Raw genomic sequence first — 72,089 nt, forward strand, 5'->3', positions numbered from 1 at the left:
AAAGAAAATAGTAAAGAAGATATTAATGAACTAAAAAACAAATAGTAGAGAAATAACAAAGCCAAAAGTTCACTCTTCAAAGATATTGATAAAACTGATGTACATCTAGCAAGACTGATCATGGATCCTAAAAGGAAACACATACACATCTTAACAGTATCAGAAACGAAAGAGGCTATATCGCAATAGATTCTGCACCTATCAAGAAAGATATAACAAAGGAATATTATGAACTTTATGGAAATAAGTTGAATGAGTTAAATGAAAATAATTTCCTTGAAAACTACAACTTCCCCAAGGGGACAAAAGAAACAGAAAATCTGAATAGCTCCAGATGTATTAAAGAAATTTGTATTTGTGGGGGCGCCTGGGTGGCTCAGTGGGTTAAAGCCTTTGCCTTTGGCTTGGGTCTTAATCTCAGGGTCCTGGGATCGAGTCCCACATCAGGCTCTCTGCTTAGCGGGGAGCCTGCTTCCTCCCTCTCTCTCTGCCTGCCTCTCTGCCTGCTTGTGATCTCTCTTAAAAAAAAAAAAAAAAAAAGAATTTGTATTTGTTACTAAAAACTTTTCCGTAAAGAAAGTAATTAGCAAACTTACACCAAATGGTAAGCAAACCCCACCAAGTTATTCTGAATTTTGGGTGGATGGATTTCTTAGACTCTCTGAGGAGGATAAGAAGGAGTGGTACCTGGGTGGGTGGTTGTACTGAGTATCTCCTATTTTCCCTTTGATAGCCATTGTTTGTCCTTCTCCACCTTCTCTCTGCTTCACAACATTTCACTGGGAGGTTACACCCACAGGTACCACCTTCTTACTTCTCAGCAGTTGCAGACCACAAGAAGTACTGGTAGAAGAGGGAAAAAGGAGAGTGAAGTCATGGTGTTTGTTCCACTGCCTATGGCGCCAACCCAAGTCAGCTATTTCCTCTGATCAGAGACAATTCCCATCAGCTGGTCCTCTCTACATAGCTGTCTCTGCCTCCAGGTTCCAGGTTTCTCTTCCTCCCCTCACCTCCTGACTCAGAACTAGTAGCAGTACCACCCTGTTACTTGATCCAAGCTTCTAAACTAGTCTTTATCATTTTATGACATGCTACCCCAAACCTTCCTTTATTAAATTCTCTTTGTATTACTTTCTCTCAGCACACTATAGGCTTCTTGACAGAATCCTAACTGATACAGAAAAAAGATACGAAGCTATGAATAACTTCTAATATAACATTTTGGGGTTGCCTTCATCAAGAAGTATTCAATAATAAACAATTTTCAAATCAAAAGCAAGAGATCAGAGGAGTGAGAACAGAAGAACAACAAGAGTTAACTCAGAAGGCAAGAGGTTGCAGAATGAGAGTTCTCAAATGGGGCCTTGCTTTGCAACATCTCTCCTACTTTGTGTGAAAAGATGTCCTGAGTCTCCAGTCACTGGTGTCCATTGTTCCATAAGTTATTATCAATAAGCTTCCTATTGAGAACTGACTTTCAAAAACCAACTTTTTATCATGTCACATAAGATTCATAACTAATTTTTTTCTCATTGGTCTGTAGACTAATCCAGGATACTATCAGTATGTATAGACAATGTCATATTAACTCATCAAAAAACAACAATAACACCCCCCCCAAATATAAGAGACAGGAAAGACAAAAACAGAAATTGATGAATGGAATGGGAAAACAGGAACAAATAAAATTGAAAAATAAATCCAAGACAATTTTTTGGAATGGATACATGAATAATAAACATTAGCTTGCTTTATTCCAAAAAGGAGAGAGAGAAAATAAATACACAGAAGTTAAAACTATGAAGAAGGGCATAATCAAAGATACAGATGATATAAAAGGTATTACTTTGTTCAACTCCACTCATATAAATTGAAGATATAGGGAAAGAAGTATTTTTAAAAGTAACTTATCAAAAAAAGACCCTAGAGAAACTAGAAAACCTGAATATACCAATACACCATAGATAAATTTCAGGAAGACAGTGGAGGTCACACTGACAAAATTTAAGAGTGAGTACCTTTGGGATGCAGAGGCTTGCAGCACTCTTCTTTGTGTCACACGGGTACAAAAACGTAGTATTACATTCCCAAATATGTAGGTTTAATTGGCTCAGCTTTGAATAATAGTTTTATAATTAAAGTATTATAAATAATAGTTACTGGTTTTCAATTTTTAGGATGAATCTAAGACAAAGCATCAAACTCGGTTATATAACAGGACTTTGACAGAATAAAAGGATCTCTAGATGGATGGAAGTATATGAAGCTAACTTTTTCCTACATATTGGGGTTTAAAAAATAGTATTTAATATAACTGGCTTAAAAAATACATTTAATAAGTTAATAAAACTTCATAAAATGTTAAATTATTGATAAAATTAATTACAGTACTTTCAAAAGTGTACAACTGGTAAGAGGCTGTGGGGAGGGAAAGGACATGTAAATGAGCTAAACTCTTGGTCTTTCATTGCTGGAGTTAATGGACATTAAGAGTGGGTAAATCACGAAATGGGAGTTTAAGGCTTGTTTTTTACAATTATATTTAAATGTAACTTTCAGGGAAATGGACTGCTATTAAATTGAAGAAAAGGAAATACTGGTATAAAGTAACACAGAACACATCTCATTTACCATATTTATGTTCTAAAGAAACTGTGGTTCTTAAATCCAAACTTTTGTGTGTTCATTAAAAATACATATTTTGACCCTCACTAGCTTCCTGTGCCCACAAAACCATGACAGGTGCACACTCAGAACCTGGGAAACAGGCCCTGGATTCAATGAAAGCCTTAGGAAACTCTTAGATGTAGAGCATTCAAGAAAAATCAGTTATTTCCATTTTAGACATATGCAGAGATTAGAGATTGTTCATGTGGCCAAGAACACATTGCACCTCTTCAGTGGCCTTTGTGTTTTGCAGGAAGCAATTGTAATTCAGGAGATGGAAATAAACATAATATAGAGTTGTCCCGGCTTCAGCGTCTGCCAAAATGAGGAAACAACAAGTCTGACTATGACATCAAACTCCAGAGGAAGCCAACTAGTTTCTTGTTTGCTTTTGTCTGACACGTCCTATGATGATTAACTCTATGCCCCCCATTCTCTCCAGGGCAGTAGACTTTGGGCCTTCCTTACCTGTAAACAGAGTCAGGATGTGTCCTGAAGTCTAGCCAAGAATGTCTGGCCCTGAGTAAGACAACACAAAACACACAGATTGCACATACTGAGGGAGCCACAGAAGACGACGAAAAGAAAGAAATCAGCATGGGACTCGGACATCCATTTGCTTACAACAAATTCCATCAAATGTTAATATTCATATGCAACTCAGGAGGGAGAAATTAGGAATACACCCATGAATGACATTAGTCTTCTACATTATAAACAGCTGTGGCAAAGCAGTACTACCAAGTGCCAAGTGAGAGAAATGGAAAAAAAATGTAAAAGGGATAAAATCTTGAGTGCAACAGAAGACCCCTTAGACTGTCACATTACATACCACAGGAGAGGAAAGAAACCGTGGTGAAGGAAACGTCTGGAAACGGCTGACAACAGGTCTGCAGACACTTATTCCAATAGGCATTTCAAAGCACCGTTTTGGGCCTCAGTCTTTTTACTTAAAAGACAGATGAGCATCGATATATTTTGCATTAAAAATGGAAACCCTATTGATTATCATTTTTCAGCCACTAGCCAGGCTACTTGGTAAAAATAAAAGTGGGTCATTGTATTAACAGACTTTGTGGCTCTTCTTTAAAAAAAAAAAAAAAAAAAATCATACTTCCAAAAGGAGGAAAATTACTGTCATCCTGAAAAGTTGTTCCAGGAGACAAGTGAAAGAAGCTCTGAGGGCACATAGCCATTATTCTTTCCAGAGGAAAGGTCATGTCAGAGAAGAAAGTATTTGTACTATATGATAAAAATCAGAAATTCCATGAGAAAAGTGTCATCTTTCATATTAGCAACTGACATGATGGATTTTTTTTCTAAATCAACTGAAATGATTTTATGAGATGGTACTGAATATCAAGTAAACACCTCTAGATAATATATGAAAATCAGCCAGCAGCACCGTGTAGGTGCAAACTGATGTGGTCATTTATGTACTAACGGAACATTTACTGCCATGAAGAGTACTTATTATTGTAAGTTAAAAATATGATTGCTGGAAGAGATAACGATCCAACTTACTCATTGCACAGATAAGGAACTACAGTCACGTGACACTGGGCAAAAGAAAAACCAGAACAATGATCTTCCAACCCAGCCAGTGTGTTTCCTCTTATACTTACCAAAGTGCATTATAGAAGCTGCAGAACTGATAGAAATACTCTATTATGTCTAGGGGTGAGCTGGTAAACCTAGGTTCACTTCTCCAAGGCCAACCAATATGTGTGGCTGGAAAATATTCTAAGATATTCATTCTTGTTTTTCTCTCTCTGAATTTTTCCCTTTCCCCTAGTCAATTCAAGAGCTCTGTGCTTCAATGCCTCAGGGAGATATATAACTGAGCAGAAATAACAGTGGCATGAAAAACTTCCTGAATTATATCTTCAAAAGCCTAAGAGCTCACTGAAGAGGAGAGAGTTTGATGGAAAAAGCATACACACTTGAAAAAAAAAAAAAATAGATGGGACAGAGGAGTTTTGCTCCTAAACTAAAAGAAACTCCCCTGCTGGGGGCAGGTGTGCAGGCCTTGCGCCCGCTTGATGGCAGTATTCCAGAACTGACTTCCAGTTGTCTGCAGGGAGATGAGTCAATGGCCACTGGGATTTAAGGCACATTCCTGTGTGCTGAGTGTGGCAAGGAGCAACAGAGAGCTGCTGGAGCCGAAAGGTCATGTAGGCAGGGAGGGCAAATAATTCAGAGTGGCAGTAAGAGGAACACAGATCCCTGATGTCTTGGCGCCCGATGCTTTGGCGGTGATGATCCTGAAACTGACAGGACCCATGGAAAAGGTGGCAAAGACTATCTCCTTGCCCCAACTTCAGTGAGGCCCACTCACACCCTTTTCTCAACTAGGCCTCCACCTCCAGCAGTGAAAATAGCAGACTCCCAGCACAGAGGATATCATCCCTGCCCCTTCACAACTCCAAAGACACACACTAAGACGTTTAACCAAACACTAGCACAGTTTCTAACAACTCAAGGTTTTGGATTGATAAAAAGGGTAAGTTGGCTTAGAACTATTTCCAGAGCTGCATTCCTGTTCTTACAAAGACCTGATGTATAAGACAAGTACAGTTGTTTTTAATCCCTCAAAGAACTGGACTGCCACCTGAATGATATCAAGCAATCCAGAAAATCCTCAATTTTCGTCTTTATATCATGGAGGAGATCTTCGTCTAAGATGGATTCAAAAGATTTTTATTTTCTAGATTTAAAGCTCATCACTTCTGGGAGCCATCAGAGGGTCTCTTTCAGTATACTCTTCTGACACCAGAACTATTAAAAGATAACAAAATTTAAAATTTTAAGAGTTTATTTAAACAAAAATCTATTCAAATCAGGAAGTGCCAAACCGGAAATGGTAAAAGGAATACCCCTGATATCAGATGATGTTTAAGCCTTTAATCATTTCAATTATTGTGAATTGGTATATCATAGGGAGCCAATTTCATTTTTCTGCATGTAGTTATTCAGTTTTCCTAACACCAGTTTTCCTAACTCCTCCCCTTGTGTAGATTAAAAGGAGAAGTCCTAGAGAAGACAAGTTACTCACTTAAGGTGATGGAGCCTGTAAGAACTCTATGCTTTTTGAACTAAACCACACAGACCTAAGCTGTGTAAATACAGTTGCCTTCCATCCCCACATTCTCTAGGGTGGGGATTCTTTCAGGGATCTCCTAGGAATACACCAAATAACTGGTTCTTCCATTATTCTTCTTCCACTGAACGTGAAGAAGATTTGCCTGGGTAAGAAAGGCAAAGCAAAGGAGAGAGGGTAGAGATGGGGATGGACTTCTGGACACGGAGTACAAAGAAAAGAGCAAAGTGACAGAGGCAGATTATTCCTTAATCAGTCACATGGGAGAGGTTGGAATATCCAGGCTGAGAGCAGAAACAACTCACTTCTCATAAATGCAGGTTGCATACAGGTATTCCCCCCCGCCAACTGAATTTGTAAGGAAAAGAGGCAAAACCCTAAATATGCTGTTGGAAAGTCAAAGATGTCTTAATCACTGTAGATTCATGCCTTGGCCAATGAATGTCTAGATGAGACAGTTATCACAAGATAAGTTCCCACCTTCCACAGTGCGCCACGTCTGCCTTTTTTAAAAAACACAATAAAATTTTTTACCAAGTACTTATCCTTATGACATCGTACAAGTTTCATGTGGCTTGCTGCTTATTTAGCATATACTATAGTTAATTCACTTCTTCAATTAATCTGCATTCCTTAAAAAAGTCACACATTCTCTTAGTCATCAATTTTTCATGGTTAATAAATTCACTAACAATGATGAGTTCCAATGAGGTGAAAAAGCCTATGGCATGATTCTTGTAAATGTTTATCAGTAAAACATGGTCACACAAATGCGGATTGTCGATATGGACTTAGTGCAAAGTAACACTGCAACTGTTTATATTTTTCCAAAGAACTGAATCATTTTTATATCTAAACAAACTTAGAACATTACCTAGTTAAGGAAATTAAAAGTTTCCAAATTCAATCTCTTCATCTCAAAATGAATCAGTACATATCTAAAAATAAATTGAAAATATCCACATACTTATTATAGCTTTTTAAAAACTATAGCAGGGTGCCTGGGTGGCTCAGTGGGTTAAGCCTCTACCTTCAGCTCCGGTCATGGTCTCAGGGTCCTGGGATAGAGCCCCGCATCAGGCTCTTTGCTCAGCAGGGAGCCTGCTTCCTCCTCTCCCTCTGCCTGCCTCTCTGCCTACTTGTGATCTCTCTGTCAAATAAATAAAATTTTAAAAATAAAAAAAATAAAATAAAAACTGTAGCAAGTTGAGGCAGGACATATATAGTGATCCAGTGGCCCAGATTTCATTGTTAGTTTAGGAGACAGTCCTCTAGGATCTAGTAGGAGACCCACCAAAAAAACTAAAAGAACCAAGACCAAAACCAAAAAAGCCATGGCCCTTTTGAGGACCTTGGCAGAAGCTTTTTTCCCCCACATTAAGCATTACCTTTAATTAGGTATTTTATAGGCAAGAACGCACCACATTTAAAAAAAAAAGAAAGAAAGAAAGAAAAAGCACCCAGGTGACTCCGTCAGTTAAGCATCAGCCTTCAGTTCAAGGTCATGATCTCAGAGTCCTGGGATCCAGTCCCGAATCGGACTCCCTGCTTCTCCCTCTCCCTCTATTCCCCCATCTTATGTTCTCTCTGTCAGATGAATAAATAAAATCTTGAAAAAAAAAAAAAAAGATAGAAGGCTGAGGATAAAACCTGTGTTGTGTGGGCCATTCTTGTTGTCCTTAACCATATGCCAACTGTCAGACCCCAGGGTTAGAGACTCTCCTTAAGTGAGTGGAAGGAAGTTGAAGTGGCAGCAACAAAACAATGGGCCAATGAAAACTGAACTACGTGTTATCTTTGTCACATAGTCTGCTGCTAATTCCATGGGGGGTTGGCAGAGCAAGAAGAGAACAAATAAAATTTTCAGACCAGAGAAGGTTAAACCTATTCCTCTCATGGAGGTATGGAGAATAAATGGTTTTAACTGAAGGGAAAGGATAAGGAAAGCAAAACCAATACTGAAGGCATAAAAACCTTACCTTGTCTGTCTCCTAGAAGACCCCCAATGACCAAAACATTGAAAAGAGAGGTCAGATGATGCTTCTATTGAAAAGAGAGGACTACCTCCCATAAGGTAATTGTTACTCATCCCTTACAACAGGTCTTACTGATTTAAGTTAAAACACAGTTGAATCCATCATGAAAACACTCTGGTCATTATTCATTTTTAAATTTTGTTGTTTTCTAGTAATTATTTTTTATTGGGATAAAATATGCACCACATAAAACTTACCATTTTAACCACTTCTAAGTGTACAGATTGGGAGTACTAAGGACATTCGTGCAGTTGTGCAACCTTAACCACCATCCATCTCCACAACTCCTCATTTTCCTTTTTTTTTTAAGATTTAATTTTTTATTTGACAGAGAGAGACCACAGGCAAGAGGGAGAACACAAGCAGGGGCAGTGTCAGAGGGAGAAGCAGGCTCTCCGCAGAGCAGGGAGCCTGATGCGGGGCTCGATTCCAGGACCCTGGGATCATGACCTTAGCCAAAGGCAGATGCTTAACTGACTAAGCCACCCAGGCGCCCCACACAACTCCTCATCTTCTGAAACTGAAACTATATCCATTAAACACTAGTGTCGCATTTCCCTCTGTCCTCAGTACCTGGAAACCATGCTATTTTCTGTCTCTATGAATTTGAATATTCAAGAACCCTCATATAAGTGGAATCACACAGTATTTATCCCTTGCATTTGTTTTATTTAACTTAGCATAATGATGCCCTCAAGGTTCGTGTTGTAGCACGTGCCAGAATTTCATTTCTTTTTAAAGCTGAATAATATTCCATTGTATACCTATAAAATTTGTTTTACAAGTTCGTTTACATTTGTTACATATATTGTTTGTATCTGTTTATCAGTTCCTATGCTGATAGATATAGTGTTGTTCCTACCTATTGGCTATTATGAATAAACTGCTATAAACATGGGTGGACAAATATTTTGAGTCCCCGCTTTCAATTCTTTTGAGTGTAGATCTTCCTCACCGTATGATGGGCTTAAGTCACGATAAGCCCATTGAAAGTATCTTAAGTCAAAAATGTATTTAATACACCTAACCTACCAACCATTTTAGCTTAGACTAGCCTACCTTAAACGTGTTCAAAATACATTAGGTGAAAGTTGGGCAAAATCATACAACACAAAGCCTATTTTTTAGCAAAGGGCTGAAAATCTCATGCAATTTACTGAACACTCTGAAAACCAGAGTTGTTCTATGGGTGCAAAATGGTTGAAGGTGTTATCAGCTGTTTACCCTCATAATCACGTGGCTGACTGAGAGCTGCAACTCACTGCCCCCACCCAGCATCACAAGAGAATATAAAGCACACATCACTAGCCCAAGGAAAAAATCCAAATTCCAAATATGAAGTACAGTTTCTGCTGAATGCTTATTATTATTCTCATATTACCATAAACTCAAAAAAATCATAAGTCAAACCATCATAAGTCAGGGACCATCTGTATATACTCAGAAGAGAAACTGCTAGATCAAATGGTAACTATTTAACTTTTTAAGGAAGTGCCATATTATTTTCCATAGAAGCTATACAATTTTCATATTCCCACCAGCAATGTTTATGGTGTTCCAATTTCTCTACATCCTCCAGTTTTTTGATAAAAGCTATCCTAATGGATACAAAGTGGTACTTCCTTGTGGTTTTGATTTAGATTTCCCTAACAATTAATGATGCTGAGCTACATTTACTCTTAGATAGGCATTAAATTGAAAGGAGACTGCCTGGTTCAAAATCTAGTGAACACTTCTCTCTTCTGTGACCTTAAACAGGTCATTAAATCTCTCAAAGTTTCCTCAGCTGAAAAAGAGAGAAAATAAATGACCTATTTCCCTAGGCCTTTGTGAGGACTGAATTCCATAATTCCCGTGAAGAGCTACCACAGTGCCTGAAACATATAAGGATTCACGACTAGGTGCATTTATTCTTGATGCTGTTAGTCTTGCCATTCTTACCACTATTACTGGCTTAAAAGTTATCACAAGTTTTTTTAAGGCAAAAATACACCTAATATTCTAACATGTGTGAGCTCTTTTAGGAAAATTATTGGCTTCCTAAATGCTAAACATACAGCTATACATTACAAATACCACATAAATTAATGAAGTTTTGACCCTAGAAATTTCCCTGAATGATAATATTACATAATGATGAACAAAGTCTCATAAACTTCCGTTAAACACCTATGAGTCTGCAAAGAAATAATATTCCTGAAAGAACTAAAGAGCTAAAATTAAATTTCCCCTTTTCCTGAGTAGAGCCAGATGTAGAGAAATAAAAGTTGGGTGAGGATGGAGTAGATTGTGCCTATCTGTTCTCTTTCTTCTTGAGATCACGAGGCAACTGGTTATATTCACGATAGGAACTCTTCATTCTCCTGCCAAAACCAAGTTGGTAAATGCAAGTGCCTGAAACCACAATGTGGACACAGCTTGTGACACAATCTGGACACAGCCACAGTTGAGATCAGACTTGGAAAGGGCCCTGCTTTCCCTCTGAAAAATGTCTGTGTTGGTCAGAACAAACTAAGAGAGATCACTACCACATTCCACGGTCATCAATGGGATCTTCAAGCCGAGAGGGACCAAGTGGGTCCTGGTCACATCGTTTTGGGAGACCAAGGAGGGAATCTCCTGGCTCCTTCATAGAAGCCATTATGAAACAAGAAGTAACAATCAAAAACAAAGAACATGCTTGTAAAGTTCTCTGGGGCAGGGCGATGGAGTGAGAGGGGGACGGTGCATGGTATACTCAAAAGTTCAGCTGAAGTTTCATACACATAAACAGGCATTTTTCTTCTTGAAAATGAATTTATGTGTCTCCTTGATTTGTAATTTGATATCCTTATATCCTTTATATCCTTTCCACTTGGTATAGGCAGTTAGATGGAATACTATTTGAAAGCGTAGCTTTATTCATTTGAATGCCACTTTGTGGACAGAGACAGAGGGAATTTCACACTATCACCTTTGCCTACAAAAAAAGCTTTCCAAATGTTCATGTAAAAACTTTCAAGTGAAAGAACACCCAAAAAGATTTAAACAACAGTTTAAAATGGTTAGATCAGTTTCAGAAGGTATGTAAATGCCCAAGGTGAATAATTTGAAATCTCATTCTGACTTGCTTCTCCAACTATCCATCTCATTTCCTCAGGCTTTGAAGTACCCCCTTTACTGGTTGGTGCTCCTGTGATCACTAGCCCTGAAAAAGAGGGGCAAGATAAACTCTGATCCAAGGGTAAAATAATGATGCAAAGTTTCTTGCTCCATAGGACATAGGCATTTTTAATTCTTTTGAGTTCTTAAAATACACAGTAAAGTTTCCTGAAACTGGATGGCAAGAAGAAAGGGAAATGAACTGACATTGAGCCGATACTCTGTCATGCATTATCCCAAGCAAACTTCGTGGCAATTATATAACTCATAGGAGATGAAAAACTTGCTCAAGATCACACAGTGAGTAAGCCTAGGTTTTTCTCCTTCTAAATCCCAACATATTACATTTTATCCTAAAATCTCTTCCCCATAGCTTTTGTTTCTGAATGGCAGATGTAGAAATGTTTCTATTTGTCTCAGCTCTCTTAGGTAAGACATCACCCTATTAAATATATGATCTCATTCAGCATGTACCCAGAGGGGTGCCAAAGCCGCCAAAACAGTGAGATATTTCCTTGATCATACTAAAACCTGCTCAACAGGACATCTCAGAGTGGAGAAAAACATCCTGATTTCTGCAACATCATCAATAATAGCATAAGATAAAGGCAAACATTTGGGTTGGCATCAGCCATTAATATGATTCCTGATGGACAGGACCATCAGAGAGTGAAAAGATTACTTTTGTAATCATTTGTGTAGTGACAGCATAATAAAAATGAATGATATGTAGCCTAGTTAATTTTTGCATGCTTTGTCCCTCTTTATGCTCATATGGATCCAATGGCTCTTTTCCTTGGCATTAATCTAAATCCGGTCACACCCTTAACTCCTAGGAATCACTCACAAGTTAGCATCCTCCAAAAGGCACAAAGTCTTTCCCTATAATCAACTTCAACTCCTTATGTTCCAACAAGTATGCTCACTGCAAGCACAGAAGGCCCAAAGGACACTAAGAGCTCCATAGTCTTCCACGTTTTGCAGGGCACAAAGACATCTGAAGAAGAAATGATTCAATTTCTATCTTTCATACAACGTTCCTTCTACAAATGGATCCTATTCCCAACAAGTTTTCATTTGTCACCATATTGGTTTAATAACATGGACAGGAATGGCTATATCTCTGATTTTATAAATTCAAGAAAAGACAGTAATAATGATTTGGTTAGCCCTTTCTAGGTTGTGAATTCTAGGCAATATAATTATTTGCATTCAGCCCTTACCTAAGGTTGTCTCAGATGCCTGTGTTTAGGCAGTATGGGTGTCATCCTTTAAACTTAACTTACATCTAAAGCCTGAAAGACTTTAGTTTAGTAATAAAATGCCCTACTTAGCCCCTGTAATTGAAGCTCCTTTCATTCTCAAGGGAGGTTTTTGAGGAAAGGTCCTGACAAGAACATCCTTCCCTAAGATGATTGTCCTAAGACTTGGGAGTAGGAGAGGAAATGAAATCCTGGGTTTTTTGCCCATCCTATTCCACTTCTCTTAAAGGCTCATCACAATTGTCTTCTATGTCCCCAATTTTTTTTCACTCATAGTATCAAAAAATTTATTTTCCTTGGGTCTGTAAACACAAGGTAAGTTACCTCCTACATTCCCTTGACAATCACTACTTCCAATAGGAAGAACTTCCTATATTGCCCAGGTAGGGTTAAGGTAACCCTCCTATGTACCTAACACCAGCCTAAATATATTTCTATTATGTCATTTGTTGAACTATTATGTGTTTGTTATAAATTATATAAAGCTTTAGTAATATAAAAATGCATATATTATGGACATCATTCTTTTGGTGATATACCATGTTGTTTTATTATTTGGGGGTTTAGTTAAGAGTTTCATAAAATTTACCCTTGCTTCATTTACATTTTTTAAATGTTATGCCCTTGGTTGACAGTAGATAAATGACCAACCTACTCCCAATAAGGCATAAAATCTGAGTTGTTATAACCATTGTATTATGGCTATAACAATAACCATTAGCTATTTAACCAATGGCTTTTATTGCTAAATAACAAATTACCACAATCTGAGGGCAGCTTGAAGCAACAGCCATTTATTATCTGATAGTTCTGTAGGTCAGAATTCTAAGTAGGCTCAGTTGGATCTTCTGCTCAAAGTCTCACACTCAAGGTGTCAACCAACTACAGTTCTCATTTCGATCTCCAGGTTCTCTTCCAAGCTCACTGGTTGTTGATAGAATTCATATCCTTATTATCCTTTCCACGTAGCCCTTCCATCTCCAAGCTAGCAATGGTAAACTGAGTCCTTTTTATGCTTCAAATCTTCAAGACTTCCTCTTCCACTCCCAACCAGAGAAAACTCTCCTTCTAAAGGGTTTGTATAATTAGCTTAACCCACCCAACAATCTCCCACTTACGATCCAGTTTAACGTAACTATGAGAGTAACACCAGTGGGCAGGGGTCGTGTAGTCAACTTAAAATTTTGCCTTCTACAACCATGACTGTGCCACTTTCAATCAAATATATCTCCATTTTTTTTCACCTTTTTGTCTATGACAAGGATATGATTTTCTAAAGGGAATGCCAAGAATCAAGAAATGTAACTTGCAGTCCTAAAGCAGTTAGAGAATCACTGATTCAAGTCACTCCCATGTGCTTGACTTCAGAAGAAGCATGTGCTACACAAGTAAGCAAAGCAGCCATCCCCACTGGGCAAGTAATAATAAAGGCAGTCTGATTTCAGTGGCAGAATGAGATGCCAATAATTCTATTAAAATATTCCACTGCCCCAAGAAATTAAGGCTGTGACCACCACCTGAGTTGGAAACTCAGCTATCCTGCAGCAGAACCACAATTTCAGTTAAATTGTGCAACCTAGAGTTTCTGAGCTAAATAAGATTAAGCTACTTAACTACACCAGAATTAAATTTCAGCTATTTCTCTGTGTGCTTTGTATTTATTGTTACAAAAGCATACCAACAATAATCACTGTAATACGATTTTGAATATTCCCTAACATATATTTATCTTATGAGTTAACAAAATCTGTAACAAATCAACCCATATAAATTTATTGGGCTCTTACACAATACTTTCTGAAAGAAGATGGACCAAAATCAGCTCCAGGAGTTGGTTTCATGAACGGATTTACAGAGAATACAATGGGACTTAAAACTCACAGAAGAAAAAGAAAGAGGCCTTTCTTTCTTTCTTTCTTTTTTTAAGATTTTATTTATTTATTTGACAGAGAGAGTTCACAGTAGATAGATAGGCAGGCAGAAAGAGAGAGGGAAGCAGGCTCCCTGCTGAGCAGAGATCCCAATGCAGGACTCGATCCTAAGATCCTGAGATCATGACCTGAGCCGAAGGCAGCGGCTTAACCCACTGAGCCACCCAGGCGGAAGAAAGAGGCCTTTCTTAAGCAGTTACTATCATTACAGAGACATTAGCCCTTTTCAGTCAGTACCTTGAAGGAAAAGACTATTTGTATCTTATCTTTTTGTCCCATAAAAACAATGCCTAGTTTCATGATTTGAACATGTTAAGTGCACAAGGAATATATGTTGAATAATGAATGAATGTTCATTACAAAACCTGAGTAAGAAATATTTTAATATTGAAAATTGAAGCTAATCTTCATGTTCAAAAATAAGCTACTTAAAAATGTTTTTCTGTCTTTGAAACTATGTTGAGGAAGAATATAATACATAGTGATATAAAAATTGTACTACAAATTACAGATGAAGGCAGGTTACTGAACAGCACAAAATACTCCATTAATCACAGAATGCTAAAAGATATAGAAGCATACTAGCTTGTCTCTGAGGGTCCCATTACAGGTTGTTTTTATTTTCTTCCTTAGGATCTTTCTGCAATTTGTGAATTTTATTCCTTTGTAACCAAATTTGAAAAAAAAAAAAAGTTACTGAAAATAAAAAAAGAAAAGGAATCCAGTTTGAATTGCAATCTGAAGCTTTCAAAAAAACATAGTTGAATCTTTGCCATGGACACCAAGTCATTTCCTTCTTTTCTGTGGCATTTATATCGCTACCACACATTTTTCCCAACTGAGATGACACAATGGAAAGACCATTCCTACACCAAACACTGAGCCACTGGAAAATGGAATGTCAGAGTGAGCATCTGTAGGTCAGGAACTCAAGTCACAGAGCAGGACAATGATAAGATCCTAAGTTTGTGTCATTTGCTCATCAGTTACTATACTTAAAGAAAATTATACATGGTGTAACACTCTCTCACTTAGTTCTTCAGCTGCTGTGAAGAGGAAGGCATTTCAAGCAAATGTCCTTTAAATGGAGAAGGAGAGAAGTAACTCCAAGTTACTCAAATAACATCTTAGTTAGAATCCCTTCCCGGTATGGAATTAGCTTTCCTTTTGGATTGAGGTTCAGGGTTGGGACCCACAGCCCAGAGATGACAAGCTCTCAGCAAAGACTGAAGAGCATCACTAGCATCAAGGAGTTCTTATTTGTCCTTGTCCCCTTCATCTTCTCTTAAACTCCTGGCTTTGCTTATATTTCTCTGAAATCATTAGAAAAATTCCTCTTAAAACAAGTGGGTGCCTGACTCATTGGTCTACTTCCTCTGTTTTCCATCCAAATGGTAAACAATGGGCTTATTCAAGTGTGGACTTCTGTGCGCTGGGAATCTGCGTGCACACAAAGCTCACTGTCTCAGGGCAGACTGCCAGACTCATGCTCTCCTCTGCTTACCTCCTGGGCTCTGCTTCTCTGTTATAAGGGCCACTTGACAAAATGCAAAGCATTCTCATGGTCCTATGACCCTGGAGCTCACTGTCTCTTTTTCCACCCACCCTTCATTGGAAAGCCACCCTAAATTCTCATGTCAAGGCATTTGAGAACAGCTTTTCAAAAGATAAGAGAAAAAACGACAGAAGGTAGCTCAGGCCCTAATCATGGGATTTTCCCTAAGGATTACCAGGTTTCATTTACAATCACTTAAAGACTGTCCCAACTCCTCTCCTAAATTATTTTGTCTGCATATGGTAGCTGCTGGGGAAGAGAACTCTGCAAAGTTAGGGACATGACAAGGCATGGGAAGAGACTAGCTTAAGACTTGGCGAACACAGACGAAAGGGACTGAATACTAGTAGCAGAATCAGACTATGGAACCCAGGAACAGGACAGAGCTTCAAGTTAAAAGAGAATGAATAGGATGAGAGGAACTGATTCTAAGTGATGGGAGTCATCCTCAAAGAGAGGGCAAGAGAGAGAGAGAGGAAGAAACACATTTACATGCACTTGAGGAAAGTGGCCAACCCCAGTGACATATAAGAATCACAGGAGGAACATTTTGCAAATTGTGTAGACCCTCCCAAGAATTTCATGGTACCTGAGGAGCTGGGCCAGCTACCTGTGCCACTTAAAAATGGTTAGGAAGAAAATGAACAAAAGAGACAATAAAGGAAACTAATAATTACTAAATAATTATGATATTCCAGTTACTATATTAGGTATGTTTGCTCTTTTTTTTTTTTTTAATCATTTTGATTACCACATGAGACATGGTTCTTATCCCTACTTTTTTTTCCTGATGAGAAAATTGTGGCTTATATGGAGGTTAAAAAACTTGCCCATGGTCACAGAACTAGTAGGGAAGTGGTAAGATTTAAAAATCAAACTGTATAGCAACTTACTAGTGAAGAAAAGGAAAACACTAATTCAAAAAGATATATGCATTCCTATAATCACTGCAGCATTATAATAGCTAAGATATGGAAACAGCGTCCATTAACAGATAAACGGATAGAGAAGATGTGGTGTGTGTGACACAATGGAATACTGTTCAGCCATGAGGAAGAATGAAATCTTACCATCTGTGACAACAGAGATGGACACTGAGGATGACTGCTAAGTGAAATCAGTCAGACAGAAAGAAAATACTGCATGTGGAATCTAAAAACAAAACAAGACAAAACGAAACCCAAGCTCCTAGATACAGAGAACAGACTTGTGGTTTCCAGAGGGGATGGGGAGCTGGGTGGTGGGGGTGGCCAAAATGGGTGATGGGGATTAAGAACTACAACCTTCTAGCTATAAAATAAATAAGGCATGTGGAGATAATGTACAGCATGGGGAATACAGTTAACACTGTACTAATTTTGTATGGTGACAGATGGTAACTAGACCTATTGTAGTGAGCATTTCACAATGTATACAAATGTCAAATCACTATGTTATACCCTAAAACTAAAAGAGTACTGTATATCAGTTACCACTCAATAAAAATAAATAATAAAATAATACGATAAAACTGTGTGACTGAAAAGCCCTAAGAGAACTCATTCCTTCTTATGCAATAACTTCTTTATTAATATTCAACACCAAATTCTCTAGATTCCTTGTCTTCTATATCCTGTAAATCCAGCCTCTTCCATCCGATTCCACTGTCCCCAACTCAGGGCTTACCAAATTTTCCCCCAAAGCCTCTTCACTGTCCTTCCTTTTCTCCATTCCTCTCTCCCTCCTTCCTTCCCTCCTTCCCTTTCTTCCTTCCCTTCTTTCTTGTCTTTCCCTTCTTTCTTTCCTTCAGCATACATCTGAGCAGCTCTGGCCTGCTTAAAACTATTCAGGGACCTCCCACTGAGCTGAGATGAAGTTCTTGCTCCCAAAGCTGGCACTGCTTACCCACTAACCTTCATTTTACAGCCTTTCCTCACTATCTATGCTCCAACCACTCTGGGCTTCTTCAATTTCCTCAAAACTTAAGTTGTGGCCTAAATCACGGCTTTTCCACATGCTGCTGTTTCAACATGAAACATTCCACCCTCCTTTTTAGTTAGCTCAGCAATTTTCAAACTTTTTGGACTCAGGACTCCTCTATGCTCTTAAAAGTTTTTTTAAAAAAGTTTTAAAAAGAGTTATTAAGGATTCCAAAGAGCATTTTTAAAAATATGGATTCTATCTATGGATATTTACATGCAACAAATTAAAACCAGGAAACTTTTAAATATTGAATTCATCTAAAATTAATACAGTAAACTGATTACACTTTAACATAAGTATTTTATGAAAAATAACTACATTCTCCCACACCAGAAATATATTAGTAAAAAGAATGGTACTGTTTTACATTTTTTGCAAATCTCTTTAATGTCTGGCTTAATAGAAAACAGATGGATCCTCATATCTAATTCTGCATCCAATATGTTATAACATCATACATCACGTACCCTGTGGAAAACTCCACTGTGTACTTGTAAGACAGTGAGAATGAAAAACAGCTAATTACTTCTAAGTATTATTATGAAAATACATTTGATTTCTGAACCCACTAACAGTGTCTTAGGCAGGAACCTCCAGAGATTCCAGGCTATACTTAAAGAATTCCTAGTCTTTCTTTTTCTCCCCAGCTTTACTGAGATATAACTGACAAATAAATTTGTAATATATTTAAAGTATACAACATGATGACTTGGTATACATACACATTATGAAAGGATTCCCATAATCATGCTAAACACATCCATCACCTCACATATATATATATATATATATATATGTGAGAACATTCAAGTGCTACTTTCTTAGCAAATTTCAATTATAATATACAGTCTTATCAACTATGGTCACCATGTTACACATTAGACGCTCTTCTGACTAAGAAGAGGGTCTTAGTTAGACCCACATTATTCCTCTTCTAACTAAAAGTTTATACCCTGTTATCAACCTCTCCCCATTTCCCCTATTCTCAGCTTCTGGCAACTACCATTCTATTTTGGTTTCTGAGTTCAACTTTCTTTATATAGATAGACAGATACAGATATAGGTTTATTCTATATATATATATATACCCATATATATAGATATATATTCCACATATATATTCCATAGATATATGTATATTCTATATTTATATACCTATATATATAGATATATATTCCACATATAGATATTCCACATATTTATTCCTATATATATAGATATATATTCCATATATATATATATATGTACCTATATATATATAGAAAGTTTCTGAGTTCAACTTTCTTGATATAGATAGATACAGATATATGTATATTCTATATATATATATACCTATATATATAGATATATAATCATCTTTCTCTTTCTGGCCTACTAACTTAGCATCAAACCTTCCAGATCCATCTGTGTTATTCAAAATGTCAGGATTTGGGCGCCTGGGTGGCTCAGTGGGTTAAGCCGCTGCCTTCGGCTCAGGTCATGATCTCAGGGTCCTGGGATCGAGTCCCGCATCGGGCTCTCTGCTCGGCAGGGAGCCTGCTTCCCTCTCTCTCTCTCTCTCTCTGCCTACTTGTAATCTCTCTCTGTCAAATAAATAAAATCTTTAAAAAAAAAAAAAAAAAAAAAAAAAAAAAAAATGTCAGGATTTCCTTCTTAAGGATGAACAGTACTGTGTGTGTGTATGTGTGTACACATATCTATCAATTGATCAATCAACTGATCTCTCACAGATATATATCACATTTATCTATTTATACATGGACAGATAATTAGATTGTTTCCATTCCTTGGCTATTATGAACATGGAAAAACAGACATCTCTTACAGATAATGATTTTATTCCCTCTGTATATATACCCAGAAGAGGGATTGCTGGGTCACATGGTAGTTTTAGTTTTAATTTCTGGGGGAACCTCCATACTGTTTTCCACAGCAGCTGCACCAGTTTGCAACAAACAACACAACAGTGCATGACGGTTCCTTTTTTTTTCAGACCCTAGCCAGCATTCCCTAGGTCTCGTCTTAAAGTTCAAATGTGCCTGAAAGTCTTCAGTGACCGCAAAAAATAAGCTGGGTCCCCTTTTGTATGGTCCTATAAGACCCTCTACTTTTCTATCAAAACACTGGTCACATACATAATTTAACCAATAAAACTGCCTGAGGATAGGGACCATGTCAGCTTTGCTCATAGTGAACCTCCAGTGCTCTGCCCACCTTGCAGGGCCTCAGAGTATCTTTGAGGCTAGGAGGGTGAGATGGAAAGAGGGAGGGAAGCAGACCCAGGGAGACAACTTCCTCACAACTGCTGCCTTCCTTCAACAAGATGCATGCATACGGGCACGAAACTCAGCACAGCAGGCTGAAGCAGGCTGGGTTCTTCCCTTTCCCCCTAGAGAAGTGTGGGAGACCGAGAGAGATGAAGGACTAGAGTGAAGAGAGAGAGACAAGACAGTGTAAAGTAACAGTTACCAGTACATGTGCTGGAATCGTCATTAGCACAATCATCTGACAACGTATGCTGAGCATCTACAATTTGCCAGGCACTCTCCCAGGTACTTAGGAATATTTCAGGAGCAAACAGAGAAAAAATCCTGACTCAAGGAGCTTCATTCTGACCTAAACTCAACTCCAGGTTTGGCCACTTGATAAATGGGCTGTCTTAAACTAGCTACTTAATCTCCTGATGCTTCATTTCCCTCATGTGGAAAATGGGAACAAGACTTAAATGTGTCCTGAGACACATATGAAGACAAATTGTGTCCTGAGATACAAAGAGAAGTACATAAAAGAGTATCTGTAACATTCCTCACAGAGAGTCTGCTTCCAAATAGGTGCTCAATAAATGGAAAGCTTTCTGATGGCAACTCTTAATTCAAAATTGATTTTCTTTCATATGTGGAAACTCCTCTATAGACCACAATCTAATCATTTACAGATGTCACTTGGGGGTGACACAGTTGCAGGGCTGAGGGGATGGTATACTTAGGGGCCTCAGAGAGCTCAGGAGGGTTCCAGTGTCACTCTTCCTAGAGAGTAGCATACTTCTAAGTCCCTCTAGACTTGGGAAGGTGCCTGGATTTTTACACTGTTTCATAATACTAGAGAATGAAGCTATTCCATGTACTATCATACTCTCCAGCAATGTGGTATTTCAAGGCAGGCTTTCCTGGGGACTCACTCTAATAGTTATGCCAAGAACATAAGACCATTTTAAGAAAGATTCAGTGCCAAAAAAAAAAAAAAAAAAAAAAAGAAAGATTCAGTGCCAACTTGACTATTTACATAAACTTACCATGTATCATAGTGCTACAAAGGTTTCCAACCCCACCTTTGATTGATTTTGGTGTGACCTTTCTGAGAAGCAGTGACTGCCTTCAAAACAGGATTGCCGGGAAAGAGAGAAATGGATTGGGGTAGTTGATTTTTGTTTTCTCTTGCCACCTTCTTCCCTACGGTTAGCACCATGCTAGAGAAGTGAAAGAAAAAAAGAAAAGGATACTTGTATCAACTGATTGTTCTATGTGTTACCAGTCTGGTAAAAACATTTGAAGTTAAAGAGTGTTCAAACACAGAATGAAATACAGTTTGGTAATTACTTGAATAGATTTCATTTCCTCAGACTGCCCCCCTTGTTCCTTAGCAGGAAATATTCATGAGTCAACTATTCAGAATCATGGTTTTTATTCAAGTGATGTGGGTTTGAGAAGGAGGTCTGATGCCACAGCAGACCTTGCTGACTTGCTTAGACTGTTCTTCAAGTTGAAGAGCAGAATGATGTTTGAGGTGACTGAGACACATATGGCTTCAGAGTGTTTCAAGAAGACCTGAAAGCTCCCACATGGAAGTGAAATTCATTACTGGCAAGCACAGTGACAGGACACCCTAGAGGACTGAGCCACAAAGAATTTGCAAATCCCTGTGGCTAACTCTGTGGCCTAGTTTGATCTTGTAGTCATTGTCTTGGATAATCATCTCAAATCTGTTCCTGCACTTAAGAGCCACTCGGCACATGACTGAGTTCTCCCCACCCCATCTCGGGTTCTCTTACACTGATCTGTCAGAGTAGACTTTTAGCAAACATAGATATTACATCAACTCATCCAACAGATGTCCCTTTCAAATGAGTTGGAGCAGAACCAACTATATGGAAAAGTTATAAACAAGGAAACATACAACCCAGGGGTTTTCAATAAATTGGCATGCCTTCTTGTACAAAAGAAAAACTCAGTCTCTTGGGTGGAACATGAATTATACAAGAGTGTATAAGCATCAGAAAATTGACTGTCACCCCAATTAAGGCTCACACTTCCTGACAGAAGATGCAGGGGGACATTTTAGAATCTATAATCTTCATCACCTTAGCAAAGTATTCTTGAATTTCATAGCTCCAAGTAACAAACTTAAATAACTGGGATAAAAGGATTTAGAAGAGCAATATCAAGCATCCAGCCCCATTTCTGTCAGTGACTCACTCATTGTATTGGAAGGCAGTGAGCCAGAATTGTCTGATCTCTGTTTCTGATTTCCCTCTTCATTGGCATCAGAGGATTTCATGGCAAGAAGACTAATGTCTGACTGGGCTCCAAGTACTAAATAAGAGTATTCCATGTTCATTCCAGGCCACCAAGAGGTTCAGGGTCACCAAATCGCAGACTATGAATCTGAGCATTTGATGGCTTTTGCAGATGACTGGGTGAACAAAGCAAAACCCAGGAGATGTATAAAGGTGGAAACTAGAAATTCCTCTTTTGAATTACTTTAAATGCCTCACTCTGGTGGTTCTGAATATAAAAGAACTACAGGCCATTCCATAGGGTGAAATGTAGTTACTGAGTTTAGTTTTTTGATCAACACTAGAAACAAATAGGAAACATGCTCGTTAATATTTATAAGATGCTTCAAGTTACCAATTTCTTGGCAGATATTTTTGTTGTTGTTTTTATTGTCTCTATGTGCAGGCAATTAATACTGCTTAGAAAATCAAATCATCAATTTAACATTGCCTATTCCTGATTAAACTTTACTCTAGCAACAGCAGAGAATTCATTTAAAATGTCCTATATGCCAGGACTATGCTAGACACTTGGAATATAGTGGGCAATAAGGTACTATGTTTTACTTCAGGGAATCTTCAACATCACTTGACCAGTTTTGTTACGACATTATATAGGAATTACCAGGGCACTTAGTTCAAATCAAGGGCTCGTATAAGACTTTGCAGAGGACATCTCAGGTGAGCTCAATCTCTAAAGATGTGGGGATAAGTGTATACATTTATCATTACACAGAATGTAGCACCCACTAAAATACTTGAGCCTGCTTCACATGTATTGCTTCTTGGGGTCCAATTGCAGAACTTGTGTCTCCTAGATTCAGTCTGTTGCTCAGTATCAACACAGTGTCATATCTCTCAGCTGAACATCAAACTCAGCAACTTCTTCCTTGATCCAGGTCATGAGTATAAACATTAAATAGGACAACCTGAAGTCTGATCTCCCAAGAAACTTCTATCCGGGCTCTATCCATCAATTTCTTAAAGACGTCCTACTATTGCAAGCAAGGTTAATTCACTTTTTGCATGACTGTGTCACTTAACCTCCCCTTCAACTTAAGGAGAATTTAAAGATTACTGAAGTTATTAATTTAAAAAAAAAAAGATTACTGAAGCTAGACCTCTCACTTTCTTATATTTGATAACACTACTCAGATAATGGCTCTATACTTCTCAATTTCCTGGAACTGCAAATTGGAACTGAATCCACATGCTGGAATTCATAGGTAACTAAATTGTAGCTTAACTTGATTAGGATAAGAAAGGGGGAAAAGAGAATTACACGTAACATCTTACTATGTCTAAGTCTGTGCTAAGCCCTTTGTTCAGTCACTCAAACTCCTAAGATACATTAAGAGGTTGTCATCCATATCTTGGCTATTACAAATAATGCTGCAGTAAACATGGGGCATGGGGGGGCATGTATCTTTTTTACTTTTCTTCAGGTAAATACCCAGTGTTTTACTTTTCTTCAGATAAATACCCGGAATTGGAATTGCTGGATCACACAGTTCTATTTTAAACTTTTTAAGGAATTCCCATACATTTTCTGTTTTTATTTTTTAAGGTTTTTTTTTTTTTAAGTTTTTATTTCCCCTTCTGTTTTTCATAGTGGTGGTTGCACCAGTTTGCACTGCCCCCAACAGTACATGAGAGTTCCCTTTTCTCCACATCCTCACCAACATTTATTTCTCATCTTTTTAATACTAGACATTCCAATAAGTGTGAGATATCATTGCGGTTTCGATTTGCATTTCCCTGACAATTAGTGTTGTTCAGAATCTTTTCATGTATCTGTTGGCCATCTGTGTCCCCCCCCGCCAACCTCTGCCACCCACTACCAAATTCACATGCTGCAGCCCCAATCCCCAATATGACCATACTTAAAGATAGGACTTTAGAAGACTATTAAGGTTAAATAAAACCAAAGGACTTTAGAAGACTATTAAGGTTAAAGAAGATCAAAGGGTATATCCCTTATCTGATAGGATTGGTGACTTTATAGGAAGAAAAAAAGAAACAGGTCTTTGTCTCTACCATTTTAGGACACAGCAAGAAGGTAGCCATGTGCAAGCCAAGAAGAGAGCTCTCAGTAGGAACTGACATGCCAGCATAGTGATCTCAAACTTCCAGGTTCCAGAAGTGCAGAAAAATAAATTTCTGTTAAGCCACCCAGTCCATGATTTTTTTGTTATGGCAGCCCAAGCAGACTAATAGAGCAATTAGGACCATTTTATAAAAACGGCATGAGATTCAAAGGGGTTAACAGAGGACATATGGTGAGTAAAGCTTGTTACTCCAGATATTTACTTGCTAAATATATGCATTTACAGTTTAAAGCTCCAATCACTGTGGCATATAGTATACCTTCCATATATAGTATACAAGTATGCAATAGCCTACCACTCCAACAGGATCAGCGAGTAGAGTGAATAATCCAGGGGATGCAACAGTCCCACACTGGACAAATGAGCATGACCTTTGTGGTTAGAGATATAGAGCAACAGCTGTCACTGACACATAGTGCTAATCCTGCTTATCCCTCTCCCTAGGAATGGCCACAGATGTTTCCATACCAGGTGTATCTGCTCCCTCTATGTGGTTTTCCCAGATATGTCTACATGCAATGCTCTCACTGAGTCACTTTTTTTATTTAGACATAGTAAGTAGGGAGATGAGATAGCTGCCCAGATAATTTGATTAGTTCAATAATTTGATACTGCTTGGTTGTTCTTAGGGTGTTTGAGTGTATGTTTAGCATCACTAAGGGAAATTACCAAATGCTAGAGATTGCATATTTCTCAAACATTTTATAAATGCTGAATTATTTCACTCTTCTTTTGTGTGGTTCCTAAATAACAGAAACAGGACAGAATAATGTGCATCATATATTCTATGAACAATGGATGAGCAGGCTGAACCTTATAAGATAAAGCAATAAGGTGGCAATGTACATTCATTCATAGTGTTGGAGCTCAAACTTACATACTAAATTCACAATCTTAGATTAAGCCCTTAACCTATTACCCTCATCCATTCTACCAAGAATTTTTAGCATCTAACTTTTTTCATGAATTCAATGAAAAGTACTAGCAATTTTTTAATTTAAGTGATGCTATCTGCATTTCTTAGCATATAACTGACCATGGTTAATTAGGAAATTCAGATAGATTTGTCTTTCAATCATCATGTATTAAAATATAACTTTCCACAAACCCTAAATTAAATATGCTCAAATATCTCCATATTCCTTTTTAAAAGGAAGATGTGTGCATGTGTGTATGTAGCTATGTACAAGTATGTGTGTGTGTGTACATACACACAGACATAAAACGAAATACTACAAGGCCATAAAAAAGGCTGAGATCTTGCCATTTGTGACAACATGGACCTGGAGGGTATTATGTTAAGTGAAATAAGTTAGAGAAAGACAAATATATAATTTCACTCATATGTGCAATCTGAAAAACAAAACAAATAAATAAGTAAAGAGTGGAATCAGATCTATAAATAGAACAAACTGATGCTTGCCAGAGGGAAGGGGAATGGAGGATGGGCAAAATGAATGAAAAGGAGTGGGAGATATAGGCTTCCAGTTACGGAAGGAATAAGTCATGGGAATAAAAGGCACAGGATAAGAATTATAGTCAATGATATTGTCATAGCATTACATGATGACTGACAGCAACGACTCTTGTGGCAAGCACAGCATAATGTATAGGGAAGCTGAATCACTATGTTGTACACCTGAAACCAATGTAACACTGTGTCAATTACACTCCAATAAAAAATTGTTTTAAAAAGAAGGGATTAAAACATACTATGATAGTATTTAATGGCATGGAATGCTTTAAATAATTAAAATGGTAAATTTTATGTTATGTTTATTTCACCAGAATAAAAAATATAAAAAATAAAATCATCTTATTTGTTTGTTCACATGTACATAGCCTGAATCTTCCAGCACTAGACTATAAACATAAAAGTAGGGACATCCTCTCTTGACCCCTATATTTATTACAGCTCCCAAAATAGTGTTTAGCAATAGGAAATCTCTAAAAGAGTTCTAAGTGATTGAGTAAATAAATAAGTGAATGAATGTTTAAATAGCCCCTTTCCCCTTTCTCCACAGCAGCCTATCTGGATAGGTGCTACTGACAACTGAGCAAAAAATTAAGGACTCGGATATCAAAAAATGGTCCTTGGGGGAAATAATAAACTAGGATGACAAGTACCTCGCAAGGAGGAGGATTCTAAGGAAAAAATTCTGTTCTTTAATATCTCCTGTCTATCAACAGTTTGAAATTAGGCAATTTATCTGATACAAAAGCAAATTTAGCAGTCTTTCTATGCACTCAAAACGGCGAACGCCAACCACATGCATGCGTCTGTGTGTGTGTGTGTGTGTGTGTGTGTCTGTGTGTGTATGTGTGTTAAGACCTTGGGGAGAGGCATTTTAAATAAACTCTTAGAAATGACTTCTCTAATATCTAATAACTTAAGATAATTAGAACACTAAGTTCTTCCCCACAAAGATAATTACATGCAGTAAGAAATAAGTATCTATTAACTGGAAATTATATGCTAAATACTACATGTTCGGTTATGTACAGTCTGCTAGAACTGCCATAACAAAATACTACAGACTGGGAGACTTAAACAATAGGAATTTGTTTAAGTCCCCCCACAGTTCCGGATGCTACAAGTCCAAAAACAAGGTATCAAAGAAGTTGGTTTCTGGCAAGCCTTCTCTTCCATGCTTGCAAGTGTCTACCACCTAGATGTGCCCTCCCATGACCTTCTCTCTGTGTGATGAGAGAAAAAAAAAAGAGAGAGAGACTGAGATCTTGTATCTCTTCCCTCTGATTTGAGGCCCACCCTGAACACTTCACTTAAACCTAACTGCCTCTTTAAAGGCCCTGTCTCTAAATACAGTCACATTGGGAGTTACGGATTCTATATATTAATGTGGGAGATTGGGACAAAATGCATAAAAAGTAATAAAGTGGAGAATATCAGTAAGACACTGACTTTCTCAAAAAAGATAACCACTCCCCAGCCAACCGAGAAGTTGGCTGGGGAGTGGAAAAACGACACGTGTCCATGGATAACCGTTGTACCTAATCTAACAGAAATTCCAAGAAAGCATGAAAACCCAGTTGCCCTGAGACTGACATTGGGAAAGCAAATGAATTTGATCTGAGATGACTCAGAAAGACTTTATGAAAGATACATTAGATAGTTCCACAAATACAAGATTCCATAATACTTTTCTTCTGAGGCAGATTTCAAAAAACAGCAATCTGAAGGGATCTCACCATATGAGAATGGAATGAAATCTCTGAAAGAAAACAAGATCAGATCTCTGAAAAACAAAAGTCTGAAACACCTGGAAAGTCCCTGTTGGGATAACTAGGTAAGTGGATATATAAAGGGAGCTGAGTTTCTGCTGCTTGGAGTCTGATGACCTCACCATCAGTGTCTTGGCCACAAAAAATAAGTCTAAAGTAAAATATGCAAGACTATTTACATATCTATATACAAGAGTATACGTATTTGCCCAACACCCCCACATTTCAGCAAATGGACACATTTTTTAAACAGCTTCTATTGCTAAAAGCACATCACTCAAGTTTTGGGTTTTTTTTTTTTTTTAAGTCTTTTTAAGCAAATTTTATATATAGAGAGAAATTCTTGTTGCCAGTGTGGTACTATAGAGAAGCTCCTTTCTAGGATTTTAAGACCTAGGGCTTCTCCAACAATGGGTGTTCCTATCTAGACTTAATAAGCAGCGTTTAGGGTAAGCAAACTGGCAACACTATGTTAACATATCTAGTGGCAGTCCATATGGCCTCAAGTAACTTTTAGCTAAGCAGGAGAACGTCTGCTGGACATACTACTTCCACAAGAATGGACTGAATCTGATTCCAACTGGAAGTCTTTTAGTCTGCTCTGAAATCACTCCGACAGTACCCTTCAAAGCCCCTTTTATACCATACTGCCATTATCTACTTGTTATCTCCTTTGCTAGACTGTAAACTCTGTGATGACAGATACCGCCTTGTCCACTGCCATATCCACAGCTCCCCTCATAGACTATATCCAGCTGCAGGTTTTGAGTCCTGGCTATGAGGGTGTCTCTTGCCTCAGCTGTACCTATTTTTACTTGGAAAACATTTGGACCAATCTAGCATTCGGACTAGAATTCTGCACACATTGAGCATAGGGTTGTTTAAAAATGCAAGTCAGTTATAAAATTCTACACTGGATAACCTTTATAGACCCTGAGTAAATCCTGCCACTGAAGGGGGAAAATTGCACTATCTCATAGGCTAAAAATCTGTAACAGTTTGTGCCACCTAATGTAATCCTGACATTCTTTTCTACCTGATATTCTAATGTTCTGAAGGTATCTAGGTGAACACAACTTCCTGGAATAATTATTACATTACAAAAAATTTCTTGCAACTTGGTTTGGCTGGTTTTACAACTCAGTTTAGCTCCTGTCAATGAAATCTATATGGAAACAATACGTGCAAATTCCAGAAAGTGCCTTAAAAGGCTCTTCCAAGCTCTCCCTCTCCCATCTCTTTCTGTGGCTGGAATGTGGGCATAATGGTGGAGTCCCAGTAGCCATCCTGAATCATGAGGTACAATGAAAAAGAGAGCCATGTCCAGTGAAACAATAAGAGAGAAGCCTGAGTTCCTGACACAAAGGATCAGTGACTATACAACTCTCCCCAGATGCCTTTAAAATTACTGCTAACTAGTATAAGTCACATTATTTGCTTTGTTTTGATATACACAGCCAAATGTCAACTATGGATCAGTGACAATCCACAAGGCATTTGTTATGGGTCCATGTAAAAATAATAAAAAAAAAATGAGAGTAAGCATGTAGAAACTTTCATAGCAATTTCACATTCCCCGACTCATCTCACTGAACCTGCTTGGATGTCAGTGAACTTTCCCAGTAAATCACATATAACACAAGCTGCTTACTAATTGTATATAACATAACTTCATGACGAGTGCTTTTTGAGGTCACTTTGATAGTTCTCATTTTAACTAAACCTGCTTCAAATTGACTTTTAACATCACTAGCTCTATTAGGAATCTGAAACTGGCATTACGGGTATCCCTCACTTTTCTAAAGTACACAGGACACCACTTTGCTTTTACAAAAAGTCTACATTAGTACCTATTTTTACTAACCAAAAGAAATTCAAAGAGGATTTTTGCTTTTATGAAGAAAGGCAAAAAGGAAAAACAGTACTCAGCATTTGTTTCACAACAAGCTGTTCTAGAAGAGCACACATCCCATACAGTGAGAGTAGCCCCTCCAAAAAGCTCTTTCCCTGAGAACCACACTCAGCATCTCAGCACCACACTGCCAAAGCCCTGAGCTGTGTCCGTGAGCATCTGTGCTTTATCTCCATTTATTTTGTGCATCCATTAATTAGTAAGATGTATCCTAAAGTATCAGAGAAACCTCAGAGAGATTATTTTTTCAGTCTGGGAATGTCAAAAAATGTTTCCACATAAATTAACGGTAATTGCTTCTTTACCTGGTGCTGTTTTGGCTTACGAAAGGTTTCAGAGGAACATTCTACTTCTGGATAGCAGGGGAAATCTGTAATAATTTATACCGCAATATACAGATTAAGAAACAAAAAGCTTCTGTGAACATTTGTGTCTAGAACAGATCAACCTATGCTGATTGCAAACATAATGTTAACTAAATGATGGTAAAGAACAACACTCCTAAGAAACAGAGATCAAAATGCTGCACCAATCTTACCTGGAAGTATGATCCTCCATATACTGAGTTTCATTTTGTAGCCATATTGATGCTTAAGAGCTAAAATGACAGTGTGTTTTCTGAAGAGACTGTCCAGTCAATGAAACTACTAAGGCCCAATGAATATTTTTATCTAAATTATAAAAAGTACATTCAAAACCAAAAGAATAATTTTTTTCAAAAAAGAGTATTATATTAAAAAGCCAGCAGAAACTAAGGTGCTTTGTTGGCTTCTTATAAAATAATACTTCAAGTTGCTAAGCCTAAGTCCTATCTGTGCCAAAATATTAATGAGAGACTGTATCAATGATGTTTTCTTGGAAATGTTGAAAGAATCTCATCAGACAAGACAACTCAACTGTCATCTTCCAAATGCCATTTTCAAATACTAAAGCTTAATATTACGCGGGATCAATTATAAAATAAAGCCAGTAAGACAATTTTCATTGCAACTAGATAGGTGTATAAATACTACTAAAATGGCAATTCCTGAATATATGGGCAATTTGAGCATGACGGTGATACAAAGGTAGAATTGTTTTGTAAGTTTCATTTTCAAAAACAACCAGTTCTACACTATATAGAACAATGTAAGATTAACCAACAAAAGTGACATGGACTTGAAATTTCAGGAGTATGTACTGCTGGCACAGTACATAGAATAACAGGAAAGCATTCTGGAATAGCTGCGCCACAATGTAAATGAAGGGAATGCTTCCTTCATCAAGAGTCTTACCACAAAACAAAACTGAAATGTTGACTGAACTACAAAGTGCACTTAGTGCACACCATAAATTACATAAAAGTTAACGCACCAAATCTGAAATCATTCTTCATTTGTAATAATGTGGAGGCTGATTATGAACAACTACTATGATACGATTGTCACTGAGGTGAAAAGTTTCATTAGGAATATCTGAACTACTGAATATCTTGTTTCTGCAAGATAAGAACAAGTTTCAACATTTCAAAGATATAAATCGGACAGTCTGTCATGCTAATTTGTTTGATACTTTTTATATTTTTAAAGATCTTAATACTTTCCTTCAAATAAAGGATGTGACAGGTTTTCAATGGCAGGTAAGATCAAAGAGCAAAAAGAAAAGTTCAGAAGCTTAGAGAAACAGTTTCTACAGATATCAATAGTCTCATAATTTAATAATAATTAATAATAAGGCAGGTGATATTGAAATTACATATCCACAAAGTTACTGACATACATCTTAAAAATTCTGTAGAAGGCCTTGAATTTACTTCCCATTGTAAGAATATTCACACACAGGAAATCCGTGGACCCAGAATCCATTTCCTTTATTGAAAGTTAATTATAATCTTAACTTTATAGGATAAATTGTCCAAATTTGCTACTAATGAAGGATTAAAATCAACTTTGGAAATATTGTGTTATTTCATTCATACTGGAGAAAAGTAAAAAATGAATATCCTGAGTTTGCTGCAGTTACTTTAAAATTTGTTCATGTCAAGAAATTAGTTTAAAATTTATTCATGTCAAGAAACAAATTTGTTGGGGCCCCAGGTTGACTCAGTTGGTTAAGTGTCTGCCTTCACTTCAGGTCATGATCCAGGGTCCTGGGATCAAGTGCCACACTGGGCTCCCTGCTCAGTGGGGAGCCTGCTGAGCCTGCCACTCTCCCTCTGCCTGCCACTCTGCCTACTTGTGATCTCTCTCTCTCTCTCTCAAAAATAAATAAATAAAATCTTTTTAAAAAAAAAAAAAAGGAAAAAAACAAATTTGTTCATGTCCTATTCATGTCAAAATATCTCTGTGAAACTAGATTCTCTACTGTACATGTTGCTGAATCAAAACACAGGAACTTCTTCCCCCCATGAGTAATGTCACTGCCAACTCAACGACACAAGCTAAATTAACAAGCAAGAAACATGTTAACTTACTACATTAAAAACCTTAAATATTAATATACATTGTCTTGTTAAAAGCGTGAAGATAGGGGCACCTGGATGGCTTCAGTTAGTTAATCATCTAACTCTTGATTTCATCTTAAGTCATGATCTCAGGGTCCTGGGACTGAGCCCCACATTAGGCTCCATGCTCAGTGGGGAATCCACTTGAAGATTCTCTCTCCTTCTCCCTCTGTCCCTCCCCTCCACTCCTCCTCTCTAATAAATGAATAAATCTCTAAAAAAAAAAGTGTACATACAGACACTAAATATGTGTCTATATTTGTTTCCCATATGTGAATATGGGAAACTGTTATTCCATTCATAACTTCCCATTAGTTTATATCTGTAGAGCGAGAGGAAGGAATAGAACACTGGTTCTCTATAGTTATAGCTATGTACACACAATTAAGTGGACAACACAAGCCTTGTAATTATTTTTTCCCATGTTGTGTTTATTCTGAATGTGTTTATTAAAATAATTTTAATGTCTGTAGAATCTAACAATAAACTTTGGCTTGTATTTTACCTCTTCCAGTCCCTTTATTTTTCTAGGAATTCATATATATTGTATTTCACAAAAGTACAGGTCTGTGATGTACTGGAAAATAAAAAACAAACGAACCAGTCCTTTTCCTCAGGTGGTCTAAAATGCACTCATAAATTACTTCTCTGCCTCCAGTTTGAAGAACTTCTGAGTTGTGTCAAAACCAGCATTCTGTTTTTCCTTAATCACTCACTCCTAACCAAACCTACACTGACTTCTCTGCCTAAGGCATACCACCCATAATATCAAGATGAAATAAATGCAGTCTGTGATTGACTATTTGTGACTCGTCAAGGTCAAAACCTCAAATGTTCAAAGAGGCTGGATTAGTGAAGAAATGAGCAGAGTGGACCAAGGGTGGTAGGGACCAAGTAAAGAACACAGGGTTGCTCCACAGCTTATTCAACATTTCCAAGCAGTAGCATGGACCCAAGGTTGCCAGCTCCTCATTTTTTTTTGAAAGAAGCCAGAAATTCCAATTTTTATATAAAAATACACTCATTTAAAAATGTTAAAAACTAATCCAGATTTTTATAAACCACAAGACCCACTTAAAAAATAAAATGCATCTGTGAGCCAGATTTGGCCTACGGGCTTCCAATTGGAAACTGTTGGGCCTCCAAACACTCCTGATAGAGAAGGTAAGACCAGCGAAGAAAAGGGTTTCTTTCAAGTTCAGCCTGATAATAAATTTTGGCAATTTCCTATCAGCCTTTTCCCATCAATGGAAAACATCTGCTGGTGTGATCCAAGGTTTACAGAAACACTCTCCCTGCCTCAGTCTGGCCTGAGGCACCACCACAATAGATCTCAGATACCAGAGTGAGCATGAAACAGACCCCATATGGAATATCCATGCAGGAAACATTCAACAAGAAATCCTGTGACTCTTGGTCTACTTGGCCAAAAAAGGATATAAAAGTAAGGCACAGTGCAGAGAGGAGAGAGCACCTGAAAAAGACCTCTTTGAAGGGAACTCGGAGTGAGTCTTCTAACCCACTAGGAGGGCAGGGAGGTGGGGAAGTGTTATCTTCTCCCCCAGTCCTAGCTAGGAGAGGGATGTTCCATGGGATAACTCAGAGAACCCTGTTACTTGCTCCTTAGACTGCAAGGTGTGGAAGACTAGAGCGTGGTTTACATATGACACAGCTAAGCCACCTGGTATGCCTGCCATGTTGGGATTGGCCTGTCCTCCCAGTTTGGCAGGATAAGGGATACATGAATTAGTGTTTCTGCCAGACACATATAGGATCTGTACCCATAATTCACTCTCAGAAATAAGGGAGGACCAAAATACATTTGCTATCTAGAGATGCCATGTGACTTCACCAGCATCAGCTGGTGAAGTCAAAAAAAAAAAAAAAAAAAAAAAAGAGTTTACAGTGTCATATAAGCACTGAATGGCATTGTTCTTCGCCAGGGCTTTCATTGACAAGATAAAAGATAGTCGTCCCTCTCTGTCTTTGAGGGCCTTTCCCAGCCCCTTCTCCCTTTGTCCTCCTCATGTATAAGCTATAAGGTAACTGCCCTGAGATCCTGAGATGGCCTTTCCCATTAAGCCTCATCATTATTCATGCTCTATGGAAAGAACTCACTTTAGGTCTGAATCCTGTACAAGCTGTGGGAGTGTCCAAACTCAGCACAAAGTAGCCATGATCTCACTATCTAGAAGTGTTTTCATTCAAAGAAATGCTTCATTCACTGGGTGGGAAGGTCTGGGGTGTAGGAGGTATGATTTGCACTCATTGTGAGCCTTACTACCTGAAACAAATGAACTGTGTTTCTGTGCTGGACTCTTGTCTTTCCCTTTCCCACCCAGTAGCTCCAAATTCTGGATACACAGCATTTCTAAAACCCCAACAAAATTCAAACAATAGAGATCTCAATTTAAAAACTGTGACTCTGGTTTGAGTGCTAAGCCAGCATCTAAACCTCCCTGACTTTTCACAGCACCTACTGTTTGGATCATAGGTTTGGCACTTGGTTATATTCAATTTAACACATAATTATATCCCTGCTCTTTCGTGTTTTTCTTTCATTGCTTTTAAGTGTTCTGTTTTCTTCTTCTCAATAATACAGGAAGTCCCTAGAAGCAGAGACTACTCTTCACCCTTCATCAGAGATCCACATACTTAGCACAGTGTTAGGCCCAGAGCATCTATGCAATAAACGCCCACTGGGGGTTGAAGAGAATGGAAGAAACACCAGACTTACCTTCCAATTTACAATGCGACTGATGAGGAAAAAAAGCAAAACCAAATGAGCATTCAGTGTTTTTCCACTGCTGGAAAGTCATAAGCTTCTTCATTAGACTTTTGATGGAAAAGGTGTAGTATTGCTGGAGCTTCAGTGTAGGCACGTTCTAGGGGAATGCCTTTGAATGAGAAGCAAGGGTCTGGGTGGCTAGTGGCCATGACTCATTGTCAAGTCTATGTGGGAGCTGGGTGGCTAGAATCTCTCATGGAAAGTATTTCCACTCCATCTCGCTCCTTCAAACACCCAACATTCCCAGGCCACTCTGCTGCCGTATGCATCTGTGCGACAGTCTGGTCTGAGGCTTGCTGCTAAGTGTGTCTTCCAACATCAGCATTGCCATCATGTCAGGACTTAATTAAAAACACAGAATATTGGGATAAATCTCAGACTCCATGGATCAGTACCGTTTAAACAAGATTCTCAGGCAAGTCATATACAAGCCCTGCTCTAAAAGGGCCAGATAGAGCATCATCCTTGAGGAGACAGCATGGCTTTTTGAGCTAAAGCTGCAGAATAATCCAGGGAGCTATCCTGAACTCCAAATCATGCTTTCTTCTGCAGGAGGAGGAAATCAACAAAGCAACAGCACAAATTTTCTCCATCCCACACACAGGCACAGAACTCAAAAAGAAATAAGGCCAAGACAAATGGGGAGCAAGAAGCTATGAGCAACACTTGTAGCAAAGAGTAAAAACAGCTCCCTGGTGTCCTGCTCTGTCATTCTGCCTCTTGTCATTTATGCTCCTGAGAATCTAGCCTTTGGTACAGTACTGGGCCAACACACTGGGATGGACTGACCATGAGTCTGAGGACATATTCTAGCGAAAGTTCAAAACCTTGCCAGACCTGAAGGCACACCAGCAGCTAAATCCTGGGACAAAGATGTAGAAGTCAAATGAATACAATGGTTCTAGTTTCTTGGTGTGAAACTCTGAACCTCAGCTTTGGTCTAAGTGATTGCAGTCTACCACTACACAGAGTATGTTTTTCCCTCCCCTCCCTCTAGGGGAGAACTATGTTTTGTAGTTTCAATGCCCAACTCAAGTTCTGTTCCCTCCCCAGCACCTCCCTGATCACTCCAAACCACTCTGGGAACATATTCCAATACAGTGCTGTTTTAACACTTTCATGGACGCATTTTTTTCCTCAATAAGACTGCAATTCCTGGAATGGGGAAAACTTGTGTCTTACATTCTATTCTGCACCTAGTCTACTCCGCTGGATATTGTAGGTATTCATAAATCATGAGATATATGAATAAATGTTCTCAAACACTGTTTGAACTGGGATAACAATCTAGCAAACACTCTTCCAGAAATGAACCCAAAGATAGCCCATTAGCCTAAGAATCTTCTTCCCGCTTCCTAAAAGCCCAACACTCTCCATACCTACATCATCCCAAGTTGGCTGTGCCCTCGGTGAACTATCTCTTCTCCAGAGGAACCTCTGGAGTGTCCAAGGGGGACCCAGATTTCAGAACCACGTGATGTCTAAGTGCCTGGGCTAAGAGACAACCCTCATTCTGACAATGCCAATGATGTTTAACCCAGAGGTCCAAGCCAAGACATTCCTCCACTTTCCTATGACACTGGAGTAGTAATGACCTTATATTTTACAATGGAAATGACAGGAAGAACGAGGAGAAAATGACAGTAATAATAATAATAATTCTAGGCTGATGTTATTCTATGAGGCAAATTGTATTTCTGACCTCTGCTAGAAAAACTAGCTATACATATAATCTCCTTGGCTACTGTGCCATCGACTAGAAGAGAATAAATAGAAACAATGACTGAAGGCATCCATTGACTCTTCTCCTAGGAATATTACTGCCCAAAGAATGATGCATATGCTATCAGAGCAACTTTTTTTTTTCACTATATCAGTAGATTTTCCTCCTGTACCTGTGCTATCTCCCCTAAAATGGATGAAATTAGCAATATAGAGGCCAAACTATAAAATAAAGTCATTGAATAAATTAAGTATAGTCAACTAAAAATCACAGGCAGGAATTGACTTTACACACAAAGACTGGCATGAAGGCCAGTCTCTTTCTCAGAACCACCAAACTCACAATTCCAGGGAATATTGCTCACCCTATAGTCTCAGTAAGGGGGTCCCCTGGGCATCTGCAGTGCACAACCTTCATATTCTATGCAGTGGCCCTTCTGAACCTTCTATGTCAAACTGTCATTTACTCCTTCTCATGAGTATAGAAACATACCTAACAAACTTAAAAATATGGGAAAACTTGGAGAAGTCTTAAGTCTTGAAATATGTTTTTGCTTTAAATGTCCCTGAATACATTATCTTCTAGGATTACAGGCCCAACAGGAATCCTCAGAGTTATTAAATTCTAATCTTAAAAAAAAAAGTTTTACTCAACTAGAAATCACTCAGTCTTTCTTTTAAAAAACAAGCAATTTCCTTTCCCCTCAAAAAAAAAAAAAAAAATTCTAAAAAGGAATTGCTACAATTCTAGTGAATGATGCAGTCTTGCCTCTCACCTCTCTTCTGACCAGGAAATTTCCTGATCACTAGCCCTCTAATATACCACCACTATTAAAAACAGAGGAGAGTGTGAGCAAAATGGTGCAGAAGTGTGCTAGGCCCATAACTCCAAGGTGGATGGATGGAAAAGAGAAGAGGGCTCCATCAAGCACAAAGTTTCAGGCTTTTGACAATCATCCATGGTCTTGTACCATCTGCCAACACCTTGCTAAGCACCAGCTAAGCTGAAAACATTCCTCTAGGTCCTCAAAAATTATACTCATTCCTCCACTTAGCTTCTCATTAAAAGGAAAAGACTCAAATTTGTTTTGTGCTAGTTTGGGATCCAAAGGTATGTGGCAGATGTTTGCTGGGCTTTTTTCAACCAACTTTCTACCCATGGCCAAAAGGAAGCTTCATCTGCCTTCGAGTTAGAAAAACAAACCCCAGAGGGTGAAAGAGAGACAAGTCCATTTCAAGTCATCTCGAAAGGCAAGAATAGGAAATCTAAATTCTCAAAAAGGTCTTACAAAAAAGGTAGTGAAAGATTTACCACTCTCCTTTTTCCCTTTGAAAAGAAGTCAATGGCCATTCAGTGTTTAAATGAGAACAAAGACGCCAGGAGAGAAAGGTGAAGGTAAATATTTGTACAAATGTGTCACTGCATTTTACACAATGGGCCAGCAGTCTTTGAAATCTGACATGTTTCATATCTACAGGTTTGGGTTTTTTTTTATTTGCTCTCATGAGGCAAGTCTCTGAGGCTGTCAGCCACCAAAGTGGCTACTGAATAAAGGACACTAAGGGGCATTTTGCCAACATGACCTCAGAAGTATTGACACTGCAATAAAATCATGAAATGATTACGTTTCTGCTTCGCTATAATTTCTGCCAAAGAATATGACAATGTGTCCCTTATGGATGTGGTAAATGTTGGTTTAAGATAAAAAAGTAAAGACAAATACCAGCGTACTACATAAAGGTACAAGAAACCCCTCTTATCTCAGGGGTATACATTCCAAGACCCCCAGTGGAGGCCTAAAGCCACAGACAGTACTGAACCCTATAAAATACTATCTTTTTTTATGCATTTATATCCATAATAAAGTGAAATTTATAAATCAGTCACACTAAGAGATTAGCAACAATAACTAATAACAAAATAGAATAATTATAACAATATACTGTAATAAAAGTTACATGAATGTGCTCTCTGTCTCAAAATACCCTATTTTACTTACTTTTTCTTCTTGTAATGACGTGAGATGAAAAAATGGCTACGCGATGAGAACAGGTGAGGTGAATGATGGAAGGCACCAAGACGCAGCATCAGGCTACTAGTTAGTGCCTGTCCATGATTCCATGATTCCATGATTCATCAGGAGGATTCTCTGTTTCAGGGACCACTGTTGGCCACAGGTTACTGAAACTGCCAAAGTGAAACCACAGATCGCAGAAGTCAGGATAAGGCCGGACTACAGGACTTTTGTTTCTTAACATAAGCCACCTGGATGCCATCACTAGAGTCTGATTTCACTGGGCTCAAGCACAGCCTGGGCACCAGGTGCTTTAAAAACTCCTCTGGTGAGTCTAATGAACAGCTATGACTGAGAAACTCTGCATTAGAGAATTTCCAGAATATTTTGTATTCTATTTGGTGCAACCATTAAAATTGATCTGATGAGTTCATGCTAGCTGGGCCTGCCAAGATATAGGGAAGGAAGGATAGAAAGATAAATAGTAGAAAATGAAATGTCACCGGGCCCCAACCCGAAATCCGGTGGAAACAAAACAAACAAATAACAAAAGGTGAAGCTTGATGAGTACAGTTCTTGAGCCCTGAAAAACTTGTTTCAGGAGACCTAGCAGAAGTTTAGTGAAAAGCAGTAAGGTCTTTAGACGACTGAATTTCTTGTCAATGCGCAGGAAGAAATATTTGGGAGTGGCTGGCACCCCTCCCGCTCCCCATAGGCCCTTGGGGCCCAGGTGCTCTCCTCAGATGCCCTAGGGTGGGGATTTCCACACAGGCCTAGAGGCCCATGGCAGCAGCCCTGTTTGGCAGAGCCTGGAGGAAGGCGAGCAGGGTGATGTAAGGAAGAAGCCTCCCACTAAACAGCCCCAGCTTCCTGCTGCCCGGGAGGCATGCCTTCTCTTTTCTAACTCCTCAGGGCCAGAAACCTGGGTTTCCCACAAACTCCTTTCTTCATACAAGTTGGCAAGGCTGTGCTCCAAACACCTGGCAATGGGTTGAAAAGTGATCACTCCTCAGTGTTACCTGCCTTTCCTTGATTATTGAGGGAAAGGGCTCTGCTCCTAGTTAAGGGAGTCTGAGGTCCTGCAAAAGGTATGAGAGGATTGGAGCAGAGGTGAAGGGAGGAACTTTCTTAAGTCCCTAGTATCACACAGAAAGGAGGGAGAAAGAGACAGAGAACACTGACTGTTTAACAAGAATGAGTTAGAAGGATATCAATTATCACTACGTGAAGTAGCAAGGGAAAATGTTGATCCTGATAGCCTTCAAGGATCTATAATCAATCTCACAACAAGGAAAATCTGAAGTTTCTAGGCTAGGAAAGGTGTTAATAAATATGTATTTTTTTGTAAGTAATCATATATTTTGCTGTGAATTCTTCATCACTTGTATTTAATTCTCTTATCACAGTAATTATGTATTTAATTTTCTTATCACAGTAATTATGTATATCATTAAACACATTTCACCTTTGAGTCATTTGGTTAAAAATAACTCTATTCAGGGGCACCGAATTGCTACAGCTCCTTGAACCAATACCTTGGTGGTAGGGATACGGGTTTACCAATTGCAGGGAATCTGTTCTTGGTAGCTTCCTACTGGTAGGGCCTTTGTCTTCTGCCTCTCCTTTTTTTTTTGTCAAAATGTATCTGTCAGGGCAAAACCTCTGACTATGATAAAATAAAGAAGTCATCAAAAAGTCTCCCAAAGGAATAACTGTAACACAGGATAAAATAGTCAAAAACAGCCATTTCAGGTCTTTGGAAACTAAGCAAAGGCAAATAACAATTGAGAAATACTTACTTACAAAAAAATTGACACATTTTGAGTACAAAGAGGCCTTCTTGCCTGGGGCTGCTCCCACCATCCCTTCAACTATGGCAGCTTCACCATTGTACAAAACAGGGCAAGGTTGGCTGGGAAACCAGCAGCTTTCCTGCTGGAGATGCTCACTTGTGGCCAGTGGGACTATCCGTAAAAGTGGCAAGAGGGGTTGGAAATAAGTGGAGAACCCCTCAGTTCTTTTAGCCCGGGGATGCAGCCACAGTTGGGGAGGAGGGAGCAGGAGTAGCAGATTAACCAGACATTTAAAGGGGAGATTCTGGGAATGAGAGCATGAGAGAGGGCCTGGGTAAGACCCCCAGCAGGATGCCGCATACATACACAGGGTGTACGCAAGAGGGCCCATACAAAGTAAAACACAGGGAAGACTTAAAAACTGTCTGACTTTGAACATGCTCCTGATGGATACCCAGATCCATCAGCAGAGGGTAGAAGCTCTGATGACTGGAGGTGTTTGAGCACAACCTCTGACTAATCATTGGTTCACCATCCTGTAACACCAAGGAAGCCAGGCTAAGAAAATGAAAGTAAGAATAAAAATGACAAGTAGAGGGGTGCCTGGGTGGCTCAGTCATTAAACTTCTGCCTTCGGCTCAGGTCACAATCCTGGGGTCCTAGGACAGAGCCCCACATGGGGCTCTCTTCTCAGTGAGAAGCCTGCTTCTCCCTCTACCACTCCCCCTGCTTGTGTTCCTTCTCTCACTGTGTCTCTCTCTGTCAAATAAATAAAATCTTTAAAAAAAGAAAAGAAAGAAAAGAAGAGAAAAACTGCCTGACATCACGAGGAGACAGATTCTGCTGATTAACTCCAGGCAAGTTACTAAAACACAAAGCACAAAAATAAATGGGGGGGGGGGGAGGTGCCTATCAGAATCTAGACTATCAGAATCTGTACTTTCTAAAACTACTGATTTTAGGGCGCCTCGGTGGCTCAGTTGGTTAATTGACAGCTTTCAGCTCAGGTCATGATCCTGGAGTCCAGGGATCCAGTCCCACATCGTGCTCCCAGCTCCATGGGGAGTCTGCTTCTCCTCTGACCTTCTCCCCTCTCTTGCTCTCTCTTACTCTCTCTCTCTCAAATAAAAAATAAAATAAAATAAAATTGATTTTAAACAAAATAGTATGAGATAGAAAAAGAAATAAGATGGTATGACCTATATTCAGGAAACACATCAGTTAATAGAAATCGTCTCTGAGTGAGCCCTAGATTTAGCACATGAGGAAATTATCTAAAATAAAGCAAAAGAAAAAATGAAGAAGAAACTAAACAGAGTACTACTGACCTATAGGACAGTTTCAAGGGGCCAACCATATACATAAGAGAGTCTCCAAAAAAGAAAACTGGAGGAAAAAAATACTTAAAGGAAAAATGCCCATACATTATTGGCATATAGTAACAAATCCTGAAAAACAAAGAAAAAGAATAGGAACACTATCAAGAAAAGTGATGGCTGACTTTTCAAAAGAACGATGCAATTCTGCATCCAAAAAAGTCTAGCAACCCAGAATTACATATATCCAGCAATAATAGCCTTCAAAAAAAAAAAAAAGGAAATAAAGACATTTTCATATAAATTAAAGCCAAGAGAATCCACTGCCAGTAGAGCTGTATTTGTGAGAAATGCTAAACCAAGTTCTTCAGGAGCAAGTGGAATGATAGTTTGAAAATGGATAATCTGGTTCTACAGAAAGGTTTGGAAAGTGCCTGAAATGGTAAATGAGTGGGCAAATATTTAATACTGTTTTTCTCCTAATTTCTTTGAAAGACATTTGTTTAAAGTAAAGTTAAAAACATTGTCTTGGAGGGTGCCTGGGTGGCTCAGTCATTAAGCATCTGCCTTTGGCTGAGGTTACCATCCCAGAGTGCTGGGATGGAGCACCAGGTTGGGCTCCCTGCTCAGTGAGAAGTCTGTTTCCCACTCTCCCTCTGCCCCTGCTCCTGCTTTCTCTCCCTCTCAAATATATACAAAAATCTTCAAAAAAAAACTTAAATAAATAAATAAAAATAAATAGCAAAAATAAAAACATGGTCTTTTGGGATCTGTAACATATGTTGTAGCAAATTCAATGACAGCAATTGAAAAAATGATAGGGAAGGCAAATGGAATTATGCTGGTGTAACCATCTTACATTATACATAGAGAGGTACTATATCAATTCAAGATGTAGTATAGTCAGTTAGGTATGTACACTGTAGTCCCTAGAGCAACTACTGCAGAATAAAGTAAAAAGGATAAAGATAAAAGGCCAAGAGAAGACACAAAATGTAACACTAAATATTATGTATTTGACAAAATATATGTATTCAAGCTATATAAAAAATTCCTAGAATTGTGTAATTTTTAAAAAATGAACAAGTAACCCAATAAACATGGGCAAAGACTCGAACAGATATTTCCTTAAAAAAAAAAAAAGGTATAAAAATGCTCAACATCATTAGTCATCAAGGAAATGCAAAGTAAAACCACAATGAGATATGCTACACACCCACTAGAATGGTTAAAATTAGAAAGCTTAAAATACCAAATATTACTTACAATCCTGAATTCTTCTCCTTGGTGTTCACCCGAAAGAAATGAAAACATATGTCCACAAAGTACATTGTACAAGAAGGTTAACTGCACCTTTATTCCTAAGAGCCCAAAGCTAAAAAACTAAAAACAAGATGATATCCATCAACAGGAAAATAGATAAACAAATTGTAGTATATTTATACAATGAATGACTGACAACAATGACAAAGGAATAAACTACTGAAACCTGCAAGAACAGAGAGGAGTCTTGAAGACAATGTGTTGAGGGACTCAGGGGAAGTCAAACACAAGAGAATCCATACTTGGGACGCCTGGGTGGCTCAGCTGGTTAAGCAGCTGCCTTCGGCTCAGGTCATGATCCCAGCATCCTGGGATCGAGTCCCACATCGGGCTCCTTGCTCAGCAGGGAGCCTGCTTCTCCCTCTGCCTCTGCCTGCCATTCTGTCTGCCTGTGCTAGCTCTCTCCCTCTCTCTCTCTGACAAATAAATAAAATCTTAAAAAAAAAAAAAAAAAGAGAGAGAGAGAGAATCCATACTGTATAATTCCATTTATGTGAATTTCAAGAACAAGCAGATAGGCGAAGCTAATTTGGGGGATTAAAAAGAACAGAGGATGATTTGGGGGGGCTGGGGATTGGGAAGGAGCATAAGAGAATTCTCTAGAGTGATGAAAATGTTCTATGTCTCAACTCAGTATATAAATTTGTCAAAATTTAAGATTTGTACATTTCACTAATCTTATTCTTATCTGATATAATTACATACATCTCAATAAAAATAACAAACAAAAATGTTTTAAGGATATTATTCCTTTCTTGCTCTATTTCATTGATAGTGATTTCCTCTCAAAACTAATATAGAAAGAAAGAAAAGAAATGATACCACAGTTCTTCTCAGCAACCAGCCTTGGATATGCTTTTCAGCTCTAAGCTGTGGTCATCCCCCAATTTTGAAATAAAGGGAATTTACAACCAGAAAAGAATAACTACATTTATGATCAATCCACCAAAAGCTTACATGTTAGCAGGTATCTGCTTGATCATAAAGAACAAAGTACGACCACATACTCTACTATCTGCCTGCCTAGTTGATAACATGATTTTAGTATAAGACATAGGACTTGGAAGCCATAAATCTGAAACCCCCAAACTTCAAATCAACAGACTATTCTTATTAAGAAGAATCAAGTTTGTGGGTAATATCCATGGAGCTTAGAAGAGAAAGTTTTGCCCACCATTTGCCTCCCAAACTTAACTTTAAAAATGTTGTAAATCTCTTATGTCTAGTCAGGTATGGAAATGAGAGCATGGGTGCATGGGTGCTTCGTGGTAACCTAAATGGATCTGAAAACCACAAGTATTCAGGTAATTAAGAAATCAATCAATTCCCAAAATTAACTCGAAGCACAGTTAAAGAACTGAGCCTTCCCTTCCTCTCTCTCTGCCTGCTTCTCTGCCTACTTGTGATCTCTGTCAAATAAATAAGTAAAACCTAAAAAAAAAAAAAAAAAAAGAACTGAGCCAACCTTTGGTTGCTATTTGCTAAGGACTCAGGAACCAGGACAGAAGCAACAGCAAAACAATAGTCACATTTAAGGTGAAATAGTCATAATTCCTAGAGTTTTTAGAGCAAATTCTGGGATACTGACAAAAACAAGGGCAGGAAATCTGAGTGCATGAGGAGAACATCCACTTACTTACAGCCTTCTGTCACTAAAAGCAGTCTCTAATCCAGGCATGTTTCTCAGCATTCATCTTTTAAAAATAATGCTAGAGAGTTCTGGTGTACTGGACAAAAAACCTTTCACTTTTAAAATGAAAGAATTATTAATGACTGGGGTGGGGAAAATCAAGCACAATTAAGAATATGGTCTAAAAATCTGATATATCTAAGTTCAAATTCTAGCTCTGTCCTCTAACTATGTGACCCTATGCAAACCATTCAGTCTCTCTGTGTTTTGATTTCCTGATTTGAGAAATGGGAATGACAATAATTTCATAAGGACACAAACGTTACTTCTGCTGATATATATATATTGCTGAAACAACTTTCTAGGTCCGAGATGTAGCTGTTCCTGCCTACGGTGTCACATTAGCAAACCAAAAGTTAGGGAGCTTTGTGACCCTATAAATGCTCTGCTTGACCAGAAATGCAGAATGTCTGGTCAGCCAATCCCCAAACATGAAGCCATTTCTGGGGCCTTCTCAACCAATCAGGTATTCTCTATTGGCCTCTTCCTTGTTCTTTATTCTTTATCCTAGAAAAGCTTCCTGCCTTTCACCCCATTAAGCAGGTCTCTGAGAGGAGATACATCTGCTTCATGAAGTGCTAAAATTTATTTGTATCACCTAAACTGTCTTCTTTAACCCTTTTTTAACAGCTTCTCATGACAAGGAATGAGATCCAAGGCTCGCTAATGGCCTACAGGAGGGAGTGCACAGGTGAGGTGACCACTGAGCCCTTGGACTTCACTGTTCCTCTTGTCCTTACCAAGGACCATGGATAAGGCATTCATGGATTTGCACCCCACTCCCTTTCATGGAGCTCTCTGATCCATACAGATTTAATTTAAAAAGTAATATATGCACCTACACCTATATATAGAGAGAGAATATGTGTGCTCCCAGAAAGGTCCTGGAATCCCTAAAAGGTGCCAGGTTTGTTAAATTTCCCAGACTGGTTCTGGGATTGCATAAAGGTCATACTGGGAGTCCACAATGGGTAGCAGTCATCAGGGACTCACAAAACCTCATGGTAAATCCACAACACAAACCACAGAAGGACTTGGGGGAATAATTTAAGACATGAAATTCAGACTCTTTTGTCCAACAAAATCAAAATCCGAGTAGGTACAAGTCAGACTATTAAAAGCCATCAGGGTATCTGCCACTACAAAGAGATCTTATGAAAGAAATAATATCAATCTACTGCCTATGGGCATCTCAGAAGCCAAAGCCATAAAACCAATGGGCACAGGTCACATACTTGAAAGCTGCTAGAACACTCTAGCCACCTAATTCTAAGATTCCCGTGCTAGGTAGGATAAATTGGTCATAGAATGGGTTATACTAACACTCGGTCATCTGTCAACCTCCAGAAAATTTCCATGCAACCAGGTATACTGGTTTACAGGTATACCAGGTAAACACCAAAAAATCCCCAACTCAGTGAAAATTCCTCTTATTAATTTGATTCTGAGTGACCTCAGGCTTAGCTAAAGAAATGGAATCTTCAAGTTTCAAAGACTTGAGCACTCTACCTTCTAGCATACCTGTTTATTTTATGTCCAAGAACTGTGGTCCCAGAAGCTTTATCTATTTAAAAAAAAAAAAATTGGCAAAATCTTACTAAGACAACCTAGAATTTACAATGGCCACTAAGAGGAGCATTCCAATTAGACAAAGCATCCATCTAAGAAGTACACTTGAAAGCAAGGGTTCTCAAATCAAACAAATAGAATGGGATACCTATTTTAATTGTAAAGCAAAAGATTTCCAAAGGCTTCAAGATTCCAAAATAGCTTCCTTGGAAGATTCACTGCAAAATGCTAATAAAAAATTAAAAACACAAGGGGTACCCAAAACAAACAACTCTATAAGACTGACAGTGACTCCAAGTACTGCCCCCTATCTTCTTTTTCTTGAGTACCCATTCTACTAACCCTCTACCTGAATTGCCTTTCCACTCTCAAGAGACTACAAGACTGTAAACAAAAATCCACCAAATTAGAGGCCTACAACTGCAACAGCTCCAAGCACAGAAACCTACAAGACCTGGGCCTCCCTTCTTCACCCTCCAAGGAGTCAATCATCAGGACACTTACCTAGTATAATGTGCTCAAGAAGACCCATATTTTTAATCAAACCTCTTGATCAAGAAGAATGGTCAAGAAGATGATCAAAAGTGGGGACTGCTGAAATAACTTCCTAGGCCCACAATGAAGCTGCTGCTGCCTGGATCAAACCAAAACTTAGATAACTGTCCTGTCCCTGTAAATGTCTTGCTTGACCAGAAATGCAGTGGATCCAGATAGTCAATCTCCAAACACCAAGCCAACTCTGAGCCTTCTCACCTCAAACGAAGTTGTCTATGTGGCCCTGGCCAATGAGATATTTTCTATTTGTCTCTTCCACGTTCCTTTTCTTTACCCCATAAAGGCTTCCTGCTTTTCCACCATATTTTGCTATTCTCCCAAAGGAGACTGTCCACTTCATGAAGTGTCAAAGTATGTTCGTATCACTTGCACTCTCTTCTCTAATCGTGTTTTAACAACATATAAAGTGCTCAGCATAGCAACTGAAGGATAATAATTTTTCAGTAAATGCTATTATTATAGTGTCCAATTATCAGAAACAAAAAAAAGTAATTTAGGGATAACATTTTATCAATGTTCAATTTATATCCCAAAGAATGTTCTTAATGATTGTGCTTTTGATATCACATACATACAGTCATCATATGTTTAGCTGAGAAAATGACTCTTAGGCTATATAATAACAGTAAACATCCTCTTATTTTATAATTACCATTTTATAATAGGTATGAGGGAGCACCTTCTGACTTCTTGAGAAATCTGTTGATCAAAAGGTGTCCATGAAGGATCCGGTAATGACCAGAGGGAAGTGAAACATACAACTGCCGTACCTGATGGATCAGTCTGCATCTCACCTCCATGGATGGATGGGCCATGAAGGTAGTTGTGGTCTCTTTCCTAGCGAGGGAAGTTCTAAGAACTCCTTATAAAAAGAGGTTTTGTTTTACTCCCTGCAATATGAGAGAATAACTGTGGTGGATATCCAGGAGCATTTTACTCCAGCAAGTCCTGACATATTTCAACTGTTTCTAAAGAATCTGTGGTAGGTTCAGTTCCCCAGGGAACAGTCTCTGAGCCTGTGAAATTGCATGCAAGAGCTGTTTTTGAGGACTGCCTTTAAGAGTAGGCCAAAACAGAGGCTATGATTCACGCACAGCAGAAGCCCTCACTAATTCTATGGGGAGCTCTGAGGCAGGGATGGCCATCCAGAGTCTTCCTGCCTTAGAGCACCTGGACCAGCCACTGGATGTGGGCTGGTCCCTGGAGACAGTTCATGGCCTTGGGAAGGCAACAGTGTGGTGGGGGGCAACTCCTTCCAGCCTCTGGAGTAGTGAGTACTTCAGCACTGAAGTGGGATCCAAATGGAGCCCTACTGCCTCCACTCCATAGCCTCAGAGATCATGAATCTACCTGTCCCTGAGACTGACCAATGACCACATGGCCACAGTTGATGACTCACATAAATACCAAATTAAACTGAAGCATCTTTGGTTGCTGTTGCTGCTCCTACTTTCAACTTATCTTTGACTTTCTAAAAGACTGAACTTCCATTCCCAAAACTGAATTAAGTCTATCTTTCTACCTAGATCCTTGGTGCTGTGTAGAATGGGCCAGAGGGCAATCCCACATCTGAGGAAGAATATATTTCCATATCCATAAAGGTCCCCACACTGCTACTTCTAGCTTGATATGGCCTGGTTTAGAAGAATTCCTAAAGTAGAGAAACTATCATCTCAGAATTTGTATTTTAAATTAAAGCTCTGTTTGTTGATACAGCTGAGAGTGATCTCTGTGTATGTGTGTAGGGAGCGGTGAGCTGAATTCATGGCCACCATGGGCAAAATCCACTGGTTTCTGCTCCTGAACTGAAATTTAACAAATACATCTCTACATATTACTGAAGCCACAGGCTGATGTGTGGTCTGTGGAACGAAGCTTATGAAGGTGGTTAACTAGATCTGAGGCAGAGAGAGATGAGAACAGCCTGTCCATCTCTGGTATGTAAGGGTGGTACCCAAGCAAGCAGGCAGATGATTGTTCCATCCCAGAAAACAGCTGCTTTGGAATTTCTGTGGTTAGATATTTGGGGGAGAGCTGATAAAGTAGAGAATACATAAAGGATAAAGCGAAGGGAAAAAGAAAGAATTATTGAGAGAGAGAGAAAGAATAAAGGAAAAATATTTCCCTCTTTCTTTGGTTGATAACTATATAAATTTTAACTCAAATAAAGGGGGGGTAGCATAGAATGATTACTCCCCCATCACCACAACCTCTGCCCAATTTCCAAGCTGAGTTCAACAATGTGATGATGATGATGATGGTGGTGGTGGTGGTGGTGGTGGTGATGGTGACAGAAGCAGAATAATATGAAGAGGAGGTAAAAGAGGAAAAGAAGGAGAAGATTTAAAACCAAAACCACAACTGAAACAGGAAACAGAGGGTGTTTACCTCCTGAGTCCATGAGCTTGCCTTAAGATCTTGCCTATTGGAAAAGTTCTTTTGAAATATGCAAATCTCTGCTGAAAAGCTCTGAAGAAATGAAGACTCAAGTTAAAGCATCCAGTTTGGTAGAAAAAGGATGGTGCCTGCAGTAAGAATATCTGTTTCAAGTCCCATCTTGGCCATTTAACAGCTGCTTAGTTTTGGATCCATGATTAATCAATCTCCCATGCATTATCCATGAAATGGAGTACAGAGACTTGACATAAAAATCCACATATAAATATAAATAACAATGTTTTGTACTCTGTATGGTGCTACACACATTTAATACCAGATGTTTTTAGAGATAACACATTTTTGTGGTTAATTCTCTGAATCAGTAAGAATACAAATGCTTAATAATACTCCATTGTATATATGGACCATATCTTCTTTCTCCACTCGTCTGTTGAAGGGCATCCATCAGAAAGGATGAATACCCAACTTTTGTATCAACATGGACGGGACTGGAGGAGATTATGCTGAGTGAAAAAGTCAAACAGAGAGAGTCAATGATCATATGGTTTCACTTACTTGTGGAGCATAAGGAATAACACGGAGGACATGGGGAGATGGAGAGGAGAAGGGAGATGAGGGAAACTGGAGGGGAGATGAACCATGAGAGACTGTGGACTCTGAGAAAAAAACTGAGGGTTTTAGAGGGGAAAGGGTGGGGGTTAGGTGAGCCTGGTGGTAGGTATTAAGGAGGGCCTGTATTGCATGGAGCAATGGGTGTGGTGCATAAACAATGAATCTTGGAACACTGAAAAATAAAGTAAAATTTTTAAAAAAGAATACAGATGCTTTTTTTCTTTTTATTCACATTGTTGAAAACTACTTGAAGAAGCATTTTAAATTTCTTTCATTTCTTAGTCAATGAGATAATACTTCTTCTCTTAGCATTAAGCAGCGGTCATTCAAGCAAATTAAAAGATGGCTGGTAGCCTTAAATTTTATATCAAGCAGCCATTTACTGAATTCAAGCTGTCCTTACATCTTGTGTCAATAAAACCAAATCACTATCAAAAAGTACATGTTCATTTAAAAAGTATAACCGTCTTAGTGTTCCAATGATGATTCCATGGCAATGTAAGACACCACTGCCATCAGCTTCAACTGCTTTTGAATCACCAGATTCATTACAGACAGTTTTGTCATTGTGACAAACATATTTGGATTATTTCAACTCCTTCAGAACTGGTCATCAGTAGATATGGGACCTTCAGTTAATCAAAGATCCCATCCCTTACTACGTGAGATAGCTAGGATTTCCATGTAGCCACTGTCCTCTAGAGAAAAAGAGAACCCAGAGAGGTAGGCATGTACACATTTTCACTTGCCTTTCGCTGAACTTTTCCTTCTCAGTTTTTGGGCATCATCTGGGGCAAGTAAGTGTCACTTCTTTGCATTCACGTGTATGAGGACACATTTTCCATAATCCTCTGCCTTCCTTCTTTGCTTCAGCATTCAATACTTCTCAAAGACCCAGAATTTAATACTCACATGAGACATAGTTCGATTAATTCAAAAACTTAACAAATTTCTCTATCCTCCTTCTCTTCCCCCAATTTATTTGCTATTCTTAGAAGGCCTTTAAGAAAGATATTGTTCTCCACAAAGATAACAGTCAGATCATGAATACACACACACACACACACACAAAAAAGGCAAAAATTTTGCTCACATGAATCCATGTAAAAGAAGAATGACATCTGGATGCTATAGATTTCTCATTTGCTGGTAAAATGTGTCCTGGTTTTTCTATTACAGAACCACAAAGTAAGAGATGCTGTTAAAACCCACCCATACTCCAAAGCAACTCTGTCTAATCTAGGGTCTATGCACCTGCTTAAAGGGAAATATTAACAAGCACAGAAGTTTGTATCCCCAGTGCTGAAAATTCAGAGCGGTGATAAGTCAAGTGCCTATTAATCACAAAAGGGTGTTTCTTTCCATATGGAATAAATTCTAAGAAATTCGTATTTTTTTTTTAATTTTCAAGCCTCATGAATTATACTGAGAATAAAAGAAAAAAGAATCTACTAAGATTCCAAGTAATCTGAAAAATCCATTTATGTGACAGCATAAAGATAGATCAAAGCTTTTTTCCCCCTTCAAGGCTCTATTCCTTTTCAGTCAATGCCCACATCTTGAGATGTGTGAGGACTCCAAGGTGTCATCCTGAAAGAGTAATCTGCACCTGACTTTGTACTTAAAAAGCTCACTTGATGTACATGAGCATATTCTGCTGCTAGGTAAGGTCTAATGTGAGCACACATGGAGTTAATTCAACTGGTAGTTCATGTCTTTGGGGAATGAGCGTTCTATAGCAGGAAGTCTGTACCTGCTTCTGTGCTCATGTCTACACCCACTGCTATAGTTGTTGCCTCCATCTGAAAAGTCCCCCATCCTCCAATTCTCAATGTATTGAAACATTTTAAGTCTTACTCAAATATCACCCCTACTCTGGAGATCTCCCTTACACCTCACAATTAGAATGAATTGTTTCTCCCTCTCTACATTCTCTGCAACATATTAACTGTCCCTATATTGTGTTCCTATCTAGAGTTCCTTTTCTTAAAGTCAGTTAATTCCATACCTATGTTTCCTTTTCTCCAGCAGAAATTCACAAATACTTCCCAGTGTCCCAGATAAAACAGGACAGACAGAAGTAAAACTTGGTTTGAACCAAATTAGGTTGGCTCTGATATCTAAGTTTTGTTTTGTTGAAGAAGACTGAGACTAAAAAAATATCGTAACTCTCATCTAACACCTCTCTTTTGATTTCACATCCAGAATTTTGCAGGAAAACATTTTTCTTGTCTTCTAGCCTCACTTGGTTTTCGAGCTGTAATGAGGACATTGCAAAGACCAAAAATACAAAGCCCCAACTTTGAGAGTTGCCCATAGCTCAGATAATCAAACAGATTCTGTTATACACACTGCAAAGAGCCAACGGCAAGATTCTAACCCAAAGGCCAGCAATTTAGAGATGCGTGCTTTATTCTAGACCTCTGGCAATGACAGAGGAAAGTTTTCTCTCCATGCATTTCTCATAATGAACTCCTCCTACAAGTATAGAACAGACTGTTGCCCCAAAATCAGCTCTTCAAAAATCACACTCCAAGCCAATCACAAGAAACAGCACGCAGAAGATAAACATACCACAGACAATGTTTGAGTGCTGTGTCATATCACAAACACCAAAAATGTAGGTTTATGCAAAACCTAGAGCGGAAAAAGGGGCAAAGACCACCCTGCCACCACCTCCTCCTCCTCACTCACGTTCCCAGGATTCTCACTTTCCCAGAATTTCTCTCAAATAATTTGTTTGCATTCCTAAAAGGGAAAATTAGAACAAAATTTTACATAAAATAGGTTCATGACACGTTATCCTTATCTGTGTGCTCGCTGACCTTAAAATGATTACCCTAAGGGCGAAAGGTGAGTCTGGAATATAGTATCAGACCAGAACACAAAAATTTGAGATGCACAAATTCATGCATCCTCCCTAGCGACAAAATACATTATTTTTCTTAATAACTGTTTTAGAAACAGAAACAATCTTTACACCGTTTTAATTCAACTCTTAATCTTCAATGACCCTATCCTCAAAGTAAAAGTGACCAGATAGCTAATTGGGCAATGGCGAGGCAATTTTAAGAGTATTTCCAGGTAAAAACAAAAACAGGCCTCTATTTCCCCATTCTGCCTCCCTCAACCCCACCGCCTTTAATTTTCTAGGCTAATGGAAGAGAGAAAAGCAAGGAATGATTCAATTCTTGAGCCCATTCAGGATATTAGGCACTGTACAGAATTACTCAAGTACCTTTAACAGGTGGCCCTGGACAAGGACCTGTGGAAAAGTCAAAAGAGACAAGGGATCCTTTTTATCTGCCAGTGCAGGCTATTTTCTGAAGAAGACAAGACATGTAGCCAGGTAATGCTGAGTCCACTGTGTCCAGATTCGAGTCTCTAGAACAGTTCTTTAAGTATTCTAGGATTCTGAGAAGAGCTGTACCATAGCAAAAGGTGATTGGGGTGCAGGAGATGCCAACTGTAAGGTCCACAAATAGAGTGATTTGACTTATTTTCCTTCCTATTGTCCCCCTCCCATTTTCTCCTCCTTCTTAAGCATCTGCCCGAACACTGCTCGAACTGAAAATGCAGTACTGCCTTCTGTAGCTTCTCCAGCAGGGAGAAATGTTATCCTCTAAACCCTACTCATTTTATCTTTTTCTGAAGTCCCAGAGAATACATGAAGAACATGTTTCACTTTGTTACCGGTCTGGGAGTTTTTGGTTGTTAAAGTCTTTGCAATTACCAGAAGGTGATTAACTTTTCATTTAGGCTTATCAATCGGGAGTGAAGCACTTAGGGTAGAAAATGCATAAATTGGTGTTCTGCATATCCGTATCAGAGGGCAGTTCAGTGTTACAGAAGAAGGAAATGAGAGGGGGCCACAAACACCTGAGGTTTCAGATGGCAATAAGAGGGATAAATTGAGGGGAGACATGTTAAAATTATTTAAGAATATATTTAGAGCTTCGGGGATGCCTAGGTGGCTCCGTGGTTAGGGTTCTTGATCTCCGCTCAGATCATGAGCTCAGGGTTGTAAGATCAAGCCCTAAAGACCCCTAATTTGGGGTCTGCGCTCAGTGGGAAATTTGCTTGAGATTCTCCCTATCTCCCCCTCTGTCCCCCCCAAATCAAATGAACAAATCTTTAAAAAATGTATTTACAGATCCCACTAAATAGAAGAAATTAATATTTATTTTCTAAATAATAGTTGAAGATAAAAATCATTGTCCCAAAAGTTAGTTCATAAAACAGCCAGGGGGATCCCACAGTACCGTGTTCGTGTGTAGAGGAGAGAGAAAAGCATAGACTAATATACATAGATCAGTGAAATACTTAATTTCAGTGTCTAAGTGTTTTATGCAACCCCCATTCCCAAGTGCCCTTTAAACATTTATCTTACTGGATGAACCCATGATTAATTACGAGTAAGGTTAACAAGTAGATTATTTATAGCCAAAATCATTAAATACAATGCAGCCCTCCTTCCGACACACAGAAGCACAAAGTCGAGAAGAGGCAAGGAGAGAGAGGAAAGGGGCCAAGCAGAAGGAGTGCTGGAGGGCCAGAGGGGTCAGGCTGGGCTCATTCCCCCACTCTCTTCTTTAAGCAGAAACCCCGAGAGAGACACCAGCAGGGTTCCGCAACAGCCTTTGTCATCTCTAGTAGTCTTCACAGTCTAAATAATATTATTCATGGTGCTCGGAAATTTACCTCCTACTCTATGGTAATTTATCTCTCCACCAACTAAAGAAGGGATTAAAAAAAAAAAAAATCACCTGTTCTCTCCTGTCCTTAATCAAACTCCTCTTCTTTCTCTTCCTCCTCCTTGCTTAATCAACTTCAATTCCGGGCTTTAAAGCCAAGGTACATAGGCTCTCGGGCTGGCGTGCGTGCGTGCCTGCGTGCGTGCGTGCGTGCATATGACGTAAGCCCAGGTTAGATACCTGGTGTTTGCAAAGTAGGCACGCCACTGCTTAGTTAGGCATGCCAGTGCCTAGGCAGCCTCTAAGGCAAAATTGTGGGGTGCATATAGAACACATGACATCTACACCCTGTGCAGAATTAATTAGAAATACCAGAAGGAGTCTGGAGAGGAAAAGGTCATTTCACAAATAAAGAGCCTGAGTTAAGCCTAAATACTGAAAAGTTGTCAGATCACCCGAGATTAACACATTAAATTCAAAGGCAATTTTCATCGAAATACCAATAGGACATTTATTTATCTTATTTTATTTTATTTATTTTATTTTATTTTTTCTTTTCAAGATGGGATTTTTTTTTTTAATATTTGATTTGACAAAGTATTCTAAAATATACCTGGGAGAGTAAACTGTCAAAGTATCCAAGAAAAAGGTTTTAAATAATAAAATAAGAACGGAAATAGTAACAAGCAGAGAGAATTCATTCTAGTTATTAAGCCATATTAGAAAACAAATAATTAAAACAGTGTGGTAGAAGTCTAAGAATAAAGAGATAAATAGAACAAAATATGAAGTTCAGAAACAAACAGAAGTGCATATAAAACATGGCATATGAAAGGATCTCAAGTCAAATCATCAGAAAAACAGTGAATTATTTGGGTGTTAGATTAAATATAAAGAAAGGCATCAACTTCTTCCCTCATAAAAGATACCAAATTAAATTCCAGATGTACTCAAGAACTAAATGTGAACAAAAGCATTATTTGAGAAAACTGGTAGAAAAAATTATCAACATTTTTCTGATCGTGGGCATAGAAGTTATGAATAAGTAAATATTTTAAAGATAGAACCAATAAAAGACAAAACTGATAGGTATAACAATGTAAAAAGCAAATTTCTTAATGTCAAAAGTGCCACCAACGAAATTAAAAACTTAATTAAAATTAAAACATAATTTATAAGTTAAAATGGAAAATTCACTCACACACAAATAATAATGTAAAAGAAATTCATGGTCGGAAAAAAAGATTTTCATTGATTATACAGTACTTAGAAATCAGCAATAAAAACAACAAAAATAAAGACCTAAAAATATGTTCCAAAAAATGTGATAAATAGTATAATAGACAATTCAGAAAAGAAAAACATGACTGATAACAGGTGAATTCTTACCCTTTTTAATAGTAGATTTAAATTTAGGTAACAAAATACTGTATTTTACCTATTTACATTAGCAATTATTGAAACAAGGTGTGCCAGTTAGTGTACAAGGAAATGGGGGCTTTAATCCACTGTGTAAATATTTTCTACTTTCTAGGAGGATGAAATGACAAAATGTATCCAAAGCCTTAAATGTGTGCATAGTCTTTCAATCATAAACTCCTCTAAGAAAACCAGAGACATTTTCTAAGATGTATGCTGTAGATGTTAGTATCATGCTATTTATACTTCCAAAAATATAAAATAAAAATATTAAAATAAAAAAATTTAATTTTTAAAAATTTTATTTATTTTATGAGGAAGTGGTGATGCAACATGGGGGCTTAAGTGGGTAGGAGAAGAATAAATGAAACAAGATGGGATTGGGAGGGAGACAAACCATAAGTGACTCTTGATCTCACAAAACAAACTGAGGGTTGGTGGGGGGAGGGGGGTTGGGAGAAGGGGATGGGATTATGGACATTGGGGAGGGTATGTGCTTTGGTGAGTGCTGTGAAGTGTGTAAACCTGGTGATTCACAGACCTGTACACCTGGGGATAAAAATATATGTTTATAAAAAATAAAAAATTATAAAAAATTTTTTTAAAAAAACAGTCCCAAATAAGTGAAACCATATGATAAAAAAAAATAAAAATAAAAATAAAATAAAATAAAAAATAAACAATAAAAAATTAAAACCACTTAAAATGATGCCACATAATAATAGTGTGTGGGAAAATGTTCATAATATATAGCTAAGTGTAAAAGCATATTTTAAAATAATACAGTTTTGATTTTGTAAAATCACCCATGCAGGCACACATGTGCAAGCATATGCACATACAAACACATGAATTTTATGTAGATTTAAAATGATGACTTTTGAGGGGCCGCCTGGGTGGCTCAGTTGATTAAGCAGCTGCCTTGAGATCAGGTCATGATTCCAGGGTCCTGGGATCAAGCCCCACATCGGACTCCCTGCTTAGCGGAGAGCCTGTTTCTCTCTCTCCTCTGCCTGCCGCACTGCTTCCTTGTGCTCTCTCTCTGTCAAATAAATAAATAAAATCTTTTTAAAAAAAATAAAATAAAATAAAATGATGGCGCTTTTTTTTTTTAATTGAAGAAAATGTTAGTAAACAGTGAAGTCAAAGAGTAAGGAGATTAAAATGGAATGAAGTATTTCATCTATGTCTCTGAAGAGGTGTTTCTTTTCAAAACTAAAAAAATATTCAGACTTTTTTTTTTTCAGTACATCCTTCTTAAATTTAAGCACCAAGACGTAGTTGGTCAGAAATAGTTGCTGGCAATATTTGATTTTAATTTAGTTGCTGGAAATATGCACTTTTAACACCTGAGAAAACAGACAGCTGGGTATTAGTGGATTTACTTTGTCTTATGTACTATGCCTAAATTGCTTCTATTTAGCTATTGGAAAGTTACTGGTAGGAGCAGAGGGAGGTTTAGAATTTAACAATGTCAACAGTATTTTTTTTTAATTCTCTGGTTTATCTTCCCCCAAGGAGATGAGGAGAAAAAAAACAAAAATGAAACCTTGGCGGCTCCAGGGCATTTTCTATAACTAGACACATATAACTCTCCTGGAATGAAATGGATATTTAATCCATTTTCCTTTCCTGTGCTTTTAGTCTACTGTAGCATCCAACTCTTAAAGCATTTCTACAGCTCGTTCTCCACAATGGCACTAGACGTACATTGGCCCGGAATGGGTTGGTGAAGCAAAGGCCTGCAACTCCCAAGCACTCCTCCACTTAGAAACAGATCAGGAAATATCCCCAGAGATACCAGGATTCTTTGAGAGCCATGTGGTCTGGGGAAGGCCACTTAACATCCCTAGACCTCAATTTCTCATCTGAAAAATAGTCATAATAATGCCAAGCTTATGGAGTTTCAATAAAAAATAATTTTTACAAAAAGGACACAAATGTTTGGGAGGGAAAAGCCATAAGAATGTTCTTCCATTTCAGTGCTACACTGAAAAAGCCATTGGTTTCAGGAGAATGAGATTTGAATCTTCAGTGGAGCGAGGTGTTGCCAGCACTTTCACGGGTCAGAGACCTGTGGGGTGACCTTTCTGCTTGACCATTGCAGCCCCTGGGTGGTGTTGACACAGGGCATAGGAAAACAATGCTGCTTACCAAAACCTAAATCTAATGTAAGTTGAGAAGAAGAGCTATCCATACCTCTGGTCTAAGTCCTTTAAAAAATCCTTTCTTTTTTTTTTTTTTTTAAGATTTTTTTTTTTTTTTAATCTATTTGATAGAGAGAGATCACAAGTAGGCAGAGAGGCAGGGGGAAGCAGGCTCCTCGCTGAGCAGAGAGCCCGATGTGGGGCTCAATCCCAGGACCCTGAGATCATGACCTGAGCCGAAGGCAGAGGCTTAAACCACTGAGCCACCCAGGCGCCCCTAAAAAATCCTTTCTTTGAGAGAAATCATTTATGGCAGAAGGGTTTAAGTCCATTGTTTTATTCAAAACTGTACCATGAGCAAAATGTTGTATTTTTCCATCAGCCATTTCTTGGTAATTCTTTTTCCTCTTGCACTTACTGTCTTGTGGGTGATGCCTAAAATCTTGCCCTCCCTCCTTCCGCTCCATGCCCTCTTCACTAGTAACTTGCTCTACCCCTTTATACTTCTGCAGAGTAAATTGCAAGTCTAGTTAAAATCTATAAACCATTATAATCAGGGTAGCCAGGAGGCTCAGTGGGTTAAGCATCTGCCTTTGGCTCAGGTCATGATTCTGAGGTCCTGGGATCAAGCTCTGTGTCAGGCTCCCCGCATAGTGGGGAGCCTGCTTCTTCCTCTCCTTTTGCTGCTCGCCTCGCTTGTGCTTCTTCTCTCTTGCTCTCTCTCTCAAATAAATAAAATCTTATAAAATAAAATAATCATCTCCACTGGAGTAAAAATAAGAAAACAATTGAGGGGGTGCTCTTGGAAGATGTTTTGGGGAGTTTTCTCTCTGGGGACTGCCTTTGTGACTTTAGGAGGTTGTTAGCAAATGTCTGATCAGTGAATCTAAAATACTCAATCTCTTAAATTATAATTGTTTTCTATTAAGTAACCAAAAGGAAAATCTTACAGGAACATGCTTACGATGTTCCAAATGGCTACCACCAAAAAATACAGCTGCTCCTACTCTACAAATGCTTTCTTTCACTGACATTTTTCCAAAGAAATGAGAAGAATCAAAATTCAACCATCAGCTTCTTTCAAATAAATTTAAACCCAACAACATTTATTAGACACGTGGCACTGGCCTAGTCATTGCAGTGGATGTATAGGAAACGGGGTTCAAAACATAGGCTTTGGTGTTTGGTTTTCAATGCAGTTCCCATAACTTACTAGCTGTATTATTTCTGAGGATTGTGATAACACATGATCACAAACTCTATGGCCTAAAACATCATAAATTATTTCCTCACAGCTCTTCTGGTGGTGGTCAGCAAATCATTGATGTCACTTGTTCTGTTGCTGTGTCACTCCAGTCTCCACCTCCATCTTCATATGGCCATCCCTGTGTGTGTCACAAATCTTCCTCTCCTTTCTCCTACAAGAAGACCTATCATTGGGTTTAGGGCCCAACCTTAATCCAGGATAATCTCATCTCAGGATCCTTACTTTAATGACATCTGCAAAAACCTTATTTCTAAATAAGGTCACATTCCCGAATAGTGGGGATTAGGACTTGGACACATCTTTTGGGAACCCTCTATACCAGCTATGTGACCTTGGGTAAGTTATATAAGCTTTAAGAGTAAATTGTCTTATCATTAAGGTGAGAATATTCATAATAACACTGTAGAATCATAATCAAGATTAAATAAGGTCCTGTTTATGAAGTGCTTAGTGTATTGGTTGGTTCATAGTGAACACTCAATAATTATCAGCTGCCAAAGTTACAAGTAGGGCCATTATTTCACTATTAAGCACCCTGCAAGATATGCTTCATCAAATCCTTCTCCCGAGAGTCTTACAATCCAGGAAAGGATGGATGCACATTGATTCCAGACCTGGCTCTGACTTCTGTTAGTCCCAATATCCTCGATATTATTAAACACACAGTTGCCTCAGCTCCCTGAGATTACAGGGGACAGATGACAGATTGATCCCTGAGGTGCTGATATAAAGACGGGCCTCTTTTCCTTTCTGAATCAGCATGGTCTCCTCTCCTATCTTGTAGAACCTTCCACGGGAACAGCAAGTGACAGATGCTGTTGTTCAGGGATTTCTGAGAGGGTGCTCATTCTGCAGTTTTCTTTCTTTTTTTTTTTTTAAAGATTTTATTTATTTATTTGACATAGAGAGATGACAAGTAAGCAGAGAGGCAGGCAGAGAGAGAGAGAGAGAAGCAGGTTCCCCACTGAGCAGAGAGCCCAACGTGGGGCTCGATCCGAGGACCCTGAAATCAATGCCTGAGCAGAAGGCAGAGACTTAACCCACTGAGCCGCCCAGGTGCCCCTCATTCTGCAGTTTTCTACCCTGACAAATGAACCATCACTTAAAACCCCTGGTCAGAAAGGCCATCTATGTGGTACTTTGCAGAGGCAGCAGCAGGCAAAAACTTTCCACGGAGCCTCCCTTCTCGCTATGGTTTCTATCCCTCTTCCATACTTTCGCACAAGAGAATGCATGGAGGTACAATCTAAAGACCCTATGCACAATTTATTCTTCCCTTAATGTCAGCCACCACCAGTGGGGTCAGCATTGTCACAAAATGAGAAGGAATTTCAAAGGAATCAATTAACAACAAGTGGAGTATTAATGAATAGACTATCCATCAAATTAATGGATTAGACATACAGAAACACATGCATGCACACAAATGAGAAGAACTGAGTACAGCAAAAAATTCTCACAATTCCAGGGTTCTCAGTCACTGGGAAGAAAAAACTATAATTACTTTCAGTTAAATTTCCTTCTTAGTCTTATAGTTGGTTCATTTATCTAGGGGACACAAATACCTAACCAAAAAGTCCAAGTTTCACCCAAATCATTTAATGAGATATACATCCCCAAATAACTGGTTGGTGTGAGTCCCAAATTTTCATTCCATTTACTAAGCAGTCTCATATATTTAGTCAAAATAGTCAAACAGATTTGTGTAAAGACATGACCTTTAACATATATATATGTTAGTTCATTTTGTTCCAAACCTTTGAAGATTAATTTAAGTGAACCCTAGTGAAAAGGGTAACAACACAAGCTTAACAAAAAAAAAAAACAAAAAACAGTTCAAACTGGGTGGGGAGAAAGTTTTTTGTTCATTTAATTCTTAAACAACAACAACAACAACAAAAGCAAACAAATGTATAAGAAGACTATGCTGGGGCGCCTGGGTGGCTCAGTTGGTTAAGCAACCCCCTTCGGCTCAGGTCACGGTCCCGGAGTCCCAGGATCGAGTCCTGCATCAGGCTCCCAGCTCCATGGGGAGTCTGCTTCTCCCTCTGACCTTCCCGCCTCTCATGCTCTCTCTCACTGTCTCTCTTTCAAACAAATAAATAAAAATCTTTAAAAATTAAAAAAAAAAAAAAGACTATGCTGACACACTGTGATCTTTTAAAAGTTTTAAAGTAAAAGATCTTAGGAGGAAAAGAAAAGGAGTATTTTAATGCCTAAGACCAAGGATGTGAAGAAAAGAGCATAAACCTTTTTTTTGTTCGGATTTAGCTACACATTTTTTTGGTGAATTCTGCTCTTTTTAGAGCTGACAGGGTGAATGAGAGGGCCTACTGGCCTGGTGGTTACATGATCCTATGCAAAATGCAGATGCAAGAGAAATCATTTCCCATATGCCCTGACTTGGATCATCCCCTGTGCTCTCTGTAAAAGGGGATTATTCCATCCAACTCTGTGGTCAATGGTAAAACTATTTGTTGAACTATCCCAAAGTACTGAGCCTGGCCTACTGATGAATTGATGACTCAAGGGGTTAAATAAGCAATTTGGTGTTTTCTTCCCAGGGAAAAGAAAATTGATGCTGAATTCAGATGGTCCCATTATGGAAACTGAAATCTAAGATGGCAATAGAGTGAGTGACTCCAACCCTGGAGTGACAGAATCATGAAATACAAGAGGAAATAATATTCTGGGATCCAACTACACAGCCAGAAATGGACTTGTCATAACTTATATGTGTGAAGCCAAGCTTCACCCTGGTGCTTAAGGAGAAAGAAAACCTTGTGTTCCCTTTTGGAAAGTCACTCCAGCTCCACAGAGTTGTCTACTACTAAATCTTCTTGCAGAAAATAAAACAGAAAAGGATCACTGCATTGATTTCTAATTCAATGCAATATGCATACCCAGGACCAACCAAAGTTGCATGCAGCATTTAAAACATTCAAAAACCAAACACTATGCCATTTAACATGCTTCTTCAAGGTGTTGGCCTTTTGGAAATCTTAGGGAATGTTATTATGAGAATCAAAATCAGAAACATATGTAGCATCCACCTTATTTTTACCAGACCAGGAAGATCCCAGAATCTTTGAAGAGCAGTAGCAGAGAAGATACACCAGTGGACGGCAAAATGAAGAGGCTCTGATCCTTTGTGGGGCTGGGGTCTGTGAGAAGGGCACAAGATCATTGACCATCAAGGCACAGACATTTTTCTCTCTCTTATCATACTCAAACGACTTGCTAGGTTTGGAGCTCAGAGTAAAAACATCAATTACATTCTCCATGAAACACTGCTATCAGAAGCACCCCATGTCTCCACTTGGAGCTTCATAAGAACACAGGCTTTCTACAATTCCCCTTATTATCCTGAGAAATGTAACATCTTTGTAGGTGCAAAGTCTAGACCACCATGTATCAGCCTATATCACATGCCTATTCTCACCATAGAGCCTTTTTGACCTTTCCCTCATTGTTTCCAAGAGGGCTAATGTTATAGAAAATTATTCTTTTGGGGACCCTGGAAAATTAAGGAAGAAAATAATTAGAAGTTAAATGAACCTAAAGACTATCCTTAGAAAGGATAAAGAACACAGGACCTTCAGATTATGAGACTGACGCGCTGCCTACTGCACCTGGGTGGCTCAGTGGGTTGGGGCCTCTGCCTTCAGCTCGGGTCATGATCCCGGGGACCTGGGATTGAGCCCCGCATTGGCCTCTCTGCTCTGCAGGGAGCCTGCTTCCTCCTCTCTCTCTGCCTGCCTCTCTGCCTACTTGTGATCTCTGTCAAATAAATAAATAAAAATCTTAAAAAAAAAAAAAAAAGAAGAAAAGAAAGGATAAAGAACATGAAATACTTCACTAACCAGGGGTCAGTGAATCCCCAAATGAAATCTAAATCCAAGGTTACTTGACAGTTTCATTTTTAAAATGTGATGATGGTTTATATCTTTGTCCGCACCGAATATATGCCTTTTTGCCTCAAGGACTTTTTGGAAGAAAAGAGTGACACAAAAAGCAACATGGACAAGGAATGAAAATTGCTTTGGACATTGCACTTTGGACATTCAAACCCAGGAGATGCCAGGCTCTGACACTCTGTATTTCTTTCTTTGATCTGACTCTTCAAACACAATCCATGTCCTGGCAAATTTCCCTAGTGTCCCTGGTAAGCTTCAAAGTAAACCACTGGTTGGCTCCAGTACCTCTACGTTGGCTTTCCCCCATTGTTTTTATGTACAAAAAAGAAAGGAAAAAAAGAAAAGGAAAGAAAACTCAGTGGGCATTTTACATGTGTTTTTCATATTGTCCCTTAATCATTCAGTTTGAAAGTAAATGGAAGGTGGAATGAGAAGTCTAAGTACTTGGGTTGGGGTGAGAGCTTCAGACTCCTAGAAGCCATTGTGAATGTGTAGGGCATTTAATATAGTTTTGGAACATCTGCAGGGCAGCTGTCTTATGTAGACCAGGTTCACAATAACTTTTCATTACATGTCACCGCAGAATGAGAAATAGACATGTGGGTGTGAGTGGTGTGTGTGTGTATGTGTGCACGCACACACATGTGTGTAATTTGTAGGAAATCTAACTGATGTGGCTTAAATTGAAAGCAATGACAAATAACTTTTGAACCTGTTTTGAAAATATGATTATGAACACTCCCCAGGGATATGCTGAGTAATTATTGAATCAATGACTCAGGAATGTTGTTTTTCTCTATATACGTTGAAAAACAGAAACTCAGTCGATTGTCTTCAAGGGAACATAAAACAGCTACGTGATTCAAATATCCAACCAAGTCAGAAAGCTTGGTTTACCACAAAGATGAGCTTTTCTGCATGCCTGCTCAAGGTCACATGGGACATCTCAGCAAGTCTTCTTTCCCTTAGTCTTTTTCTCACTGTGGGCAGAGGCTGTCCACTCAAGAGCATATCTTGTGCTTTCATCCCTAGGTTCCAGCTGGTAGCCATTGAACTTGGTTACTTGTCCTGGTTCTCTCTTGCTGGTCACGTGGAATCAAAATTATTATTTAATAATATTAATCATATTATTTAATAATATTAAAATTATTATGAGAATAATATTATTATTATTATTCAGTGTCCCATACATGCATCCTCTGTTTTATAATGATCTGAACCTTTCTTTAACTGTGTTAATTCTTATTCTATGAGAAGAGAATTTCATCATCTGATAAGTGTGGGAAATATCAAATTAAACAAAATTCCTTACTATAGGACTTCTCAAAGCCTTTAATTTGTCAGTATATATTATGTATCCAGGAGGCTTAAAGCAGGTTTGGTCCAGTTGGATCTTTCCCTGGGAATCAGATAACACTTTTTTTTTTTTAAGATTTTATTTATTTATTTGACAGACAGAGATCACAAGTAGGCAGAGAGGCAGAGAGAGAGAGAGGGAGGAAGAAGCAGGCTCCCCGCTGAGAAAGGAGTCCAATGTGGGGCTTGATCCCAGGATCCTGAGATCATGACCTGAGCCAAAGGCAGAGGCTTAATCCACTGAGCCACCCAGGTGCCCCCAGACAACATTTTTAAAACTCACAAAATTATCTTGTGTTTACTTTTTCCTATCACTCAAAATACTTGAAAGTTTGAGTCAGCCCTCCATAACAATAGGGCAGTGAATTTTATTCACCTCTATAAAGCATCCTTCATCCTCTACTTAAAGGACACTATGGAAAAAATGAGAAGAAAACAGTTCACCTACTTCTGAGAAATCTGAAATATTAATAACCAACCTATTTCTGAAAATTTGCTATTCAGTGCTGTTCTGTTCATGATGATTCTTTTTGAAATTCTTTTTCTTTTTCTTTCTTTTTTTATTCAACTCTTATCTCTTGTTTTTATTAAAAAGTAAGAAAAATGTCCTTTGAAGGCTTCCCATTATCAGCTATGTCAAGAATGACAGGGCATACCTAAGCTATGTCACCAAAATAAAAAGGAAAGTTAAAAATCTACTAAATACCTAGACTATGAGTCAGTTGGGATCTGAGTGCCTTGAGTTGAACCACGCAGGGCTGGTTGACTAAATGACTAAAATAAAGGATATCCAGACTACTGATAGTAAATTATAGCTGGAAATGAAATTAAACTCTTCAATTTAAGATTTTTAAAATTTTGGGGGGAGTATGTGTGTACGTGTGTATGTTATTGTGTAAAGGGCATAGGTTTGGAGGTAAGGTTTGCAATGGATAAAGATCCAAACAAGTTGGAAAATTTTAGTAAAATAAATGGTGAGTGGAAAGTGCATCCAGATGGAAAAATAGAAAATTAAAATTAAATTTAAAAACAACCTAAGGGATCCAAAGTTCTGCAAAAGGGATATTCTATGACTGGAGAACCTGTTTAAGACATACGTAACTTCATCACTATGCAGATTGTACAATATTTCTTATACAGCCCAATAAATGTGCCCAAAGATAGCATTTTAAGCTACATAGAAAATACCAAAGCCCAGACATATTTCCATGCCAGTCCCTGGGCAGGCTGGCCTAAGGCAAGATATTCTGGAATACCTGATTGGCTGGCAGGCTTTCCTTGTCTGCATGCAGCATTTTGGGTCCAAACAAGCATTTATTTCAGTCTCTCTGATCCTTTCAGACAGTAAAGAAGCAATCAAATAATACAGGCCTTATTTTTTGAAGCATTGGTTTTGATAGACCTCAAAGGTTGAGGGGGGTGGATGGGAGGAGAGAGGGAAGCAATGTGTTTCACAGCTTCGAATCAACCTGCTGAAAAAATATCAAGAAAGCAATTCAAAGTGAAAATATTTGCTTTCTGGCTAAACAGCCAGTAGCTTTTTATTGCAAATTGGAAATAAACAGTGATGCTCATTTATACCAAAAAAGGGCAATGTACCAATAACCCAAATCTCAAAATAAAGGTATTGCCCAACAGACTAGGACATGATTCACTAAGGTCTTAACTTCAGTTTCCTCAATGTTTACAGCACATAGATTGGAGTACGCTGGAGCTGTGATTAATAAAAGTCTCAAATATTCTAAGTCTACACCCTGGAAGGCCATAGCCAGTATGATCTGTGCCTTTCACTTTGTTTATTGGACAGATGCTCTCTCTCCCTTGTATTACTCTGAGACGCCCAAACCCAAGTCCATGCCATATACACTGACAACAACAGCAGAAAGTTACACTGAGGGGATGCTTGGGTGGCTCAGTCATTAAGTGTCTGCCTTTGGCTAAGGTCATAATTCCAGGGTCCTGGGATTGAGCCTCATGTCAGGTTCCCCACACCCCCCTGTTTGTGTTCCCTTTCTGGTTGTCTTTCTCGCTCTCTGTCAAATAAATAAATAAATAAATAAATATCTTTTAAAAAGAAAGAAAGTCACACTGAAATTACCTTAAATGAGAGATGTTCCTATGAAACTGTCCTACTTAATAGCCAATAGCTTACAAAAAAGAGAGAGTGAAAAATAAATACAAAGTCATTAAGGCTTACAATAAGGAGATAGGAGTTGACCAAGAGAAAGATAGGACTATAATAGTGTTCACTCATTCATTCAATAGTGTATTGAATACCTACTGCACTGGACATTGCAGATACAAAAAGAAGTAAAAATTGATCACCTGGTGATGAAGACAGGGGTCAACAGATAGATCACCAAAGACCCTCAGTGTAAGCACTGATATCTTACATCCAAATAGCAATTTAAAAATTTTAGAGCATTTCGGCTACATTATCTCACTTGGGCCTCATAACATCCTTCAGATTAGAAATCAGACAAGCAGGTGCCTGGGTGGCTCAGTGGGTTAAAGCCTCTGCCTTCAGCTCATGTCATGATCTCAGGGTCCTGGGATGGACCCTCGTGTTGGGCTCTCTGCTCAGCAGGGAGCCTGCTTCCTCCTCTCTCTCTCTGCCTGCCTCTCTGCCTACTTGTGATCTCTGTCTGTCAAATAAATAAATAAAATCTTTAAAAAAAAAAAAGAAAAAATAGAAATCAGGCAGGCAATACATGAGAATACAAAGTCAGACCTTCTGGTAGTATGGGTGAGAATTGAGATTTGAGCTCTGGTCTTCTGTGACACTCTCTATATAGAAAACTAAAAGTAAGAAGTCTCTTCAGTTTTAATCACTCCAACAATAGCTGTCTCTCTAAAAGTCCCCTGTTGTCCATTAAGCTAAGCCATGATGAGCGGAATGATTCCAGGCTCTCCTAACTATACCTTAGGCGAATGACTTTCTCAGAGCAAGCATATCCCTGTGACCATTAGTCGCAGTGACTAGGAGTAAAATCCCCACGAAGAATTTGGAAACCCAAAATCTGGAACACTGCCTACTAATCCATCCCCTGAAGCGGTTTTTACTAAGAAGCTATTATGTTCCTTATTAATGCCCTTCCAGGCACAAAGGCTATGAGATGATGAAGACAGTCAAGCTGTCTGCTTCCTCGAGGAGTAAACAATAATCAAGACAACAAATGAGTAAGGTAATTGCACTAACTGTAAGTACTTCGAAAAATAATATAATGAGGCAATATGATAAAAAGTGGGGAGGGGAAGGACAGGATGTTAGATCAGACTGTGAGGGAAGGCCGCACTGAGAAAGTGCCATTTGAGCTGAGATAGGAAGCTTCCGGCATAGAATCTGGGGCAGAGCAATTTAGCCTGAAGGAGCAGCAACAGCAGAGGTGTGGGGTGGGAATGAGCCTAAAGCCCAGCATGGCAAACAAGGGGAACATGGTCTGAGAGGAGGTTAGACGCCAGCCCCAGTTGGGCCTCGATGACTGTGGTTAAAAGATGGGATTTTTTTTTTTTTCCTCTTAAATGCCATGGGAATCCACTAGAGAATTTTAGTTAGGGGACTAAAGTTACCTGATTTCAGCAAGCTGATCAATGCAAAGAATCCCCAAACCTCCAAATATAGGAAAAGATGCCCTTCAGGAAGCAGCTGGCTTCTGCCTGGGAAATGGAAACGTGTCTGAATAACTTGCACAAGTAAGCTGGGATGTTCACAGGTGCCACAGATGCCACTCTGCTTACAGAGCCTTGCTATTTACTTGTGGCTCCTGGAGGTTTACGGTGTGGTCCTTGTGTGAAAGACTTCATGCAATGGTGAAGAGTAAAGCCAGGGCTAGCCATCCTGGGCTTCATTTGGCCCTTATCACAGTTACAGAGGCAAGCTTATGAAGCTGAGTTAGCACACGGCGGGATCACCCAGGCATTGTGGCTGGAATTGCTTCTTCCATGTTGTCTCCCGGGAAACAGGCTCGGGGACCCAGTTCTTTTCTCCGTTTCTAATTTCCACCATCACTGGCCAGTGGTTATCTAAATGGGATTTCTCAAGGATGTCTGCAGTGTATTGAGGATGAGATAGCAGGGATAAAGCATTTTTGACGCATGAACTACCTTCTGTATAATAATCAACTATCTCACTTTTTCAGCCTGTCATCTGTTCCCTGTAAGCGGTTCCATACACATTGGTTAGTATTTGAGACACAAGACTCTTCAGCCGTAGCATCCATTTGGTAACAGCAGGCACATGTTTTAAACACGCTTAATGTTATTGCCCTATAATGTCTTGCCACAGTGCATTCCTTTCTGTGAGGACAATGTTCTTCGTGAATACCACCTCATTAATCCTGGGAGAGGCAGTGACAATCACTCTCCCCACATTTTACCAATAAGAAAACAGAACCACCGAGAAATTCAGGGCGAGCCAAGACGATGTGCAACTACTTAATGGCAGGATGGTGCATGACTGCCTCTGCTTGAGCCAGTTGGTGCCTTTGCATCCTGCATGACCCACCCTAGACCAACATGTCAAGCACTAACAGATGAACCACCTAACATCTGTCTGTAAGCTTTATGTCCTAGAACCTTCCAACCCTCCAGAATCAGTTCAGGGCACTGCCATGACAGAAGCTACTTTCTTTATCAGGCAGGTTTCATGCCTTTGAGGCTTGAGCTCTAGCTCCCAACCACATTCACAAACAATAGGCACAGTCATGGACGTTCTCAATTCAAGGCTATGGAGTCTCGTCAGCATTTTTGTGGCTGTCTTGGACACTCCTAAGGCTCTGGATGGACCAGGCATGTTGACTTAGCATAAGTCTCAGCTTTTAAACTAGTCAAAACAGCCCTGTAAAACTTAGAACTGACCCATGACTTGGGTTGTTTTAATTAATGTTGGGTTTTTAATAAGTTCTGTTTGTTAGCATTTTGCAATTCTAAAATACCGTACTTTATGTTTCAAAATGAAGTTAAATTTTAAGAGATTCTTTCCAGTCTTGAATATCTTAAATATTACTGCTGATGCCTACGGTGCCAAATTTTTAGTATGACTTTTTTCAGGTTTTGACCTCATGAGGACAGCTGTCTTTTGTAGCTTGTGGAAAAACAAAAGAAATGCATGCAGAAGACGTCTGACCTGAAATTATTTGGTGGGTTACTGTGAATCTGACATCTATGAGAAGCAAGCGACTTTCATGCATAGTCCAATCATACACAGGCTGTTGTTTCTGTCATTTTTGCAGCATTACCATAACGCTAACATAACTATAATTTTGTTCTCAGTAAGAGAAACAAAGAATTATAAATCCCTATGTTGGATAAGAGTGATGAAAACCACTGAACTGGTCAAATCAATCTCCCTCTTGTTCTTCTCTTGTCCCCAAGAAATTAATATCTATAGCATTTCTCAATCTATTTAACCATTTGGGCCTATGAAGAGACAAAAAAGAAAAAAATTCATTGATCCCTTATCACAGGAGTCCTATTTACATTGTTCTAAAGCCACCACCATATCCTTATTTCAGTGTTCCTTTTTTATGATATTAATCATTGAACTGCAAAAGAACCACTTGAGGCCAGGGCCTAAATTCTAGTATCTTAATGCTGTGCACAAATGCTTATAATGGTTCAACCCTTTGCAGGTACATCACTCTTTAAAAATACTTAGGAAAATCTTAAGCTATAGAGAGAGTAGACAGAATTGAGACAACCTTCATATAGTCTGAATACATGTGCTTGTTTACAGCAAAATGGAAGCAATAAAATTGGACTTGGACTCTATACCCCGGTCTTGTTTCTTCAAGAGTCTTCAAACCTGTTAGTCCTAGAATTACTAGTTGCCTGTCATGTTGCCTAGAACACTGAATGACCATGACCAATAGTCATTGTTCCTTAAACAGACTCTCCACAGGTTTGGTTTTTTTTTCCTACATCAAAGCTTTTCCAAAGTTATTACTAATCATTGCAAGTGTTGCAAAGGGTTCAATAAATCAGATATTACTTTAGAAACAATGGTCACCAAAGCCAGAAGTTGGGGTACAGTCCTTGGCCTCTAGATTTTTAATTGGCTACCAGGTCCCAAAGATTATATTTCCACATTCTCTTTCAGATTCATTGCTTCTTACTCAGGACAGAAACGCACCTCTGAGCAAGAGCATCCATCCAGCTGAGGAAACTGATGAGGTCAGCATCCAGTCAGTCCCTGCTGACCAGGCCAGGTGCCTCTGCATCTGCCCACAGCAAAGGCGTGTCCTTCTCTACTCAGCAAAATGGTCCTGCACGGACCAGCATGGACCTGCTCTAACCATCCTGACTGTAACGGCCTTGTGCACAGCTCAATTCTCACACTGACCACTGTGATGATCTCCTAAGACCTCTGGGACTAATCTGAATTGAGTTCCCACATGCACACGGGTGTGCACACACACATACACATATATTCATAACAGGTCAAATTATACACAAATTTACAAATACAGCATCACCAAAATTCAAAGTAATGACATTAATTGAATGTAACCAGAATGCAACTCTTTCACTGAAACTGAACCTTTTCTGCTCTAATTAGGATGTAGAATTAACACCTACATTGTAGGATCTCTCTAGTCTGGGACTAAATATACCATGGGCTATGTGATGATTCAATATCCAAACATTTTTCCTCTATTAAAGGGTTCCTCAAAAGTGAAATCACTTGGCCTTTATTAAATATACTTCTATTCCTGTCTCATGATGTGACAACAGTTAAAGTAATACTGAACCGAAAGGATCTTACGTTCAAATGTCTCTCTGGACTTGAAGAAATATAGTGCTAGTACTTAGGTAATAAAATAATCATCCAAATAATCCAGAATGTGCTTATATTTTTAAAATAAAAGCAAAAATCACACAAGCTAATTTAAAAAATAGAGCCCAAAGGGGACAGATGGACCATTGTCACTTCTGAATTTTTATACCAAATGACACCAAGTTAAATTCCACTCTGTCCTTACAGATTTTAATGTCAGCTGGCTGCAGAAGTACTTGAGTTTAGAAAACACTACTTCTCATACCATGGCTTTGGGCTCTCCTGTCAGCATATAAGGGAGGGGATATATATTCTCAGTGGGAAATAAGTAACTATTATTTTTCCCACTAAACTACATGCGCCATTAGAAAATATCAAATGTCAGGTAAAAACAAGACAATCTTACCACTATTGTTGGGATACTCTAGTGGGAGTTCAGCAAACTACAGCCTGGGGGCTAAATCCATTCCTTGCCTTTTTTTGCTTCTTCTCTGCTGCCAGAGAGCTAAGAATAGTTTTCACATTATTTACGGATGGTAAAAAGGAAAAAATGAGGATTCAATTACAGAGATGGTATTGTGGTTCACAAAGCCTAAAATATTTGCTATCCAGTGCTGCAGAGAAAAAACTTTCCAGCACCTGAGTGAGATAATGCCCTCAGAAAGAATTTCACTAATGAGACAGCACAGAACTAGTGATTCAGGATTTCTCTGTTAATTCATTAACAGAGTCATCTGAAAGAAGATGAAGGGAGACATTTTACCATCCATGAGGATTTCT

General features: G+C 38.6%; 1 long non-coding RNA gene across 1 annotated transcript; it reads right to left on the reverse strand.

The window, feature by feature from the left end:
* Positions 1–20,993: 20,993 nt before the first annotated feature.
* On the reverse strand, positions 20,994–54,586 carry LOC131998694 (uncharacterized). The gene is made up of 3 exons (XR_009398824.1): positions 54,501–54,586; positions 38,462–38,649; positions 20,994–21,120 (listed from the first exon to the last, which is right to left on the reverse strand). It is a non-coding gene; the product is annotated as an uncharacterized LOC131998694 (long non-coding RNA).
* Between the last annotated feature and the right edge of the window lie 17,503 nt (positions 54,587–72,089).

The sequence above is a fragment of the Mustela nigripes genome, chromosome 13, assembly GCF_022355385.1.
Source record: "Mustela nigripes isolate SB6536 chromosome 13, MUSNIG.SB6536, whole genome shotgun sequence".
Taxonomy (NCBI): domain Eukaryota; kingdom Metazoa; phylum Chordata; class Mammalia; order Carnivora; family Mustelidae; genus Mustela; species Mustela nigripes.